Source organism: Epargyreus clarus, unplaced genomic scaffold (genome assembly GCF_041222505.1).
Source record: "Epargyreus clarus isolate Ecla_fem2 unplaced genomic scaffold, WU_Ecla_fem_2.2 ptg000005l, whole genome shotgun sequence".
Classification (NCBI taxonomy): Eukaryota; Metazoa; Arthropoda; class Insecta; order Lepidoptera; family Hesperiidae; genus Epargyreus; species Epargyreus clarus.
The window spans coordinates 11636834-11708922 of NW_027332213.1; the positions used below are offsets into that span (position 1 = coordinate 11636834).

The window sequence follows — 72089 nt, forward strand, 5'->3', positions numbered from 1 at the left end:
GTACCATTCCACTTTTCCACCACCACTTCTTTATGCTATTTTTAATCGGTGTTCTGACTGACATAGTGATCTATCAACGCACAGCCCAAACCACTGGACGGATCGGGCTGAAATTTGGCATGCAGGTAGATGTTATGACGTAGGCATCCGCTAAGAAAGGATTTTGATCAATTCTACCCTCAAGGGGATAAAATAGGGAATGAAAATATTACTTCGTAACGCGAGCGAAGCCGCGGGCAAAAGCTCGTCTGTTATATTCTTAAACACTATTTGCAAAAACGTGCTTATCATCCAAGTACCTTCTCTCTCGATTGCCAGTCCTTTAAACGATGCGGACAAAGTCAACTACTTTAAACTGCAATATCGTTATGGCTTAGATTTGTGTAAATAAATATAACCACTCAACGGATTAAGTGCATTTAGTTCCCAGCTCCTTTTCCCTAAAAATCCACGGTCGGTACAAAAGACCGTCAGAAAATATGTTCTTCGACCACTTTCGCATAAAAAGACAAGAGAGCAAGATTACTTCTCACGACGTTATTTACTCAAGGATCCACAAGGGAGCTCTAAAAATTCTTTTAAAAGAAAATAAGGCTTTTGCTTAGTGTAATTTTACCGCAATCTCCCAAATTATGAGAGAGATTTTACCGTCTAAGCGGTGTTAACGTTAAAGTTGATTGCGACAGTATTTATATTTCGCCGCTTTAAATTGATGTCGCAGTTCTGATTTATATTTTAGTACTTTTTGGGCAATTACTAACAGCTTATATTAAGTAAGGTGTTATGATTTTTATTTGATGATATTCATATCGTGTTAGATTTTAATGCAATATGAAACGTCACCCTAGATAATTTTGAGTTGATTTTATGTAATATTTATTACAGATATCTAGTAAGCAAGGATACAAATATATGCCGCACATATCAGGTAGATTGTAGGTATTGTAGGTGTAGGTTTGAATGTGGTAGAACCCTTTGTGGTTCGACTCCGGCGGTACCACCGCTACACTTATTTCTGCCTAATAACAGCAGTGTTAGGCGCTGCTGTATTCTGTTTTGAAGGGTGTGGTAAGGGAGAACTACTTTTCCGGGGCGTTCCAGCTTAGTCCTCAGGGGTAGCAGCGCATCTGTGACAGACCTCAGGTAGGAATATCTAATCCTATCTGGGGTTAATTACTGATGTCCATGGGCGGCAGTAGCCACTTACCATCAGGTGGACTGCATGCTCGTCTGCTACTCCTATATTATAAAAAAAAAAGTTGTTATACTGTAGAGCTATGGTCCCTGGATTGGGAAATTTAGTTAGGAACTCTATAATATCTAATGTTATGTAAAGTTCAAGGTTTAAAGAATTTTTTTATCGAAAATATCTTAAAAAACAAGCTTTTTAGCAATGTTTGTACTTTTCTTATTCATATCAGAAAATATCGGTTGATACCCACAATCGTGGGGGTATCCATATTGGATTGAAAATTACATTATTAGGATAATCATGTTACTGTCATCAAAACTAAACGAGCACGCAAAATTTCAACACAATCGGTTGTGGTTAATTGGCTTAAAATTCAATTGTAATGCATAGATTAGTAAAGATACTTCGAAGCCTTGAAATTGAATGAAGCCACAAATGGCTTATTATCGTAAGTTCTTTTTTTGAATTCTTGACAAATAAAAACATTTTTAGAGAAAATTTACGAATAAATAACTAATACTGCGTAATTTACATGAATTTACATAATAAATAAATAATTATTTCAAATATTTTAGGGATATTTTAGCACGGAGACGTGGCAAAACTTTTTTACGCAAGTATTTCAATTCTCAAAACTGGGCACACTTTCTAGTTAGGAGTGAGTAATCTTTACTATTCTATGTTGTAATGTGTGATCTTCACATACGCGCAAACTAATAAAGAAAGTTAAATAAAAGCTTCTAGTAATAAAAATCATGAATAATTCTGCGCCGTTGACGGAACTCATAAAGAAAATATAATAATTTTATATATTAACTGAAAAATATTTACAATTATACTTAACCTTACAGAAAATTAAAAATAATAAATTAAACTATAAATATAAAATAACTTATTTACAAAATTTACATATATACAAAAATGAAAAACAAAAACACTGCCATAAAAAATTGTCACCATCACTGTCTTTGGGCAAGGTTTCCAAGACCCTGGCAGCATATAGAAATAAATAAGAAAACAGAGACTCATTAAGGATCACTTGAAATAAGCGGCAATGGTCCTACAATACCCTCCATCATCCGATATCAAGACATTGCTGGTTGGAATTCCCATGGGCATATTACATGAGCTTCGCACGTTACTTATGCGTCCAGCGACGTAAGACCTGTCAACAGTAATAATCTCTACTCTTCCCATATCAAATTGAGGTAAGGACGAGGGGGCGAAGGTAGGTCAATAATGAGTGGGCAGCCGGCCTCCCCGATACTTCTCGTAAGCCACTGTGCCTTCGCCGATCCCTCTGATCCCTCGGGGTTTAGACCGTCGTCAACATAAACAAAATGCTGTTATTGGTTGTATCTTATCTGAGGAAAAATATTGGGCATTGCTTTCGTGACTATGTTTTCATTTTCTATTGCTTCAACAACATGTGCGAATCGAGAACCAATTACTTAGCAAGGTTATTTAATAGAAATGAGTGTAACCTCTAGCGGGTAGCATTGGAAAATATAAAAGAGTTGTAATATTTCGACGTGTTATAAAACCATCGGGTAATGGAAACGCAGCTTTCAAAGCCTCTGTATTCTTATCTCTAATGTAATTAAAAACTTGGGATATAAAATGACACGCTTTACTTTTTATAAATTGAAATTCTGCCGAGTTAAATGATGAATTGTCGCATGCATCTGCCTAAACGGGGTTTTTTATAGGAACCTAAAAAGTTATTCCTACTGCACATAAACTTCTTATAGTTCAATGAAATCTAATGCGTAGGTATAGTATAGTCTGCTCTGAGTATAGAAATGAATCGCGTCACCATAGCAAATTGTATGAATACACCAGCTCGCAACAACTTCAGAGCGGACTAGCGGTTTCGCGATAACTATACCTAATAATTTTCAACATAACCGTAATCAGAGAAACACACTTTTCCGAATGTATTTGTCTATATGTACGTTTGTCTTATTCTTTCGCGAGTTCTACAGCTCAAATGGCTTGACGGATTTTAACGTATAGATGTCGTTGGCATCGTCTAAATTGAAAGAATGACATAACTAACACAACTTCTCTTTTCAATTAATTATTTTCAAAAACGCGGGTTTTTTAATATTGACTTGTTTTTATATTTAAGATATCAGTTAAAACACAGAAGAATTGTTAAATTCTGTATAGATAACATCTTCTTTAGATAACAACACTACAAAACTACAATGTCGCCATATTACGTCAATAACAAATATAAGACTTCAAGTCCTTCATACAGGATATTCGTATCTAAGTCTATTCTGTGTCTGAAGCAGCAAAGGAGATCAATGAAATAGGATTTGGGTTGTGAAACAATAAAACTGTTCTGTATTTTCGGGCCTGCGAAATATGTTTTATTACGTTCGGATAATGTTTTGTGGTATTACGTAATATAAATATCGGTATCTATATCGATATTGATATTGACATAAAATGTTATCGTTGTAAACATCTAACTTAACTTAATATTATAAATGGCAAAGAGAGTTTGCTTGTTTGTTCGTTTGTTACACTTTCATGCACACTAAGCCTAGTGTTATGAATTTTCGTATTTAAGTTGTTAGGGCTTCAAAAAAGGGTACCTTTTATTCCGAAAAAAACCGTTTCCGGAGGATATATAAAAATCCTTGGCCGCGAGCGGAGTCTCGGGTAAAAGCTAGTATCAATATAAATACAAAAAGCCGCATCATTTTGCACCACGCTGCTGCGACAATATTAAAGCATAGTCGTACTGATGTCATATTAAAAGTTTTAATTAGGTTTTATGAATATTACTGTATCTGTATTTCTGATGATATGATTAACATACCCGAAAATTTCGTGGACAAAGTCACGCGATACAAGCACTTAATATAAAGTGTAGAATTTACATATTATATTCTGTGACAGCGTTGAAAGGACACTACACAGCCACTCAGTCACCTATAGACAAATCGATAGTCAATCGATAGCGCCTACTTAAGTTCTTGTATATTTGTGTGAAGTTATACTACTCTGGCGTAATAAATAAACTGTACACTTCTTAGGCCAATTCTATATTAATTTAATTTAATTTTTAATTTAATTTATTTATGAAGGTGGTAGAAGCCTTTGTGGTTTGACTCCGGCGGCCCCACCGCCACACCTATTTCTACCTAATACCAGCAGTGTTAGGCGCTGCTGTGTTCCGGTTTCAAGGGTGTGGTAAGAGAGACAGACATTTCTGAGGCGTTCCAGCTCAGTCCTCAGGGGTAGCGGCGCATCTGTGGCCGATCTCAGGTAGGAATGTCTAATCTTATCTGGGGTTGATTACAATTGTCCATGGGCGGCCATTTACCATCAGGTGGACTGCATGCTCGTCTGCTACTCCTATATTATAAATAAAAAAATAATAAAAAATCTCCAAATAAATGATATATTACATGGACGCATGCAACTCCGTCACGCTAAAATACACTCTGATCTGTTTCCTAAACACGCAAAAAGAAGTATAACTTCAAAAACCTCATACAAACTTAGTAAGGAAATGAGTTGAGCGGTAAAGGCTGAAAGAATGAAAAATTACGCTCGCGAGACGTTTAAGATTGCTATCGTTAAGTATGGGGTGAACTTTTTCCTTATTATGGCGTGCTGGGTGCTATTTAATAGAAAATTAGACCCATATAAGTACAGGCTTTGTGGGGTATTTGGGGTTTGATGTATTTTATAAGGGGAGGCAGAAATATGGAGAGGCAGAGTGCGTTTTTATCAAAAAAAAAACCTGTTCATTATAACAGTTATTTGTAAGATGAAAATATAAAAGAAATATATTCCTTTATTTTTAACTTGTATACTTAACCTATTTTTCAATATTAGCGTTACCTATGGACATTTGCAACCTCAGAAAAATCGCTCATGCATCGCCGGCTGTGAAGAAGAGCTTTTTTGTAGAGCCTCATGTCATAGTGCTCGGAGAATGCTTCAGGAAGTTTATTTGCTTGTCAACCGATATACTTTCTTCTTAGGGATGCCGACATATTGTTGGGCTACATGTAGAATACCTCTAATATTTGACACTAGTTGAAAAGAGGCATAGCCAAGAACTGCCTTTTAACAAAACTCTATGCCCGCAACGTATATTCTTTCTTTCATTGCCTAGTTTAAATGGAAAGCTTATAAAGAAAAGCTTTAGAAGTGTTTAATTTCTTGTTGTGAACTTTTTTCAAGCGAAAAACTTTATCATTTCTTTTTAATGTTTAATTACCTTGAAGTCAATTAGAGGGTACATTACATTCTAAGAAAAAACGTATTCGAATTCGAATTTCAAAAATACGAATAAGTTGGTTCGTGACTTGCGCATTTCGCTTCGCCGTAAGTTCGGCGACGAGTTGATGTGACGCGAGCCAGTATCCTTCTGAGACCCGTCGAGGGTGCACGTGTCGTGTCCCGAATTATTACGTACGTGTTCGTTCGCGTTCCAACCTAATATTATATAACGTGTGTTTGTTTTGTAAGCCGACTTACGAGGGGACGGAATTGTTGACTTCTTGAAGGTACTTTTTTATATTTTTTACGGATTAATTTTGTAAGACAAAGTGGCGTTTTAGATTTTATGTTGGTAGTATGATAGTTTCCACGTGTTTTGGTGGAATACGCAAGTAGTTGTAGTTTGGGTAGAATTTTTAGTGCGTCATTAAAAATGTATAGTTAAGGGTAGGATAAATACGTTAGCACAATAACGCCTACGTTAATTGCTCAGTGCGGTGGGGCTTTCGTAAATAATGCACGGGGTTGCCGGTCCGTTATATATGACGGTAGACGTCTCTAGAGGGTGGTAGTGATACCCGCAATTTTATTTTCCCCCGAGTCTTGTATTCGGTATAAAAATGACATGTTTTCGTCGCGTAGTACTGTTAATTGCATACGTGCTTTGCGCCGTTTGGGTGGAAAGTTAGAGCGGTTTTGTTTCGTGAACACATTCACACGTAGATATGTGATTTATTATTCTCGTATTCTATGAAAGTCATGTAAAGCCTAAAGTGATACCCTAGTGGTTAAGAAACGCGGCCTCTCGATCGAGGGGACCGTGGTTCAAATCCCAGGCACGCACCTCTGATTTTCAAATTTATGTGCGTATTAGAAATTAATTATCACTTGCTTAAACGGTGAAGGAAAACATCGTGAGGAAACCTGCATACCTGAGAGATTTATAAAAAAAAATCCCAAAGGTATGTGAAGTCTACCAATACGCACTTGCCCAGCGCGGTAGACTATGGCCTAATTCTTCTCAATGTGAGATGAGACCCGTGCCCAGCAGTGGGACAGTAATGGGTTGATGATGATGATGATGATGATGAAAGTCATGATATATTAAGCATATATTTATTTAATGTGATTATTAAATGAGAATTACTGAGTAAGAGTATACATGTCTAAATTAACGACTTAATTTAGAGATTCAGGTACAAGACTTCTGATCTTCAATGATGAATAATATAGAATAAGAGATCAAGTTTATACATCTTCTGACTTTACTTTACTGAGTAAGTAATTAATCTTATATAATTATGTTATTAATTTTGCAATTAATATGATCGTCCAAAATTAATTACTAACCTTATCTATAATGAAAATATCGTGTCGATATTTACATATCTGTCAGTTTTCCATGTATTATTGAATTTTCCAAAATGTATACATCGACCCAACGCAAATAATCTAGCGACAAGGATTATTCCCAAAACCATTTTCTTTCTGAAATAATTGCCGTATTTGGAAGGGGAAATATTGATGTTATAAATAATTATGAAATGTTTAATATATTTTCTTATTACATAGTCACTAGGAAGTAAATAATTGGTTGCAAGAACACGCATAGCCTTGCTTATTACTAGCGTAGGCCGTAATCGATCTACAAATTTGATCGACTTCGGACTCGGCTTGGCCAAATCAATAAATAAAAATTGAGGAGCACATAAGATTAATTATGGTGATTATTACCGTTGAATAGCAATCATGATAGTTTATTGAGGTCTTATAGGCAGTCTGAAAACATTCGACATAGATTGGCTGCTAACTTATACTGTACTCCAATCACAATTAAAAATGAATCGGTGTGAAGGAGTAAACTCTATTCCTCCTTCAGCTGTGAATAAATATGGATCTGCAGGCCATAGCACAGCAGCACATTGAGATGTTGCCACGAACAATGTAAAATTAAGTAAATCACTGAAGTTGAAGGTGGTAGAATCCTTTGCGGTTCGACTCCGGCAGCACCAACGCCACACCTATTTCTGTCTAATAACAGCAGTGTTAAGTACTGCTGTTTTATGTTTTGAATGGTATGGAAAGAGAGACATACTTTTTTGAGCCGTTTCAGCTTCATGACTCAGCAGTAAAGTGCGTCTGTGGCCAACCTCATGGAGGAATATCTATCTGGAATTGACTACAGATGTACATGGGCGACAGTAGCCACTTACCATCAGGTGGACAGGAATGCTCGTCTGCTAATGACTACGTAACAACTAAATGACGGAGACTTTAAAAATACTACCGTAGGTTTCTTTTTATAATATAGGAGTAGCAGACGAGCGTTCAGTTAAACTTAACAGTTTAGGTTAACCTTTTGTTAGTCTAATAATAATACAAATAGCTCATTGGCTTTAAATTACCGCATAATTCAGGGTTACTGAAAACTGCGCTGCGAGTTTCAACGGAAATATTTTGATTATGTTTATCTAGAATAATATTGCGAATGATCAAATAATTAACCACTATAAACAGTACTAAAATTCCTTTTGGAGTTAAAAGAATGGTAATTCTCTATTTTTTTTATAATATAGAAGTAGAAGACTGTCCACCTGAAGGTAAGTGGCTATTATCGCTCGTATACTTTTGTAAACAGTCTCAAATAAGATTAGATTTCTACCTGAGGTCGGCCACAGGTGCGCCGCTACCCCTGAGAACTAAGCTGGAATACCTTGGAAAAGTATGTCCCCTTATTAAACTGCAAACCAAAACACAGCAGTGTTTGACACTGCTGTTATTAGACAGAAATATGTTAAGCGGTGGTGTCGTTGGAGTCGAACCACAGAGCGTTCTACCACATTTAAAAGTAAGTACCACCTACCTATTATTGTACCCAGTATATGCAATATTATGATAAACCTACCATAGCCCTTTAACAGTTGAACAATCAAACAATAGCTACACAGTTTAGTCCGTAGAGGTTGCTACGAAGTTGTGTAGCGCTGTCGTAGAACTTACCATTGGAATCTAGAGTTCACTATAATGAAATCCGCATATGAATATATTATGACATTGTGTGAAGGCATATCTAATTCTATCTACAAAGTTTGAGTAATGTAATAAAATTTTGAAGGTAGTTATTAATAACGGTAAAAACAGTGATAGTGGTTTTAAATTCGGGTTTCTTTGCTGAGGATGGATTCGATCCAAGTCCGACCTCTGATTTTTTGAAATTTTTATGCATAGGAATTATTCACCGTGAGGAACCTGAAAGTTGCGCTAAACGTCCTTAAACACACTAACGTCACTCAACAGCCTACGTACCTACACTTGTCTAACAGGGCTAACGTAATGGACTATACCCAAAATCCTTATCATTCCTAGAGGAAACCCGTTTCCAGTGCCTAGCAGTGGGACAAAAATGGGTTGATGATTATAACAAAACAGTAAAATATTAACAGTGATAACCTGGTGGTGGATACACGGCTTCTTAATCGAGGTCTCTGAGCTGGAAATCCTCCGCAAGTTACGTGCGTATTACTAATTTATCATCATTTGCTTTTACACTGCAGGAAAATATCTTGAGGAAACCTGCATACCTGATTCAAAGATGTCCCTAAGATGTTTAGAGCCCTTGGCCAACACGGTGGACTATGACCTAATCCTTCTCATTCTGATAGGATTCACGTGCCCAGCAGTGGGACAGAATAACAATAGAGTAATAATTGTCAGGACTCTGTCACGCAAAATGTGAAAAATGAAAAACTTTTCGATGAAATTATTTCTTGATTGCTTACATTTTCCTCATCCGGTACAGACTGTGCGAAGCATTGTTCTTGCAATTAAAAACCTCGTGTCTTTTAATTTGACTTGACAACGACGAGAACACTCGTTTTTTCTTTTTGTCTTTCTATGACAATTACCCTCTCGTGGGAGCTCTTCCAGGCGTATCTTTGTTTGTCTGTTTTTAGGGTTCCGTACCCAAAGAGTAAAAACGGAACCCTCTTACTTCGGTGTCTCTCCGTCTATCATCGGGCTCTAGAACCGTAATAAATAGGCACTTGAAATTACAGAGGATGCATAACGCTGGCTACTATAACAACAAACACTAAAAATAAAGTAAAGTTGAATATTAACGAGGGTCTCCATACCGGTATGTTTTGGCATTTATCGATCTAACTGTTAAACCGTGCTAGGAAGACAGTTGAAATGATTACAATCCGTTTACTACTATATACATTATAATAAATACGAATAAAAACAATGAAATATTGTAATATAGTTAACCGCTTGCAGCTCAAGATAAAATGCTTATACGTTTAAAAAATGTTAATATTTTCACATTTTTAAACAAGGCGCTAAGAAAACGTAGATCGGATACGTACTCAGTTTTTATACCAACTTTGTGTACCAACGGTATTGCAATCAGGCCGGCGCCTATGAAAGTTTAACGAACTCGAAAAGTAATCTCATTTATGTATAGCTTTATTTTGCAACTCGATGAAAGGAAATTGTAAGCCTTCGTATAATATTCGCGCTTAATAATGGTGGATTGGACCTGATATTATTTCAAAAATATCCACTTTATATTAATTTGTGTATGTAAGTTTCATTATGACATAAAGGCTATGATTAGTGATGTGATATGAGGTTGACTATATAATAATTATCTGACCTTTTAAAAAAAAGATAGAAAATAAACCTCCAGTACATCTGACAATAATTGGCTACCGTTCATGGACATCTGTAATTAATAATTATCAACCCCATATAAGATTATATTCCCACCTCGATTCGGCTACATGTATGCCATTATCCGAGGGGACTGAGTTGGAATGCCTCCCTTAGACCCTTCAGACCATAAGAAAGCAACGTTTAACACTGTTATTAGGCAGGAATAGGTGTGGCGGTGGTGCCGCTGAGTCGAATCACGGTGGGTTCTACCACCTCAAAAATTCCTTAAATATTAGAGCTTTTTTTTTACTTCTGTCCTATAAAAAGTACAGTTCATATTTTTTTGCATATTGTATCTTTAGCATAAAGTTAATGAGTAGGGTATTCGAAGGCGCTAACATTGTAACAAGGTAATAACATTGTCCTTTATAAAAACGTACCCCCCTTAATATGTCCCCCTTACTACACCCTTCAGATTATAACACAGCAGCATTGTTAATGCTGTTATTAGGCCGAGGTAGGTATTGCGGTGGTGCCGCTGGTGTCGGACCATATAGGGTTCTATCACCTTCAAGAGTTCTTTAAATATTCATGTTTATTTTTTACTTCCGTCCTATAAAAAGTACTTTTCCTATTTTTTCTTTAGCATGTTGCGACGCGTATTACACGGAGGATTACAACTCATAAAGTTAATGAGTAGGGTATTCGAAGGCGCGTGGTAATAACATTGTCCTTTATAAAACCTTAGCGGCTCTCTGTTGATTGTTCGCCGAAGTTAATGGGTGCTTTCAAGTAATACGCCCTTAAGTAAGTGATAGCCGGACCCTTTTTTGTTCGCTGTAGCATATTGTAGCGATATGAACGTAGTTTTTGCGTTGCTGTGGTACTTTTGGTAGTACAAAATCATCTGAGAATGTTTTTCCGGGTAACTAATATAACAGTAAGTACCTATATATATTATATTATAGTTTTTTATAATATAGGAGTAGCAGACGAGTACGCAGTCCACCTGATGGTAGTTGGCTACTGCCGCCCATGGACATCTATAATCAACCCCAGATAGGATTCGATTTTCTACGTGAGATTGATCACAGATGCGCCGCTACCCCTGAGGACTAAGCTGGAACGCCTCGGAAATGTATGTCTCCCTTGCCATACCGTTCAAACCAGAAGACAGTAGCGCTTATCACTGCTGTTATTAGGCAGAAATGGGTGTGGCGGTGGTAGCGCCGGAATCGAACCACAAAAGGTTGTATGACCTTCATATTATCAACTATCTGGAGGCACGGCAGTGCCTCCGCCAAGTCGAGCCAAAGCCAAAAATAGCGGCACGGTATACATTTACAGTAATACGCTTCATGAAAACTTAACGAACATTTAAAATCCTTACATTTAAACCTCGGAGTTTTACGTGAAATCGTGAATGCAAGAGGCGAAGCTCTTGTGGGTAATCAAATTTTCCTTAAATTAACAACACTATGGGTCGGTTGCATCGCAAGCCCGTTAAATTTAAATATAACAAAAACTTTGACGGTAGCGATGGAATGTACCCATTCTGTATTGCACCAATTTATTTGTCCTTAATGTCATCTGTGCCGCTGTCACCACAACTTTAGTCCGTTGACACATACGGAAGTTGACAAATACTATAACTTTAACCGATCGAAATTGAGCGGTTAATGTTAAGTGTTAGATGACGTAATATAAACCTCAATTAAAATGGTGGAACTAATTAATCATTTTTTAATTATGGATTTGCGGGTTGGTGAGGCTTTTGTACATGATCCAACCTTAATGAACATTTAGATTCCTTATATTTAAACCTCAGAGATTTACGTAAAATCGCGACCCGAAAAATAGTCAACAGATTGTAAGCAAGAGGCGAAGTTTTTGTGGGTTATAAAATTTTCCTCTACATTTACAACACTATGAGTATGTGAGGATAAATAAAGAGCTGAAAATGTAACCTTTTAAACCCTGTGGCACCGCGCGAAATGTGGGACGGAATCTAAAAACAGCATTTTTAGGTTACCTAGGCTGCTTGCATTTATGAATTGCTCTTTATCTTATCCTGTGACCCGTCACATTTCTAGTTTCACACCAAGTTGAAAACTTGACTTCTGATAAAAGCAACAAGCGTAATACACTACATTTATAATATTTTTCTCATAAGTTTGACAAGTTCTTTTTGTTTTGGTATTTTAATATTCACCTTTCGTTTTTTAAAACGCTTTACTTAAGCATCGTCTTTTTGATTTTCGAATTCTCGTGAGAATAAGCCCATGTATTTGATGCTTTATTCAACATGTACCTATCTTTATCTTTACAGTGCATAAAAAAATTGTTCGCTAAATTGGATTGAGAATGACGTCACAAATCTTATCGTGTATTGTCTTTCAAACAATTGTGTTTTTCTATAGTTCAGTTTGATAGGTTGGAGTTACAGTTTAAAATACACTTGCAAGATTTGACCTTCACATAGACAAGGCAAGTTAAATAAAAATTGTGAAGTCACGACTGTGCTCGTTGACATTATACAGGAATATTTTAAACCAGCTTCATTGCGGACTCAAGCCACCTTGACGCCCTTGCAAGGGTGATCTATTTATATCCATGCCCCTACATACTTTCAGAGTCAGGCTTCGTACGTCACAAACACAACAAATGGACAGACAAAAGTTAATACATCAAACGGTAATTAATATTTTACAATTTCTAGTACGCAGCATTTGTCAAATTTCCATCTATGGCAAAAATTGGCTAGATTAACTATTTATTAATAAGTAAGTGGTTACCATTGATTTGATTAATGGATTTGACATACTTATCCCTTCTAATTTAGTTTTCAGGGGAAGTAGCACATCTGTGGCAGAATTTAGGTAGACTCAGAATAGACTCAGGAAACTTTAGCTGGGTTCGATTGTATATGTCCATGGGCGGCAGTAGCCTTACCATTAGGTGGACCGAGCACAGACCTCTGATTCTTCAAAGTTATGTGCGTATTAAAAATTAACTATCACTTGAAATACGGTGAAGGAAAACATCGTGAGGAACCTGCATACTTGAGAGATTTATAAAAAAATAATTACAAAGGTATGTGAAGTCTACCAATACGCACTTGGCCAGCGAGATGGACTATGGCCTAATACTTCTCATTATGAGAGGAGACCCGTGCCCAGCAGTGGGACAGGACAGTAATGGGTGGTTAATGATATGGCACTAACTTACTAAACGAATAAATTGTTAGTTGTCATATTACTCATTAAAGTTAACCATTTAAAACAAATCCTATTTGTATTCAAGTCGGTACGAGAACTAGTGACTGTGTTAATAAATCACATACAAACTGTAAAAACTTTTAACTTTGTTTCGCAACTTTGACAAATAAGCGCTTGCTATGACCACGACCTATACTGACATATATACGACTATACGACTATATTGCACATAATTTATGTCGTCCAGGGAACGAATTTCTCTCCGGAAAATGATTCTAAATTAATGTTACGGAAAATATGACAGTTTGAAAATTTTTTGAATGTGAGATTTAGTGGACGTATTTGTATTTTAAAGTATAACAAAATATAAGTACTTACATACATTTTATGAAAATTTTGTATGATATTTTGGAGTTAGTACTGAATTTCATGCCTGATTGTCGTAACTTATTTTTATATTCGTTTATAATAAGTTCTACCAAATACAACTAAGAATACTATACACATTAAAGCCTTTTAACTATAAGTATAAAATAAACTTAGTGTTCTTATCATAGTTTGTATTCTACTAAGCAGCTAGCGATACCTTTCCACATATTGAATACATACTAAGTCTCGTATTTTCTTTTTGGAAAAAAAAAGCTTTTTAAATTAACCTATTTTAAAAGTTAGTATGCAAAAGTTGCATGCACTTCGTCTTAAAACGTGTACGTAGAAGGAAAATATTAAGTTGTGGCTAAGATGCCGTTAAGTTTAACTTTAAGAAAAGTTAGGTATTTTTTGCTTTGAAAATTTTAGACTATTTAATTTGCATATTTTTGTTAAGTTCACTATAAAAGTTAATGAGTAAGTGTTGTTATAGAGGATAATGTCAGTTTTTACTACTTTTGAACCCATAATCTTAATCTAAATATATATAACTCAAAGGTGACTGACTGACGTAGTGATCTATCAACGCACAGCCCAAACCACTGGACGGATTGGGCTAAAATTTGGCATGCAGGTAGATGTAGGCATCCGCTAAGAAAGGATTTTGATCAATTCTACCCCCAAGGGGATAAAATAGGGAATGAAAATATTACTTCGTAACGCGGGCGAAGCCGCGGGCAAAAGCTCGTTCAACTTTATAACTTCAATATATATATATATTGTACTTACCAAATTCCTAAGCCTTATTTTGTTAAAATGTGCACATTATAAATATTACATCTTATAATCTTTATCCATTTTTAAGTGGAGAGGTAACGAAGATATGATAAGGGTAAACACACGTTAAAACGTTTTTTCTAAAATTCTCGCGTTTTGCTGGAACAACTGAATGAAAATCAGGCAAGCCAGACAATATACATACATGTTTTTTTTTCTAAAAAGCAGTGATAGCCTAGTGGTTAAGAAACTCGGCTTCTCGATCGTGCATCCGAGGTTCGATTCCCAGGCACGCACCTCTGATTTTTCGAAGTTATGTGCGTATTACAAATTAATTATGACTTGCTAAACGGTGAAGGAAAACATCGTGAGGAAACCTGCATATCTGAGAGATTTATAAAAAAAATTCAAAGGTATGTGATAATGTGGAGTCTACCAATACGCACTTGGCAAGCGCGGTGGACTATGGCCTGATTCTTCTCATTATGAGAGGAGACCCGTGCCCAGCAGTGGACAGTAATGGGTTGACGATGATGATGATTTTTTTAAATATATAATACAAATTTAGTCTTCCAGTACTCCATTAACTCAATTCTAGTAAGTTAATTCAAGGGAAATAACGTTCTAATCTACTTCTAACTTAGCGTCTTAAAGCAGCGTATATTTTAAAAACTTTATTATCCTCTACAGCTTTATGAAATATTGGAAAACTACATTCTTTAGACGATGTAGCGACGTTGTAACCGAGGCAGAGAAATATAGCTGATTTTTATCCTTCACTGGTATTGCCTGCGTCGACCCGAGAGGATTTAATGCACAGAATCTACATTTATACACGAATTCGACGTATATTTTATCAATTTAGTTCTTTTTATTGTTAAGATACGATTAAGCAGACGTACTACCTGATCGAAAGTAGTCAACGCCGCCTATGGACATTTGCATCACCATAGGAGTCGCCAATGCATCGCCGGCTTTGAAGGAGAGCTCTTTTTGCACCTTATTGAAGAGCTACACGTCATAGCGCTCCGGGAATACCTCAGGAGGAAGCTCATAGTCTCTAAATGTAGATTATATTTTATAAATGAACAAAAGCAATTCATATTTAAAACCTTCCTTTCATTCTTCCTGGCTTTACGCTTCAGTTGAGGACGGAGTGCATTTCACTGTTCTCAGAGAAGCGTAAAAAATACGTTTGAGTGCTAAATGACATATTGTTCTGGATATAATCATTTCTTATAACCCTGTGACGGTTTTCGACAAGCTTTAACGACTGATACGTGATACGTGATACGTAGTCATTAAATTGCAAGATTATCCTGTTATTCGAAATACAAAAGTGCTCATAAAATACAATTACGTCCAATATCAAGTACGAGTATTTAATAACTGATTAACCTTTTTTTCTTCTTATAATATAGAAGTAGCAGACGAGCATATAGTCCACCTGATGGTAAGTGGCTACTGCCGCCCATGAACATCTGTAATTAACCCCAGCTAGGATTAAATATTCCTTCCTGAGGTTGGCCACAGATGCGCCGCTACCCCTGAGGACTAAGCTGGAACGCCTCGGAAAAGTCTGTCTTACTTACCACACCTTGCAAAACGGAACACAGCAGCGCTTAACGCTGCTGTTATTAGGTAGAAATAGATGTGGCGGTGGTGCCGCCGGAGTCGAACCACCTTCAAACCACCTCGCTTTCATTAAACTCACCTGATATTTCATTTGAGATATGCGTACCCTTTTATTATTTAAGTCTTTCATAGGAACTCCATACAAAACATTTCAAAACATATTCCACATTTTATAATATATCAAAGTTTCTCCTTGACGCAGTGGGTCGCATTTGACCGCAGAAGCAAAAACGCTCGAGATGTTTTCACTTCACCGTAAAATCCACCTTAGAGCTGTTTTAAGCGAAATTTGCTGCAAACGCTTGAGATAAAGACGCTCGGCTTCTTTATCTCAAGCGTGGCTTTAAAGAGATAGAGATTTATATTTTGTTACAAAAACTAATATAACATAAAAATGCAATCGACGTCTATATATATATCCCTATATATCACTACAAAGTAAAAATATTTTGAATAAAATGTTGGTAGATTACCAATGTACTTCTAAATATTTACTAATTTTATATACTAATTAATGAGCCGTAATACATATTCCTAACTCAAAAATTCTAACTTAATATCAGTATTTTTTAATATACTAAAACTATTGTAGTCCTACGCCTTTGTAAGTTGATTTTCTTACCATGGAAATATAATAATGTTCGAGATGTTTTCACTTTACCGTAAAATCTGTCTAAGAGCTATTTGAAGCGAAATTTGCTGGAAATGCCTGCGATAAGGACGCTCGCTTCTCGAAGCGTTGATTTAGTTTACATTTTATGCCTAAAATGTCAGCCCTTGTAGATATTTTAGAAACATTCATACACATATTTTATGAATGAAATTTGTTTTGAATATTAGTGCTTAAACTCGTATTAGTATTTAAACTCTTCAATTCATACTTCTCTTCTCTTGTTTAGGTATAGTAAGGATTTTGGCTTTAATTTTTCTCACCAATATTTTTAAACGTTTTTTTTTCTAGAAGCACTAAAATTTTATTACAATAATAATAAAGTATATGGTGGGATTTTATAAAAATATATACATATGTCGACTTGGGATTGTTAAGAATATTTTCACCTATTATATTTTTTTATTATTTCGCGTGATATTTAATTTGACTATAAATATTTGCAAATTACTCAGCGGGACGTCATATTTCTACGGAATTCTTTCTCAGTAGAGTTCCTCAGAGTAGCATAATTCATTACTTTGCCCTAAAATTTCAAGCGAAACAGAATTTGCTGAAATGTAAGATAAAGACGCTCGCTGTATGAGCTAAGACTTAACGAAAATTATTGAGTTTGGATGAAAGGTGGTTTATTTTTACATAACTCGTATATTACGACATTGCTTTCATAATACTTCCTCGTAAAAAGCATTACCAAAAATGTTGACAAATTATTTTTTCAATTGGCTAAAGTACGTTTGTTTTAAATATTACATTGTTTTAACCGTTATTTTTATATTAATATACTCTTGTCTTGTTTATATTAATATATAATTTTATATCATTGTTATGTTCTGTTGAAGTATGCAATCAAGAATATCTATCTATCTCTTAGTTGCTTAAAGAATAAGACAAGCACTTTGTAAGTAATAAGAAAACTGACTTACAAAACCTGTAATTGATAAAATAAATCGAAGCAGTAATTGCTCGCCATATTGAATAGCGATTAACTAGCTCAAACCTATTAAGTTTCATTAATCCTATACGTATAGCATAAGACAGATTAGATTCTAATTATAGTGATAGTTTATTAATGGCGGATTGTGTATCTACTAATAATAAGTTACATATTGATTGGTAGCTACACTTGATGTTACATGTTTGTCTTTAATCTATATAACAATTATACTACGTATGTACAACATATTTATCTCGCATGAGTTGTCTCGTTTTTCCTCCTGGCCGTATTGGGAATACGCGAGGTGTATTAGACTTCTGGCGTTGGCTCCTTGGAGATCCCTCAAAAGGTATACGAGTATCGTGCCGAATGAGCAACAAGGGGTCATGAGTGATTTTTACCTCCTAAAATCCTCCCTACCATCTCAGTTCTTTTTAAATGCAACCATGAAGACTCCGGGATCTCTAACAGAATACAACCAGCGTCTTCCGAGTATGGTGTCTCTACCGGGCTCAGTGCTGGAGAACTTTGGCTTATCCTACACCTTCAAGCAACGTGTACACATACCGTCTTTGTCAGGATCACTGGTGGGGCAGTTCGAGCTCCCACTTTTGCCGTTCACCGCTCACTTTTACATCAGGTTTATGCTACTAGGCGATATAGCTAAGGAGCTCTATTCTGGTCTCAACATTACAGGGACAATCCATATCTTTTCTAAAAGTCATCCCTAGTTTAGGCGGTTTTATCTTCGTATCCTCACATTTGCATTAAAGTCACTAGTGCGTAATTTACAGGCCTAAGTACGTTGGCATCTATCGGAGACTATCTACATTATAAATTACATATAAGTGTTAAATTTAGACAATATAAGCTTTGTAGTACTGAAAAGAAAGATAAGGCAAAAATAAAAGTAAACAAATACATTCACATTTTGAATGTTACTATTTCCATCGTTCTGATTTACCTTTATCGACGGAAAACAAAACATCCGTGGCATGTGTCTGTACCTGGATGAATTTATCATTCATTTCCGGGCTTCGGTCTGCAAAAACGAATCTGCCTGTTGTTCGCATTTGAGTTTTGTTTGTTCATTTTAATTTTCTAAAAATTCTACCGACCGTATGAACGTGCTTTATTGCAAGAATTTACTTAAAAATCCAATTAAATTTAGATTAAATAAAGATTGAATAAACCTTGTATTGAAATCTACTTTTAAATTAAAATACGACAATTTGATGTTATTCAAAGAATGAAGTAATTTAAATGAAATCTTTAACTAAAATGGTGCCTATAATTTTTGTGATACATTCTTTAATACAATAACAAAAGTGACTTTAACTTTAATGTTAAAACTAGAACTCAAATCATCTTAGATATAGCTTCAGTTTATATATAACGACCCGCGTGGCGGAGCGGCCACCATACTGATTTGACGCACAAAGGGTCCCGGGTTCGATTCCCGGCCAGACAGATATCTAAATGATGAATTTAGATTTCTGTTTCTGGGTCTAGGTGTTTGTGTATTTGTCTATGTGTGTGTCCATGGCACCTACGACACAGGGAATCCTAGTGTGGGGCTGTGAGTGTAGAAAGCGTTTAAGCGTTTATATTCCTAATAGCTCCTCTACGTGCGTTTTCAAGATTTTTACAATTAATTAATTACATACATCAACGTTGAAAATGCCCTAAAATATCATTGTTGATAGGATTACGAGTTAGAGAGTACTATAAGTGTGACTATCTATTAGTGAGAGACTATCTATTTAATCTGGAATGCCTCGTATTAATATGTATATCACTCATCCTCTATCATCTACACTCTATCACACTCCTTTACTGCGCTCCTTAAACCAGAACCCAGAACAGCTTAATACTGTTTTATGGGGCAGGATAAGTTGTGGTGGTTTTTGTCGTTCTCCGTGACCAAAGTAAAAAATAATTCTAAAGAAAAAAGTCATAATCGTAGTATGAAAATAATATTAGAACAAAATTTATTCATATAAATGAAGTAAATCAGATAATAAAAGAGAACTCGGCGGTGCAAAGCAGTTCTGAGGAAAGTAGTTTAATTCGACCTCATTCCTTTCACATCTGTAGCTTCTCTCTTTGAACTAGATAAGAGGAATTCAAAGTACTTTATTTGTCTCTACAACAAACGTATTACATTAATTGTATTGGTAAAATAATCCTTTATATAAATGAAATGGTGTTTTCTTCATTGCATGATTATGCACACACAATATAAACAAGAAAAAAACAATCAAATAGTATGTATCAAGGTACTTATTTATGTTACTAGCACTGTATAATTACTGTATCAAATTATGTCCCTGTAATTGGTCCAAGTGGGTTTTAAATGATGAGTAGGAAGGTATGGACAGCAATATTTTGTTTTGTAGTTATTCAACTATTGTTGTTTGGTTAGCAAGACGCTAAAGTAATTATCGGTGTTTACCAATTTTTACTCACCTAAGTTCTAAATACAATTATGACCTAGAAACTGATAAATATAATGATAACTGAAAATTAGTTAAATCAGTTAAATTTTGAAGGTGGCAGAACCCTTCGTGGTTCGACTCCGGTGGCACCACCGCCACACCTGATAATAACAGTGCTACGCGCTGCTGTGTTCCGTTTTGAAGGGTGTGGTAAGGGAGACAGAATTTTCCGAGGCGTTCCAGCTTAGTCCTCAGGGCTAACGGCGCATCTGTGGTCGACCTCAGGTAGGAATCATATCTTAATTGCAGATATTCATAGACGGCACTTACCACTTACTATCAGATGGACTGCATGCTCGTCTGCTACTCCTATATTATAAAAAAAATCGAAATATTGATCTTTGGTAAGCTAAAATTGATTGACTGAATATTTATTACTAACTTGCATAAGTCGTTCCTGTTGAAGACGGCAAAATACTTTAAAAGGATTTTAGATATATAGAAACATAGGTAATGTTCAAAAGTTTACTTTTAAGGATGGAGTAGTAAGTAAATTACGAACAGAAAACCTTTAATAAGCGAAGTACATTCAAAATAAAATTACACTGCAGTAATTTAGTAAAAAATAATGAATGAATAAGTACTTGTAAACTACGTAGGAGTATCAGGTTTTGTGTAAGTACTATTTAGTTAGGTTATGTGCTACGAGTATTAAAGTTCCGCTCAAAAGAGGCATTGCAAAGTTTGTACGGTTAACTTTTTCAGCACTGTGTGTTTTGCGACAAATTAGTAAACATAAAATGCTCTATGAATAGAGTCAGTAAAACTAGGTAGTATTTTATATTTCCTTTAGTTATAAGGATAAATTGGCCCTGTACTCTTAGTATGAGTTTTGACGTTTATTTTTGTAAAAACGTTAAAACTCATACAAAGGGATTTTTTTATTTTTTTGTAGATAACACTAAGCTCGACGGTAGTTACCGAACAAAAAAAAATTGCCAAACAAAAGAGAAAATGTCATTAAATTATTTACTAGCTATAACTATTTTATTTCTTACTGTCCGCTCAAAGACGAGCTACATCAATACGTATAAGTAAAAGGTAAAACGAATACATTTCTTTTATTTTTATTTTATTTATTATAAAATAAAATAAATAAAATAAAAATAATATTTCTTGTCCATGTGTGCTAATCGTCGCTGTAATTACAGCATATTAGTGTCAGGCCGTTTATCCGCCGCTTCTAACTTCAACTTTAAACATTAATATCACTTCATACAGTATCTATGACGCCGTAACTACTTGTATAGAAAAGTTAAACGAGTTCTGTAAAACATGAATTTGTAACATATTTCTTTTGAACTGATTTACATAGAAATGTCATTATCATTAACCCATTACTGACCCACTACCGGACACAGGTCTCCTCTCGGAAAGAGAAGGATTAGGCCATAGTCCACCGCGTTGACCAAGTGCGTATTGGTAGACTTCACATATCTTTGAAAACTTTATTTTTAGATTCCTCAGGTATGCAGGTTTTCCTTCACCGTTTAAGCAAGTAATAATTCATCTCTTATAGGCACGTTGGAAAATCAGAGGTGGGATATGAACCTCGGTCCCCTCGATCAAGAGGCCGACTTTCTTTATCTAGGCTTGTTTTATAATATAGGAGTAGCTGACGAGCGTACAGTCCACCTGATGGTAAGTGGCTACTGCTGCCCATGGACATCTGTAATCAACCCCAGATAGGATTAGATATTCCCACCTGAGGTTGGCCACAGATGCACCGCTACCCCTGATGACTAAGCTGGAACGCCTCGGAAAAGTCTGTCTCCCTTACCACACCCTTCAAACCGGAACACAGCAGCGCCTAACACTGCTGTTATTAGGTAGAAATAAGTGTGGCGGTGGTGCCGCCGGAGTCGAACCACAAAGGGTTCTAGCACCTTCAGAATAGGCTATCACTGCCTTTCCAATCAATCAAAAAGCTATAAATATTTAATCCAAATATAATCATATATGAAATAAGGTTCCAATCCTATCGGGATTAATAGCTTAAGTAATTTCCGCTTACATATTTACCAGTAGTTAATATTAAATGCCGTAACCCCTTGAGCAAATACAGGTTTATCTTGCGGTAGTATTAAATTGTTTTAATACGTTCATACATAATATATTACACACTTATGAGTATTCTACAATACGTTATATTATTTAGTGAAATCCGATCAACCAATTACAACAGTACATTAGATAGAAATATAGTCCCTTTAGTTCCGGGACCAGAATAGGGCTACGGTATCCCCTGCCTGTCGTAAGAAGCAACTAAAAGGGGGCTTATGGGGTTGCGGGTGGCAAGAGTGGGAGCTCGAACTACCCGGCCAGCAGCTCTGGGAAGGTCGGCGATATGTGTGGTAGCATACCGCCGTACGCTCCAGATGGTGTGGCGAGCGTCAAGCTCACCTAGGCGGAGCCCGTCGGGGCAACGCGCTAAGAGGACTCCGGTTGCGTTTTTTTTTTTTGAGATCCCGGAGCCCTCTACGAAGCGCTGAGGACGGCCACCAGGGGGGTTTTAGTGCGGTAAGAATCTCACATAACCCTGGGTCGCTCCCACGAGTACCTTTTGAAGGTTTCCCCCTCGTGAACAAAAAAGAAAAGATGGAAATATAAGTATTATAGACACGTAGAGGGTAATAGTGAGTTCTGTCCAGTAATAATGTGAATGAAGATTTTTTTTAGAACTTACATATCTGTGCTATGAATTCATGTCACCCACGTAACAGGAAACAATCCTGTGTATATGATATCAATGAGAACTCTTCGGAAATGTTATAAGTCAGCATAGGCAATCTAAGAAACTAGAAACCCACAAATCCTTACAGTTCTACAATAACTAAATTTTAAGTAATCTAAACAGAAACATAGGCATAGTAGCTAAAGAATTATTATAAATACAAAAAAACCTGACTGAATAAAAATATGTGTTAGATACTTCAACAATTTTGCCATTTTTAAAAACCATCAAGCCGTTTGCTTGTAGGACATATCAAAAAATGAAACATACCTACATACGCTTGAAATACTTCAATCACCCTTCAGTCGCAAAGCAGCCGGGTAAAACTGTGCTATACCAGCCTTATACAATGACTTTCACCATAATTAGAACTAGAAAAAACAAGGTTAAACGTTCGTAATGCTCAAACGAGACCAACACAGCAATAAACGCCAAGGTAACGCACAAACTGAGCACCCTTCGTGGGCGAACGTAAAAGCAACTGTAAATATTTGGCGCGTTAAGTGCTTATAAAGGTTACAAAGGCCGGTTTAATAATAAATCAGACTAATCGCGTAAAAGGCAAGAAATGTTTATTTTTAGCTTATGTTTTATTTAATACCAAACGAGCACGGAGCAGTCCACCGGATGGTAAATGGTAACTGCCGTCAGATTCATAGTAATCGGCCACAAATGCGATGGTACTCATGAGGAATACGTTTGAAGGTTTCATATCAGTATATCTCCCGAACTACGCTCTTTAGACCAGAGCACAGCATTTATTAACACTGTTGTTAAGGCAGAAATAAGAGTAGCCGATGCCCCCGGGTTAGAAATATTAAGGGTTTTCCTTATTATTTATAATTAACCATTTGGTAAGTGATACCTGCCGCCTATTAGTTAACCCCAGATAGGATTAGAATATTACCTTAGATTGACCATAGATGCGTTGCTACCTTGAAGACCTCGCCTCGCCTGGTAAACGCCTCGTATTTATATCTACCCCTTATATATCCAACCAGAAAACAGCAGTTATAATATTATAAGAGTGGCGGTGAAGCTTCCGGAGACGAATCACGAAATGTTCCATCGCCTTATATCTATTAACATTTGATGACTAACAATCTTTATAAAGGCCGGTTTAATAAAAAAAAATTAATCGCGTGAGAAACAAGATACAAAACTTGTATACCCGAAGCGGCATGAAATTGTTTTAACTATGTACATAGTTCGTGACGTAGTCTGCATTTTTCAGCTTAGTTTTTACAAGGCCGTGAATACTATGCTTATAATGTTTCAAACTTTGAAATTACTTTGGTTTTTTTACTTAAAGTTTTAACGGACAGACAACGTATAGCTTAAGCTTGGTCTAGAGTAAAGTTTGTAGAGTTCCTGCATAATGCACTAAGATTATTTTATAAATTTATACCTATTAAAGGCTCAATAGAGATTCCATCATCATCAACAACCCATTACTGTCGCACTGCTGGGCACGGGTCTCCTCTCATAATGAGAAGGATTAGGCCATAGTCCACCGCGCTGGCCAAGTGCGTATTGGTAGACTTCACATACCTTTGAGATTTTTTTTTATAAATCTTTTAGGTATGCAGGTTTCCTCACGATGTTTTCCTGCAACGATTAGCAAGTGATAATTCATTTCTAATACGCACATAACTTTGAAAAATCAGAGGTGCCTGGGATTTGAACCTCGGACCCCTCGATCGAGAGGCCGAGTTTCTTAACCACTAGGCTATCATTCATTCATTCCAATTCAATAGAGATTGCCAGCTTTAATGGACTAAGGTTTCTTAAATAGACAACAACCTTTGTTTTAGTATTTGACAACTTTTATGATGCAGAGCTCACCAGATCGGTCTTACTCGAAGAAGGTTCCAGGTTTGATCTCCGGCCAAGTAAATATCAGAATATATTTTTGTATGAGTTGTAAGCATTTATTATGTTAATGAGAGAGACGATTTAATTGCTGGTGAAAAGCTGTCTAGCAGATAACTATGCAATATTGAGAGAACAAGATGTGATAGAATAAATTGTCAGATAAAATAAATAATGGAGTCGTAATTTAATCTTTTATTATATATAATAGTCTTTCAGAAATAATTGGCTTACATTTTATATTACTCTACAAGATGAAGATGTTTATGTACCCGTCAAATCTAGATGTTGTTTATATACCTACTTGTCTTGGGGCGTGACCTTAACATCAATAAATAAGGTATCTTCGAGTCAAAAATCGAATCCTCCCTTTCTATATGAGATCTATGTCCAATGGCCATAAAAGGGCAACTGAAACTGTTACTATAAACATAAAACTATCGATATATAAAAACAAAGTTATCAAACAAGAAATTAATAAACAGTAACAGTTGAACTGCAGAAAAACGGTCTAAAAATAATCGCTATATTTTCAGAGTGCGCGCTTTGCAGATCTTGTTTGCACAAAATCTTATAGTTTAAAACTCTGCTCTCTGTTTTATATTTTCATTGCTCCGGAAATATACGAGAATTATTATTCACTTTCAAATACAAAATGGAAAGTCAATTCAAAGATGTTTAATATTTTTCTTTGGTTTAATAAATACCTCTTGTGGTTCGATCCGGCGGCTTCACCGCCATAATTATTTCTACCTAATATCAGCTGTCTTAAGCGCTTCTGTGTTCTGGTTAGAAGAGTGTGGTAAGGAGACATACTTATCACACCAGCTTATCATTTGTGGGCGTCCGCAGGTAGAAATCTAATCTTATCTGGGTTTGATTACAAATTTTCATGGGCGGCAGAGTCCCTTACCATCAGTGAACTGCATGATCGTCTGCTAAAAGGTGTTTAAAACTTTATAAAATGATTATGTTACATGTATATTTATCTAAATATCTATTTATTAGATATGTGTTTAAGCAAGTTAGGACGTCAAACGAACCTCGACCCTATTGATATTGTTATCGACGATAAGTGAAACTGGGTCACAGGGTTAATGTATAGCCAAAAGATTAGATAAAAAGGGGCCATTATATTTTTTGAAATCATTAATATTCGTTTAGAAGCTATAAAAGGAAATTGTAGGTGGCAACGCATCATAACCTTATATATAAAATTCTCGTGTCACAATGTTAGTTACCGTACTTCTCCGAAACGGTTTTACCGATTTTCACCAAATTTTATATGCATATTCAGTGAGTCTGAGAATCGGCTACTATCTATTTTTCATACCCCTAAGTGATAAGGGTTGTTTACCAGTGGCAGTCTTATAAATAAAACAACTTTTATTCTTATAAACTGTAAAAACTAACTGACATAAATAGGTATGACATTTATCACCGTCTTCCAAAAAAGATTCCAGTTCATCAAGTCTTAAAGTTAACAAAATAACCCATACATGTATATGGGTACATTTTGTTTTTTTTTGTTTTCGACCTTCAAAAGGTACCCGACGACGTGGGAGCGACGCCGGGCTATGTGCGATTTTTACCGCACTAAAACCCCCCGGTGGCCGTCCGTTTAATCGCCTCTTACAACAGGCAGGGGATACCGTAGCCCTATTCTAGTCCCGGAACTACAGGGAGAATACAGGGAACTATCTATGCTACAAAAGTTAATTCAAAAGTAGTGACAATTTCGTTAAATACTTTTATACATACTAAAACTAGCAGACAGGAAGACGAACTACCATTACTATCAAATGGTGAAGTGTTAATTTACCAACGGACATTTAAAACGTCAGACCAGACCAGCTATCAGACCAGTTTTATTGACAGGCGGACTTAGAAGTAAACTCGAAACCATTTTATTCGTGTATGTACTGCAAGTACAAACACAGAACAATGAGGTTTGTCTCAAATTCTGTTTGTGTTTCGACCGCTAGTTTTCGGAATAGGGTCGTAGATACAGTAAAATACTTCGGACTACAAACCATTGAAAGAAATGTATTCGTAGTTACGGCGTCATAGATACTGTATGAAGTGATATTAATGTTTAAAGTTGAAGTTAGAAGCGGCGGATAAACGGCCTGACACTAATATGCTGTAATTACAGCGACGATTAGCACACATGGACAAGAAATATTACATACCAGCACCCTTACATTTTTACAAAAAATACTGTTTTTGTATTTGTTTACGTATTTTCCCATAGATTTCCAATCAGCGCCCCTAGTGGACTGTACCAGAACTGAACAGTACAGAAGTGGCAACGCATCGGTTTCAGGATGATCATGTTCGGCAGTGACCACTTACCCTCAGATAGGTGTGGTAAGGGAAACGTACTTTTCCGAGGCGTTCCAGCTTAGCCCTCAGGGGTAGCGGCGCATCTGTGGCCGACCTCAGGTAGGAATATTTAATCCTATCTGGGGTTGATTACAGATGTCTATGGGCGGCAGTAGCCACTTACCATCAGGTGGACTGCATGCTCGTCTGCTGCTCCTTTATTATAAAAAAAACGAATGCAAGGTCGTTTGCTACTTCAAATTTATAGAAAAAAAAAAACAATTATAATATTTTTACAGGGTTATGATTCATTCATTCATTCACAATATACATACAATATATGATCAAAAAATATTTATACGTACTCATTTTTTAGTCGGCATACGAAATTCAGATGAAGAGAACAACAATAAAAGAACCAATTTTAAAAACTACCAGTAACAGAAATCCTGCTTTCATTCTAAAACAAAAGTTTTGTATTTCAATCAATTCTAGTTACTACTATAGATATATATTTATTAAACGGGGTTAGCTTTTGTTTTTACGTAGTTGCCAAATCCACTGCTACTTACTATAAGGCTAGATTGTTTCTTAAATAAAATCTTTTAATGCCTTAACATCACCAAAGTCTTAGATAAATAAACCAAAGTATAGGAGCATGAGTTGAATGTTATTTTTTAGTTTTTAAGTTATTGATAAGTTTTCTACCTAATGTCGGCTACAGATCCGTTACTACCCTTAGGTACTAAATTGAAACGTCTTGAATATCTCCTTTACCATACCTTTCAAACAGGAACACAGTTGCGCTTAACAACGTTGTTAGTTACTTATGTTGTTAGTAGGCAACGTTGTTAGTTGTCCCTGTAGTTCCGGGACCAGAATAGGGCTACGGTATCCCCTGCCTGTCGTAAGAGGCGACTAAAAGGGGGCTTCCGGGGTTGCGGACGGCAAGAGTGGGAGCTCGAACCTCCCAGCCAGTAACCCCGGGATGGACGGCGGGATGTGTTGGAGTTGGAGGCGTTCCGTTGGAGATCCCGGAGTCCTCTACGCAGCGCCGAGGACGGCCGGTGGGGTTAGTGCGGTAAGAATCCCACATAACCCCGTGCCGCTCCCACGGCATAGGGTACTTTTTAGGGGAGACTAACACCTCCAGAATGCATTCATGAGGTTCTGTTTAGGTACATTTACCTTTATTACAATTAATTTATGAAACTTATCATGCTTTTAATTTGCCTTTTTGTAAGAATACATAAGTGAGGCAAATATAATAATTATGATTAATTATTTACCTTTTAAAATTTTATACAAAGCCATCATATTTTATATCAGTACAACACGAACAATAAAATAAATTTGCAACATAAGCTGACGCAAATTAGTTTCGTTTGTTGTTGTTGTATGATAATGCCCGCATCATGCAATCATACGAATCATTTATCTCTATCATAATAAAGTCAAAAATAAACGAGGCGTACGTTTGATATATTAATTGAATAAGGCAACACTCCCATTGTATCTACCAACCCTCATTACGTTAACGGGACGAAGTTGACTCCGTAGGTTGTATATTTACGGAATATGCCTAATTGGGGAAATTTAGGCGATCATTAGGGTTCGGTAGTGGAGCACTTATTTCGTCGCCCCCGTTTGTTATACCCTTTAGCGTCTAAAGTTTCTGAATTGGTTTCATGAAATTTTCCGAATAAATTCCCATTTGTTTTGTAAACTTACTTTTTGGTCATAAATTATTTATTTAAACTTTTTTATAACTCAGATACGTAAATATATAGTTAGATTCGATGCACTACGTATTCCTTCTAGTCAGCCTTTGTGATTCAATTATAAAGACTTACTCATGTGTAATTTTGAAATATATGGTTTTGAACGTTAGCTAGGCATGTGTTATCAATTCCAGATAGAATAACTGCTACAATAATGTCCTACTCTAAACGAGAAGATATAATTGTAGTCTCGAGATTGCCTTTATGGCAGATCGTCCTGGGTAATTCACATACATTAAGTTATTATTTAAAACCAAACAGTTTTAGAAAATCTATAGTACCTATGTGGTAAATAAGGACTATAACTAGTTATACTATAGTGTTTTAAGTATAAAAACTTATATTTTTATTGCAGTTATTTTTAAATACCTAATCTCTGATTTGATCCATGTATCAATTTTCCAATACCCCGTCAGATGTTAAAGAAAATGGCGTCTAATAAAATTATCAGAAGCCGATATTCCCTGAGTCATACAACTCAGCATTTTCTTATATTGAAGCATATTGATGTGGTTTTATGTGTTACACTGAAAATCAGTTTTAGGCGTTTTTGGGCTCTGGGTTGAAGTGTGGAAACGCACACAAGGAATTATAAAAAAAAAAAATTAGTATAATCGAAGTCTTGTTGAAGGTAGCCAAGTATAAATATAGTCGGTAGTATATATACGGTACGAAGTAACGATATTAAAATTACACGTAAGTAAGTATACAGTAGGCATTATAACTATGTATATCCCCGTTATTAAACTGTTCTTGCTGAAGTCTCCGACCAGAATGCCGCTCTCTGTTAACTCGAGCGCCGCCATGATATCATCCCCACTTGACATCCTCACTGCATCATCAAATGAGTGACTTATTATTTTAAAGTACTGTTATAAAAATGCGATATCGTTAATATCCAAGCTTTGTATTAACGACGATAACATTAGTTTAATTCACACAAGGAATTATATTTTTTTATAATTCCTTGTGTGCATTTCCATTATAACCTAAGATTGGACCTGTATTCATATTTGGATTTGATGAGCGGTGGTGATCATTTTACACCAGATAAACTTACAGGTCCTTTGCATCATTGCTTTTACAAAAAATAAGTGAGCTTCAATCTTTTTCATCCTCTCAGAAAGGATAGATCATCCTTTCAACACACACACACTACGTACAAAGCAAACATTTTATAATCGATGGTTTTGATGATCCGTGTGGCGAAGCGTTGATCATACAGTTCTGACGAGCGGAGGGTTCTGGGTTCGATACCCGGCCAGACAGATCTATATATATGCAGTTTTCTGTTCTGGGTCTGGGTGTTTGTGTATTCGTCTATGTATATGTTGTACCCACAACACTGGGAATACTAGTAGAAAGCGTCTTTATTATACCTCATTATATCTATAGTATAACAAAATCTCAATAACATTACTTTTTATTCAAACCAATTAATGTAAGATCTAAACTACATACTTTTAAATACACACATCTAACATTAAACACTTTTTGCTGGAATTGCAATAAGCTTATTTTTCCTCGTACATTTTTTTCTTATTTCAAAGTTTACGTACAGGAAGCTTTGTGGAAATTACTTTTATACTCAAACGCTGCAGCGTTTATTCACCTCGCGTTAAAGGTAAAAGCAGAAATTAAAAGTATGATTTGGGCAAACTTTTCTGGTTATATTTCATACCATTATTTACTTTAATTTATTTTGGTGCGTATTTTCCAAAGTGTTTTTTTTTAATATAAGAGTAGCAGACGAGCATGCAGTCCACCTGGTGGTAAGTTAACTGCTGTTTTTAGGTAGAAATAGAGTGGGAGCTCGAACCATCCAACAAGCAACCCCGGGAAGGACGGCGGTGTGTGTGGCCGTATACCGTTGTAAGCTCCAGGTGTGCGGGAGGAGCGTAAACTGCTCCCCCAGGGCAGTGCCCGATAGGGGCATCGCGCTCGGAGGACTCTGGTTGCGTTCCATCGGAGATCTCGGAGTTCTCCACCAAGCGCTGAGGACGGCCACCGGCGGGGTTTTAGTGCGGTAAAAGTCCCACATAACCCGGCGTCGCTCCCACGTCGTCGGGTATCTTTTGAAGGTTTCCCCCTCGTAAACAAAAAAAAGGCGGATTCTAGTTTGGAACGCAAGATAATGAATATACTTTGTAAAGTACATGAGGTATTTCCTGGTAATTATTAAATAAGTTTACGCCAGATAATAATTATAACCAATTTTTGCCTTTCAAAGTTTGGAATTTGAAAATTTAATTACAGTCTGGAATAATTAATGATATCGAATTTTTGTACGCTAAAATTATTAAAATATTAACGAGCCTCATTCGGAATGGCCTTACCCTATTTATTAATAATAATTATATTCATTAATGCGACGTATGCACACATGAGAAAATATTCTGATCAAAATCTCGATTTTATTGTAATTTAAACCACCATAATTTTGTTATAATGGCACAGTTTCTTGTTATTAGAATTCAATGTATTAATTCTAAAGTGGTGATTAAATTAAATTTTAATTAATTTTTAGGGACCAAGCTTGTATTCATATAATGAGTTATATTAAAACTTGATGCTAACATTTACCTTGAATATAGCTCTTAAACTGGGGTTGAACTAGTTTAAACTTAAACTCCTTATTGGCCCGACCTAAACTCTAGGCCAACACCTAAAACTATTGGAGTAAAGTACGGCAAAGAGCTAATTGAGTAAGTGAAAGTTTATTGTTTCGAACATACGAAGTTACGATCTTAATTATTCAATCAATTAACATGTTTGGTTCAAAATTGTTTCTTAATCGATTTTTTTTAACGTTAATAAAAACTAGTCACTGTCATTCGTGAACATCCGTAATCAACTCTATATAAAAATCGTTCTACCTGATCACAGGATATGTATGATCAGAGCATATGTATGCTTGGCTATCCCTGAGGACTTTTTATATAATATAGGAGTAGCAGACGAGCATGCAGTCTACCTGATGGTATGTGGCTACTGCCGCCCATGAACATCTGTAATCAACCCCAGATAGGATTAGATATTCCTACCTGGGGTCAGCCAGAGTTGCGCCGCTACCCCTGAGGACTAAGCTGCAACCTCGGAAAAGTCTGTCTCCCTTACCACACCCTTCAAACCGGAACACAGCAGCGCCTAACACTGCTGCTAACTGGTTAAATCCTGAAAATGTGTAATACCATTTTCATACAAACTCAACATTGAGATTACCAAGGCGCATTATTTAGAGTGGTTCCTATAAAAAATGTTGGTTTCTTAAGAAAGGCCTATAATCCGGAAGAAGTCTTAAGAAAAAAGTCCACAATGATGAGTGTGTAGTGATGTTTCTGGATAAACTTTCATCATGCACATCAAAATTTCAGATAAAATATTCATAACCCACGCCCACACCACACTTTACGCCTTACAGGATAGATGTATGATTTTTCGCGAACGATATAAAAGTAGAAGTTTTGTTATAAATTCATATTCTTTAGCCGCTCGTGTAAGAACATATAAAAGTACGACCTAACTCGCATTACGTTGAGGAAAATTACGTTCCAAAAATTGCTTTTACAGATCTATCGGAGCCTTGGTTATTTATAGGAGCAATTTTGGATTACGCCTCGTATCCCATGAATGTCGAGCAAGGTCTTCTAGTGAAGCGTACAGGTTCTGTTTATGGCTTTCAAGGATAAGTAAACATGAGCATGTGGTATAAAAATTTAAGGTAATTTTTGTATACGTGCAATTCGAGGTACCTTGAACAAAACCAAGCGTTACTTTTTATGTTACTACTCACCTAGTCGATAACACTATCCAGATATTTACCATGCATAGGTAACTATATTGTCTTTTATACGCGTAGATACTGGTATATACTGAATACTTTATAGTTTTTTTTTAACTTGATTGTACTGTCTTGATTGTATGTACTTGATTGTATTGTCTGGGTTAAAAATAATAGTGATTTCGCTTTAAGGGACATTTTTTTTTCTTTTTTTTTCTTTTCGAGGGGGAAACCTTCCAAAGGTACTTGACGACGTGGGACCGACGCCGGGTTATGTGGGTTTTTACCGCACTAAAACCCCCCCCGGTGGCCGTCCTCAGCGCTTGGTGGAGAACTCTGGAATCTCCGATTGAACACAACCGGAGTCCTCCGAGCGCGATGCCCCGGTCGGGCTCTGCCCTGGGGGGAGCACTTTACGCTCCTCCCGCGAACCTGGTTTACGACGGCATGCGACCACACATGCCGCCGTCCTTCCCGGGGTTGCTCACCGGACGGTTCGAGCTCCCATTCTTGCCGCAGGCAACCCCGGAAGCCCCCTTTTATTCACCTCTTACGACAAGCAGGGGATACCGTAGCCCTATTCTAGTTCCGGAACTACAGGGACACGCTTTAAGAGGCCTAATCTCTAATCATATTAATAAAAATTTTAGAGGCCATTGGCCGAATGCTCATCGAAAAAGAGGGAATATTCTTTGAGATAATAAGTATCAAATTGCGAATTTTCGTAGGCAAATCTAGTTAATATTGATTATTACTAACGGACGTAGGTATAATACAGTATTGCCAATCATCTATGATATTGTGGATTATATTATCGCCTGTTAGGCGTCTTGTGAGTGCCTATATTGATTGAGCGTCACAGATTCAATACCCTTGAGATCTAAGCCGAGTCTCAGATGACAATATGTTCCGCAAACCACTTCAATCAGTACTTAGTAGGTACTATTACTAATGAGGCAGAATAGATTGAAATGTTACACCAGCAGAAATCTATGGGCTACCACTAGCATTAATTTTCAAGCTGATCTGAAATAAATTAATAAGAAAATCTTACTAAAATCAAAACTAATATGAACCATAATATGGTGCGTGTGGTGGCAGAACCATTTGCGGTTTGACTCCGGGGGCACCGCCGTCACATCTTTTTTAGTCTAATAACGGCAAAAACGTTGTTGCGTTCTATGTTATAGGGTGTAATGGAGACTTATCTACGGCATTTCAACTTATTCCTAACACATTTGTAATCGACCTCAGATCGAAATCTTATCTGGGATTGATTAGAAATGCCTATAGGCGGCACTTCAAATTTATCATCGTCATCATCATCAGATGGACTGCTCGCTCGTTTCCTCTTCTAAGTTATAATTTCACAGACATTCTTTGCATCAAAAACATTTTAATAAACTGAATTCGCAACGTAATTTCTTAATTTATTTTATTTTCTTCAGATTGTTTGATCTGTTAATTACATTCTTCTCAGCTAACCTTAGCGACCCCTGCTTATGCCTTAATAAATGGGTCAGTTGCCGTCGCATTGCCGTAGCCCACTTTTCGAAGTGTTATCTGATTAGTTTATTTTTGCCGCGAAGAACAATATCGCCCAATTTCGTTAGATTATGTAAGTTATAGTCACGCTAAAATAGCGCGTATCAAGCTCGTATGTTGGTCAAATATATTATTATTAGCCTTTGTTTGAAATGTGTCAGTGTCTGTTATAATTTGATCTGTCTGTATAGTTAAAGCTAGCAAACATAGTTATAATATACAAGCCCTCGTTTTCAACTCACTACCGTTTCAATGCTGGGATCGAGTTCGCTCTTAGAATGAAAGGGTTTCGACCATAATCCACTTTGATGATCATTGGCCAAGTTTGAATTCGTAGATTTTATATACCTTGAAAAGTTTATTAAAAAACCTTCGGGTTTTGTTTCGATTTTTTTAAACTAAGTAAATTATAATTTTTATATGTACCTACATAACTGTGTAAAGCCAGATGTTGTTACGTGGGATTAGATATTCCAACATTCGATAAAGCGGCTTAGTTTCAAACTATATGCTATCACTGTTTCTAATTTCCAAGTAAAAGCTATTTATGTCTACGCCCTTTATCAATTCCACTACACGGCGCTAATCTTTCCATCTACCGGATTTGTGGTTTTTGTGTACGGCAGAGAGATTAATATCTAGGTCTAGGTTACGATTTCGACATTTGTTTTTACTGCGTACACAATAAGAAAGGAGCTTCCTTCTGGCTCATTTCCAGAACAATATGAAATAGAGGTTTCAGAAACTATTGTTCAAAGCTGCCAACAATAATAAGCGACTGATATTGAAAACGTCTAAGCGACTTTGTTAAGTTATATTTAGCTGCCATCTTTATCTTTGATATCTTTTTATATAACATTGACGTAAACGCTTCCACCTGATCATATATTATCATTACTGCCCTGGACATTTGTAACTGTAGGAGTATGTGACTATGCAGAAAAGGGGTTCTACCTTAAGCCGATCACAAGTTGTTTACCACTACTGAAGAGTTAGGTCCATGGGAGTAATCATCATAGAATATTTTTTGTATCAGAAATACTGTCAGCAGCCATCCATAACCTTGGATCAAAATGCTGAACTGTTTCGGGCTAGAAATAAGTGAGACGGCGATATCTCCTCAGGCGATTTATACCTTTTCTGTTGGAAAAAATACCTAATCAAATAACCAATTAACCCAAATTCGTCGAAATACCTTTAAGCCATAAAATAGCAATAATTTTGTATTGTAGACCATAATAAATTAGATCTACTGAAACTGCCGGCCGTAACAAGACGTAAATCCCAGGCGTTCCAACAACACTAAACTAAGATTCTGAAACGGTTTAAACAATCTATTTGCAACCAAATTGGGGCAATTTAACTTCATACAAATAGGACGAGGTATATTAAACTATTAGTTCTTGAATTAAATGTAGGGTGAAGTTGATCAATTTCGTTGAGGTCAATTACGCACCGAACACCCGATCCCCAGAAACTAACAAATCGTGTCTATTTGTTATGGAGAAGTTTCACTATCAGCAATTTGCCAAAACCGTTAGATGGATAATGGGCTAAGTTCGCTTTAAATAATAGTGTAGCTTCAAGACACAATGATCACGTATATGAGTGATTTTGATTAATTGTAATAGGGCTCTACTAATGCCTTAAATATCTTGAAGATTTTTTCAGATTATAGAAGTTGCAAACGATTATGTAATTCATGTAATGATGGAAACTATTGGAATATTTTATTACTGACCGTACGCATTTCAATAATCATAAATTCGTATTTTTTTAAATAATGTGTTTAAAATTGAATCGATATTAGAATTCAACGAAGATTTTTTCAATCTTGATCATTTTTGATGTAATTATGTAACTATCATTCATTCAGTGCTGGACACGTGAATCTTAGATTGAGAAGTTAAAATGGAATGAGAAATACGATTTGGATAGCTTGTAATAGATAATTTTATAAACCTCAAATTTAAACTAAAGATGTTACGTGAACCCTTCATTATAGATTCATATAATTTAATCTGATTGAAATTAATATTAAACACTTAAATTTAATCATAGTTCCCAAACTTTAAGTAATATTACGTAAGCAAAAGGTTACTAAGACGAATCCATTCCGTGGCAAAGTTAATACCTCACTGCTTCATAACTAGTTAGAACTTAAAGAATTTTTAATTACATTATGTAAAATGAGCCAAGTTTTAATAAGTAAGCCCTCCCGAAGATATAAAAGGAGTAGCTTCATTCTTTTTTTTAATAGTTTAAAAAAAAAAAGTAGTAATGTGACTGATTTATATAGTATGTTAATTGAAATAAAAATATGGAGTTGTTTGTAGTGATAGCCTAGTGGTTAAGATACTCGGACTCTTGATCGAGGAGTTCAAGTTTCAAATCCCAGGCACCCACCTCTGATTTTTGAAATTTATGTGTGTGTTAGAAATTGGTGGCGTATTTATCACTTGTTTAAAACGGTGAAAGAAAATATGGTGACGAAACCTAAATAAAATTGTAAAAAAATCTCAAAGGTGTGTAAAATCTCCCAATACGTACTTGGCCAGCACGGTGGATTATGGCCTAATCCTTCTCATTCTGAGAGGAGAGCCGTGCCCAGCAGTGGGACAGTAATGGATTGACGATAACGATATGTATTACAGATACACTACGAGTATGGTAATAAAGCAGGTACGTTCTGATTTATGCGATGTTATTCTTATAACTCCAACATTTCGTACGACCTCAATACATATCTAATAACAATATTTCGATATGTAAGTCATTTCAGCAAGTTTATCTCGAGGGAGGCAACGAAGGAAACATAAAAAGAGATACATTGTTTTGATTTTCCCAAAAGTAAGCGGGGAAGATCCTTTCATAACAGCCGAGGGTTTTACAAGATCATTTATTTTAACAAATCACAAAAATGAGAAAGGTACCGTAATATTTGAGTTGTGTAATAGTGAGGGTCAAGGTTATGACCTTAGAATCCTCATGGCCCGGGCTGTTATATCTGTGAGTTAGATCATATTAAATAAGGTATTGACACTTTAGGAGGCCTGAAACTTTTCTCTTTACTTACGAAACACCGTTTAGTTTAGTTGCTACTTGCTAGTAATAAGAAATTTTAACGGTAATAAGAAAATGTCGGTAAGCACATGAAATAGACAGAAAAATAGACAAAATTAGAAAGATCTTAAAGGTTTTAAAGGTGGTGGAAGATTTTAAAGGTGGTAGAACCCTTTGTGGTTCGACTCCGGCGGCACCACCGCCACACCTATTTCTACCTAATAACAGCAGTGTTAGGCGCTGCTGTGTTCCGTTTTGAAGGGTGTGGTAAGGGAGACAGACTTTTCCGTGGCGTTCCAGCTTAGTCCTCAAAGGTAGCGGCGCATCTGTGGTCGACCTCAGGTTGGAATATCTAATCCTATCTGGGGTTGATTACAGATGTCCATGGGCGGCAGTACTTACCATCAGGTGGACTGCATGCTCGTCTGATACTCTTATATTATAAAAAAAGAGAAAAAAAAAATAGGAACCGTCAGTAAGCGAAACCAAATCGCACTTGACCGTTTTTTCCACTCAGTTTCTAATTTGCTCACAATTCTTGACATTATTAAAATTTTAAGAAGATTTAGTGGCTTTTGTTCGCGTTTATTAAATTTCGTAGAAAAACAAAATGATTTATTTTAATTAAACCTTAATAACATTTATCCAATTCACAAGAGAATATTGTTTTTAAAGAATTTCATACTCATTTCTATAGAATGTTTTCTAATAATCTAAAATTTTAATGAACACAGACCTAAAAGATTAATCTAGGTCTGATAATTTGTTTCGTTACTGAATTATTTTTTATCGCGTATCTTATAAAATCCACAGTAAATGAGGCCATACTAAAATATAATTTTAAACTGTCCAATTATTATGATTATAATATAAATAATAATAAACGTGGGTGGGTCGTGGGTGCCATGGACACACACATAGACAAATACACAAACACCCAGGCCCAGAAACAGAAATCTAAATCATCATTTAGATATCTGTCTGGCCGGGGATCGAACCCGGGGCCCTTTGTGCGTCAGACCGGTATGGTGGCCGCTCCGCCACGCGGGTCGTCAAAAAAGTTATTTTTGCAATAGGCACGTTACATAATTTAAGTCGTTGTTGTTAAAGCTATATTCATTAAGTAGTTATTTTTTTTCATTTCCTAACGAGTATGCAGTCCATCTTATTGTAAACTAGTTCTTGCCCGCGGCTTCGCCCGCGTTTAAAAGAAAATAATATGACATACTAACATACATAAAACTGAAAATTCGTTCTTTCATTGGAATACCACTGGCGCCATCTTGCGAAAATTGGTCGTACCAACTCTGAAACCTTTGTGGGCTCTTGGACAAGCTAAAGATCATCACTTGATCAAATGCAAAGTTTACGATTCAATCCATACTAATATCGATTAAAATAATCGATTTTTTTGTTCCAAAAGATCGATTCTCCGATAAATCGATCTTAGATCGCCATCCCTAGTTTCCGTGGGATTTCCGGGATAAAAACTGTCCTATGTCCTTTGTCGGGTCTCAGACCGACAAACATTTTGTACAAAAATTCATTAAAATCGGTTCAGTGGTTTAGGCGTGAAGAAAATACAACCAGGCAGACAGAAAGACAGACAGACAGTTACTTTTGGATTTATAATATTAGTAAGGATGATCACTGCCGTGGACATTTGTAGACTGTTCTATACAGAAGCGTTCTTCTTGATGCCGATACCTGCGTTTTCACTCCTGACAACTGGGACGGTTGCCTCATAAGTAAGTCAGACATAATAAGTAGGTACCTACTATAGTTTTTTTCGAAATGAGGAGCAGTTTTTTAAGGTTTCAGTTTCAAGAGTCCAAAGCAGTACAATTTTTTCGGAGTGGGATGCGGTTATTCAAGATACCCGTTTAAAAATTACCTTAACAGTGCCACTTTGATTTAAATAATGTGAAGTTCACTTACATCCAATAGAATATCATATCATTAACTTACATTATTCGAAAGTATGAAATTTGGTTTTGAATCAGTTCGAAAAGTAATTTAGAATAATCCTTTGTTAGCGTTTAAGGTAAATATAGGTACCGTTCGTATTTATTCAGCGGCTATCTTCTATATAGATTTACCTGATATAAATTAATTTAGTTATTTGACTAAATTGGGAAATATAATAAATTCAAAGTTAAGCGTTTTGTATATTTTGGCTGACAGTTAGGGCCTGTTTCTTGTCACGCGGTTTTTTGTCTCATCTGTACGCGTAAATTAGGTCGTATCTACGTCACGCATGACAGGAAAAACATCTATGAAACGATAGGATGCGACCCATGCAAGCACGCGTGACAGTAGAAAGGCCTTTAGTGCCTAAGTAAAGCATGTTTCGTGCTTCCAAGATCATATTAAGCTATAGCCGTTTAACATTATTGGATAAGTAGTTCTTTATAAACATCCTAGTGGCCCGTCACTAACCCGTACTTATAATCCCAGAAATCCGTATTAGGGCACTGAAAACCATTACCTTTTTTTTATAATATGAGAGTAGCAGAGCATGCAGTCCACCTGATGGTAAGTGGCTACTGCCGCCCATGGACATTTGTAATCAACCCCAGATAGGATTAGATATTCCTACCTGAGGTCGGCCACAGATGCTCCGCTACCCCTGAGGACTAAGCTGGAACGCCTCGGAAAAGTCTATCTCCCTTACCACACCCTTCAAACCGGAACACAGCAGCGCCTAACACTGCTGTTATTAGGTAGAAATAGGTGTGGCGGTGGTGCCGCCGGAGTCGAACCACAAAGGGTTCTACCACCTTCCTACAAGTAGAACATAGAAAGTGTTGCAGCTAAAATCAGGTTACTATTGCACGGATTTCTCCTACGATACAAAAACGTACTATTGTCACGTACAGAAAACCAATTACGAGACCGACTCGACTTCCTTCAATTTTGTTCTTGTTAGTGTAACAAAAATCTCGAAGTAATAAAGTTTGTAGCAAAACAACATCCGATTGTTAAGTTCCTAAAAAATAACGAGCCCCTAATACTTTTAATTGAGGGCCGTATTGTTAAAGCTCGTAATAACCAATGTTTTTGGATTGTAAAGTTTAGGAACTTATGATTTATTTTATTTCATCTTTGGTTGTTTTTGTGTATCTTCATTAGTATCTTTAAGCTTTGGCTTTGCCTGCGATATTATCCTTATTTAATAATCCTGAATAAATAAATAGCTAGTGTTAACCAAATTAGTAAATTTCGCGAAAAATCTAGACAGTCTCTTTGGTGTAGAAGTAAAAAAAGATCTCTCTTGCTCGGAACACTGAATTTTATCCCCATTCAAGCGATAAATTTTAAAATCCATTGACTTGCTGCTTCATTTGGTGCTCAGTCAGGCTTTCGTCTTTCGAAAGATCTGAACAATGTTATTATTATTTTTTGTATAGAATATAGCGACCAAAATTAAAATAATCCGTGCTTATTGCAAAAATAACTTTTTTTGGGAACAAAACCCAGGAACTTCACAATTATTATTTCCATTCCATTATCCAATTCAATAAATATAATATTACTAATATGCATTTATACAAACATAAACTATATGACATTGCGGGGATAAATCAATATTTGTGAACAAAATAAATAGAATTGCGGTCAGCGAGTTGGTAAATCATAGAAATAGGAAAACATATCCTATTAATATCCATTTCGTACAGCTTATATCAGCGTAAGGTAGTCGCATTATTACGTAAATCATAATCCAATGTACGGAAGTGGATGCTTATCTTTCCATTAAAACGCAAGAGTTGCTAGATGCTAGAAGTAGGATTAACGTCATAGTCATTAGCTCATTGTGAATTGATGAACTTTATATACCCTAGAGAACTTTGTAGGTTCTCACGATGGTCTCCTTCAATTTTAAAGAGACTGGTAGTAGGTATATCTATTATTATGTTGTCGCCCAATCATTTTGTACTGAATTAGTTCCTGGTTGTGGTAAAAATACGTGACTATACCTATTTTCACCTGTACACTAATTTCGTATTTTAGGTTTCAGGGAGTTTCTTAATGCACAGTAATAAAGCCTTGTTAAAGGATCATAATTATGCATGAAAATCTGAGACATATTTCGGGAGAAATTAAATTTATTCTGTGGTTGACATTGGATTATATCCTCATACCTCATGTTTGTGGATAAAGTTTCAACTAATAAACGGTCGTCTATTAACAGATCTTCTCCACTTATTGTCATAGTCATATCTTGAAATAATAACAAGCCTCATACGAGCACCTTTCAAAGTGATGCCCTTCCAAATGAAAAAGATAATTTTGCATTATTATTTTGTCATAACATGGTTGTCTTAGTTTAATCTTAATTACTACGATTTGTAGAAAACTATTGCTTTAAAATAGTTGCTTCAATCAACGTTTTTTCCGTTCTTCTTCTATCAGCCTTTTAAGGTCCACTACTGTACATAGTGCTCTCCTAACTGGCATAACCCATGACTCATCTCGTTATTTTCAGAAATGTTTTTGCATAGTAATTTTATAACGTAATAATATGAAAATTTTAAATATTTTATCCAAAAATGAGTTAGCGGAAACACACAAATTAGCACCAGGAAACATTACAAATTGTTATTATTTGTGTTGTATAAATATGTTGTCTCCACAGACAGGTGTATCATTAAATAACGAGAACAATACCCTACATGAGTACCAAACTAAACTCGTACGTGTGTATACTCGTTATTCCCATTCCTCCTTTCCCCGAAGACCATCCGTGCGATAAACGCATTGATTGTCTGTTTGTTCTACATACGAATATGTACGATCATCTCATTAGGGAGCGTACAAAGCCTCATCATTATTATTCAGCGAACTAACGCGTAGCCGTTCTTGCATAGAATTTGCGATACTATGTTACGTATCTGTATGTCACTAACTTTGACACGATTCGAAATTAATCATCATTAGATTGAGCGGTTGATTAGTTTCTACCTGATGCTTTTGGTCAGCTAAGTCTCAATAGTTCACTGGTTATTGTCAAATCACATCTAATTGGTATATATTTTCCGAGGCGTTCCAGCTTAGTCCTCAGGGGTAGCGGAGCATCTGTGACCGACCTCAGGTAGAAATATCGAATCCGACCTGAGGTTTATTACAGATGTACGTGGGCGGCAGTAGCCACTTACCGCTACAGGTGGACTGCATGCTCGTCTGCTACTCCCATATTATATAAAAATAACAACTCTGTGAGGTCTTGTGTAAATTGAACAGTTATAGTTATTGTTGGTGATAACAATAAAACTTATTTCTAAAGAAGTAAATGAGTACAGTTAACATACAGTTTTCTCTTTTGCATATTTCTGTCACTGGTTACATACAATTTTAATCTTGTTTCTTTGTCTATTTTTCTAATATTTGTCAAATATTCTAATATTTGTGCAACAATCTAAGAATAATTGAGAACTATCAACAATGCATTATTAATAAACAGAAAGCACAAGTTACAAATAATGTACTGAATTATACAAAAGTACGGATTTTATCTTTTCTTCCAGCTTCGTTTTCTGAACATTTAGTTGGAATAATGCGAATTGTCTGCGATTATTATTCAACTAGCTTGCGAACTCCCATTCCTGTTTATAATTCAGTGTGTTTGCAACTGTAACGCTCGCGCTGATTGCGAGCAATCACGTTAGCACACCTCCTGAGATGTAACTACAAGGATATTGAGTGTGAGAGCAAAAAGTATTATGAAATCGGGAGATTACCCTACTAAACTGTAATGGTGGACATGATTCTTTTCTAATTGAGAAAGCTAGAAAGATTTGGGGCGTCCAGCAACGTCATAATCTAGAGGTTAGAAACTCCGTCTTTTGATTGTGAGGTCCGGGGTTCGACTCCTTGATTCTTCAAATTTGCGTGCATATTAGAAATTAATTCTATCTTTCTTAAGTGGATTGTAACGTAAGGTTAAGCTTACTATAGAGAAGTTAGAGAAAGTCAGTGGAAGATTTTGTAAACAATTAAAGGGAAGGGTTCTTCTCTTTTATAAACAAAAAGGTTTAGGCCATTATCCACCATCTTAGCCAAGCTTAAATTTATTTTAATGAAAATCATAGTATGAATCCCAATATTACCATATCTTAAAGCAAATCTAATTAGATGAGAACATTCAAAGTAGTACGTAATAACTTCAGTATTAGCATAATGTGGAGGCTAATTGGCTTCAAGCTAGCCATTAACACGATAATGGAAACCTAATTAAGCATGGCCAGCAGTGGTCGAACACAATTAACATCTGCGCAGTGTAAGAGCAAGTGCTTTGGACGGCTTAAATTTGTATGCATGTATCCCATTCATCATCATCAACCCATTAACGTCCCACTGCTGGGCAAGGGTCTCCTCTCATAATGAGAAGGATTAGGCCATAGTCCACCACGCTGACCAAGTGCGTATTGGTAGACTTCGCATACATTTGAGATTTTTTATAAATCTCTCAGGTATGCAGGTTTCCTCACGATGTTTTCCTTCACCGTTTAAGCAAGTGATAATTAATTTATAATACGCACATAATTTTGAAAAATCAGAGGTGCGTGCCTGGGATTTGAACCTCGGACCCCTCGATCGAGAAGCCGCGTTTCTTAACCACTAGGCTGTCATTGCATATCCCATTAGGTTGCAGAAATATCGCATAATTATTTCTACTAGTGGTCGCCCGGGGGTAGAAATTCGACCATATTCTACACTAATATTATAAAGAGGAAAACTTTGTTTGTTTGTTTGTTTGGTTGTAATTAATACTCAAAAACTACTGGACCGATTTTAAAAATTCTTTCACCATTCGAAAGCTACATTATCCACGAGTAACATAGGCGATATTTTATATGAAATATATTTGTATTTGATAAATAGATTTTGAGGCGGTACAAAGTTTGCCGGGTCAGCTAGTCTTATATATAAAATTCTCGTGTCACAATGTTAGTTACCGTACTCCTCCGAAACGGCTTTACCGATTTTCACCAAATTTTATATGCGTATTCAGTAGATCTGAGAATCGGCTACTATCTATTTTTCATACCTCTAAGTGATAAGGTTTGTTCATCCTTAACATTTTTTATTTATGTGGCAACACAACGTTTGCCGGGTCAGCTACTTATATAAAAATTGTTATCAGAAATAAACAACAAAACCGTCATAAACAAAAGAGTATATATGTGTAAGCTAAGTACCTTCGCTTAATTTGCATGTAGATTGTATATATTGTTAATGCTTTTTTCATGATAAAATATAACAATGTGTCATTTTCATTCATGTCATTGTGTCATTGTATAAGGAAGAAGGAAATATTGATTACATAGTTTGTGAATTGTATGTGTTTGTGTCAAATGCGTGGTAGTGTGTGTAATGTGTTTTTTATTGATTAAATGTACTTTCTATGCATAATTTAAAAAAATAATAGCATTCTGCACGTCTTCGGTGTATAAACTATAACTGTGGCAAATTTCATACTCGTCCGTCCGCGTAATTTTCGTAAAAACTCGTCCAAAGTTTTTGCTTCACGTATTAATATACAAATTATCATTAAACGGTTTTATTAAGCTCGACATGTATGTTTGGGTCAAATTTAGTAATTGAAGTTTGACCACCTTCCTGTTGACAAACTGGTCTGATATTATGTAATAAAATCGTTGTGTGTATTATTTACATATTACTCAGGTTACTGTACCCCCAACAATTTTATTACTTTTTATCTGATTAATACTGTTTGCTGAGGAGAGCGGTGTGATAATTACTACCTAGGACCACCCGAATTAAATTTTTATTATTTTTTAGCTTTTAGCACATCATTTTATTTGCAGAACCTTAAAGTATTTTAGCTAATACTATTATGAGACTAAGATAATTTTATAAGACGACAGTGCCGATGCACTAATACAAGTTGTAATTAAAAATGTACTACGTTACAAATAACGATTATAAGACACTAGAACTTATTATATTTTATGCACATGCATTCAAGTAATTTGCTTTTCGCGTCAATTATTAGCATGCAATATGCTGCCAGTTGCGTAATGTTCTATCTATCTTATTATTATCATTCTATATATACTACTTTGGAGCACTTTAAATAGTTCAAAACTTTTACTATCTAAGCATAACTTTACCCGCATTGGTGAACTATTCCTACAAGCTTCCTCTGAGTATAAAGAGTTTGTAGTCAAACAGCATTATTAGAGCAGTCTAGATAGACGGTCTATTGCGACACTTCCCTAGAGTAACCGCTTTGTGCTAGCATTCAGTCCAAGTAATTTGGTACACTTCAAAGCGTGAATTAATTCCTGTTCCGTATACTCGTTGGCTAAACGGATCTGGCAAAATTTTGATGAAGTCAGACTTCATTGAATGGACTTTAGAGTAAGTCGTTCTAAGCGTAATGCGATTTAGAATGTATTACTGGTTGTTCATATTAACAATACCCAGTTTACGTTTAGCTTAAAATGTTACAAAAGAAATAAATAATAAATAAATTATAGTTAAAAAACTAAAGATGACGCTAAAATCCTGACGATCCTGATAAGGATAATAGGACAAAATTATTAAAATGGTGTATTGTCGTCGGTTCTTGACAATTATTCAAAATTTTAAATGAATCTGGCCATTTAAAGCGGTGAAAATCGAGTTCAAAGATCCCTTACATACATACATACAGGTCAACCTAATAAAAACGTGGTAAAAAAATAAACAATAGTAGAATAAACAGTCATGCTATTTATCTAATCAAGGCCCCGTTTTCCAGAAGAAAATTCCATTTTGTAGAACTTAATAGGGAAAGTCATAAAAAATATAAACTGTAAAAAGCCCTTAAAGAACAAATTATAATGCAACACGAATTTGTGATTGAAACAAAAATATCCTTTATTTTTATCTCTATTTAATTTAATACAAGTAATAAATACTCTTTCTTATTTTTCAATTCGTAGGTATTGTTTAAAAATGTAGCCGAAGGCAAAAGCCAAAAGAGATAATGTAATAAATGAAAAGGTTTTTGGATTTTCAATTTTAATCAGCTAAGTACACGATAACTTTCAAATATTACTCAATATTTTGTAAAACCGGTAATGTTGTTAAACAACACACTTTACATTTTATATTGTTGCAGCAGTACTGCTAACTACAGTGAAGTGCGACACACTTCCCTAGAGAAGCTTTGTGCTCTACTCAAGTAATTTGGCACATTTGCGAGTCTAAATCAAATTCAAAGCCACGGACTTCGTTTTCCTGTTTCTACTATATTGTCTGCATTTAAGGAAAACCGTTTGCATAATTTGGATATTAGTGTTTTTGTTGACAAAACTGGAATAAAAGGGCATCCGTTTATAAATAAATCTATGACTATAAAAGGATTTGTTTAGGATTAAAGTTAGCACCTGAAAACACTACTTTCGTCTTGCTTTCCGGAATGTAATAGTACAAAATTTGAATATCAATTTTTATTAATAAAATGAGCCAACTAATCAATGAAAAATGTATTATTTTTTATGTGCCTATTAAATATTTACTTTTTCTTTTGTAATAACTTTAGACTTTCAAGACCCATTATATTCTTTGCCTTTCAAGACACCATTGGTAAAAGACTTCTATACGAAATATAAAAGACTTATCCGAAAATTGGTACAAAATTGCTTATACAGAATAATTCCATTCACGTAGTTAGCAGAATCAATTGTGTTAAGCCGAGCTAGGCTTCACACATAACTGCGTAGCCGACCGATTTGAAATCGATATCGCTCCACGATAATAATCCTCTGACTTCAGAACTATTACTCGTTATTGTGTTAACAAATGGAGAATATCAATTTCATCGGCATAGACTGTAGAGTATCGCGGTTAATGAATAGGCATGATATTCTCTATATCTATTCCGAATATTCCTTATTCCTTGTAGAAATGTAGTTCCTTGTAGAAATGTAGTTGTAGAAATGTAGTTCATTAGGTTTAAGATGTTAATACTGCAAGTCAGTCTGGTAATCTTTTAGGCAATAATGGCCACATGAGCTAAGTGTCTAAAGATTGTCTAGAAAAAACAGTCTAATATTTGTCAGCAAAAAAATAAGATCGTCGAGAATAAATTGTCTCTTAAATTAAGCGTCTTTTCTTCGGTATCCCATTTGTAAATTTAGTTTATAATATTTGAAATTAAAATAATGTAAGCAAAAAATTAGGCATTACTTTTACTTAGGTACATATATAAAAGTTTAATTGATAAAAATGCAGCTTGCTGGCCGCGATGTGGTGTTGCGGGCGGTAAGGTGTGATCCAGAATGATCCAGAATGAGAAAGCAATAGCTATGTAAATAATAAAAAAACCCGATTCTTCACCACATTTCCAAGACAATCCAAAAAAGAACTAACGTTGTGGGGTCACGTAAAAATAGGCCTCTAAAAGTCAGTCACAGAAACAAAAAATAAATCTTATAGTAATGTTCATAGGATAGCCGTATGAGAATTTTAAGTGTCTTTTTTTTGTTTGTTACAGAATGAACGCATCTCAAAACTGAAATAGAAGAGCTGAAAATGTTAGAAGATGTATCTACCAGGACGATATAAAGTGGTGAGATCGTGTTCGTGTGTGATGTGAACGACAGTATGCGGATGTGGTTAGCGATGGTGGCGGTGGTGGCGCTGGTGGGGGCGGTGAGGGGTTGGGACTGCGTGTGCAACCCGCGGGAGTGTGAGGCGCTCGAGCCCAGCGGTTGTCCGGGGCTGGGCATCGTGGTGTGGGATCCTTGCAGGTAGGTGAATACACAATAAAAAAAAATACTTATGCTTTGCAATGCTTTCTTTATAACTCCTATATTATAGTTGACGAGCATGCAGTCCACCTGATGGTAAGTGACTACTGCCGACCAGGAACATCTGTAATCAACACCGTATAGGATTAGATATTCCTATCTGAGGTCGACCACAGATGCGCCGCTACTCCTGAAGACAAAGCTGGAATGCCTCGTAAAATTATGTTTCCCTTATAACACCACACCTTTAAACCAGAGAACAGAAATGCTTAACACTGCTGTTATTAGGCAGAAATAGATGTGGCGGTGGTGCCGCCGGATTCGAACGACATAGGACTCTACCTTAGAATAAAGAAATAACACTAACATTGCACATAGTCGTCTGATACTGTTTCTATCAATGCTTTCTTTAGTGAAAGCAAACTTAGTCGTAATACAAAACGAGTTCCAACAAACGTAACGTTACATAATGAAACGGACAAGCTGGTAACGTTTCCTTGTTAAAACTTTGTCTTGTCTTTTGCCCGATAACCTCAACGATTGTGTTCGCTACTAGGAGCCGTTGGCTATGCGGCAAAAGTTCCTTATATTATTTTTTCCGCTTCACTTTGAAGTTTGACGGTGAATTTGATGCTCATATATTTGTATTATTGAAGTAGCTAACGCAGTCCATCTGATGGGATGTAGCTTATGCCGCCTATTGACATCTGTAATCCTTAATGATATTATAGATCAGAAAGTAACTCTGTCTCTCTGTCGGTCTGTCTGGTTGTCTCTTCTTCTCGCCTAAACCACTGAACCGATTTTAATGAAATTTTGTACAAAGATAGTAGATAGATAGATCGATTAATCGGAGAATCGATTTTGGACCAAAAAAGTCGATATTTCGATATTTTAATCGATATTAGTAAGGATTGAATCGTAAACTATGCATTTGATCAAGTGCATAGTGATGCAGATGATATTTAGCAAAGTTGTTGTCTATGAGCCCACGAAGGTTTCAGAGTTGGTACGACCAATTTTCGCCAGATGGCGCCACTGTCATTCCAATGAAGGTACGAATTTTCTGTTTTGTTTTGTTGGTATGTTATATTATTTTCTTTTAAACGCGGGCGAAGCCGCGGGCAAAAACTAGTCAACCTATAAACTATCAAAAACTAATGTAATATAATGTATTAACTGTAATAAGATAAAATTCCTAATTGAGGTCGGTCGCAGATGTGTTACTACTTCTTGAAGACTAAGTTGGTATGCCTGAGATAAATATGCCTTCCTCAGCACACCTTCTAAATCGGAACATAGCAGCGCTGAACACTCTACACTGTTATTAGTTAGAAATAGGTGTGGTTTCCAAAGGCGAACCATAAAGGGTTCTAACCACCTTCAAACTTGTATTAAATAGCCCGTTTTATGCAGTAGTCCACTCAAAATCATGATGTAGCTTTTGATATGGGTCTCTTGACAGCGCTGTAGGCGATAAGGGCTCATGAGAAGGTCTCGAACATTTCCGAAGCAGATAGTTTCGTAAAGCACATGCCAAGTCATTTTTATTTATATTAATAAATTCAAAAGTTTTTATTTTCTCTTATTTTATACAGGCGTGGGGTTGATTGTGTGTCGTAGGACCACTAATGGTCACGACTCAAGTCTACTACATAGGTTTTATTACCGAATCGGTTTTATATGAATCATTACCGAAGCAGATGGTTCCGTAAAATAATATACCAAATCACTTTTATTTATACGAATAAAATGATGATTATGTATTTTCACTTTAGATCTTTATATAGGCGGAGTGTCGATTTTTTGTGTCGTAGAATTGATCATCACAACTCAAGTCTACTATATAAGACTTCTAAAGAAAATTGATGATCTCTTTATTAATAGTCTTATCACGTGATATTTTGCCATTAACTAATAATATCCCTTGTTGACATTTATTTCTACTTGCAATGTTTAGGTACATCGCCAAACATCGTGACTAGTACCGAATACAACGGAGTAGATTATTCACATAGTCGCCTCTTTCGTCGCAGTCGTCGTAGTCGCATAGTCTGTTTTCTTTTAATTTCCAAATTATTGTATTAGACGCCCTCAAATATACGTAAAATATTACAAAAATCCATAGTGCCACTTGGAACTTTGTCCATGAACTTCAAAACATCGACTCGAAAGACTCGTACGTAATGCAATTACGAAACTTTAGGCCTGAGCTGGCGACATTCGTGTTCTCCAAAATTCATCCATAATATCCGGAATGCTTTCAAAAAGCTTTAAAACAGCTTCGGTCTCTGAAGCTCCAATTTTTAAAGTGGATATTTCACACTTAAATTTAAAGAAATATTCACCATTTTAAGCTTAATTTGAAATAACGAGATAAAAGTTCACCTTTTTATTTAGATTAAAAATTTGTGTTTTGCCTCTAATTATTCTCATTCATGAAAACAATTTTATTTAATAATTCTCCGTACTCAATATACAATATTTTTCCAGGCATTATTAGCTACTTCTAAATAACTAATCTTACAAAGCAAGCAACAACAACAACATCGTTAAAATAAACTAATAATACAAATAAGGTCATTAATGAGCAAAGATTTTTTGGTCCAGTATATAACTAGGAGTATTGACTTTCAAGATAATTATCTTTCCCTTTTCATCTGAAACACAATTTATTTCTCTCATCATGAGCGACACGCTATTTAGTACGTGGCTGGAGCTAACGTGTAAGCGACTTGAGGCGCGATTAATTCAGCCTCGTACGTGATCCGCCTAAGTTGTTTAGTTAGGTCGGCCGCCCTGGCGTTGCTCAAAGACTATTGACAGGTGTATAGGCTAGATTATTAATTTTAGTTATAAAAACGCTATGCAAGCGTTATTTTTTGTGCTTAATTAATACACAGTTGTGTAAACATTTGAAAAACTCGACAATTAGTCTGTGATGCTCCCATGTTTGATCCTGACGAAATATTAACGAGGATTTGTCTTTGGAGTCTGTTTAGCTGGTCAATTTTATCATTATAAAAATTATTCTGTCAAACTACAATCTGTGCCGGTATTACATTGAATTTGGTTGACGCAATGTCGTGCGTCTAAACAAAACCTTGGCGCCGCCTAGTTATTCCAAGGGTCGACTAAGAAAAAAGTTACAGTAGTCGACGTTACTATTGAATTTAATAGACGTATCTAATATACTAGACTGTAACTATTTAATATCATACAGTTGCTACGAAGGCGCCATTTTGTACGTATCTGAGCCTCACATGTGCGCAACTTGAAGCGCTATTAATTCAGGCTCGTACGTGATCCGCCTAAGATACTACTTAGATGGAGTTTCTCGTTGATAGGTTATCAACATAACTGTGAGGTTGTGCGGACACAAATACGCCCTTGAAGTGTATCTGTTGTGGCTTTGAATATTTAAGATGATTCTGAGATACATATTCGTGGTTAGCATCTTTATATAAAATACTTTTTTATAATACCAAACTTGCAAACGTATATGCACTCTGCGTTGGTAAGTGGCTACTGCTGCCAATGGGCATCTTTAATCAACCCCAGATAAGATAAATGTTCTACCTGAGGTCGCCTTCAGGTGTGTAGCTACCCCTTGAGGGCTAGGATGCAGTGCCTCAGATGCGTAGTCTCCTTTACCACACTTTTCAAACCGAAACACTGCAGCACTGATCACTGCTAGTTGCAGAATTTAGTTTGACGGTGTTGCCTCCGGAGACGAACAGCAAACTCTTCTGCAGGTGGTCAATTGTGATATCGCTACATTCAAACAGCTAATGTTTCTTAATATAACACATCTTCTCCATGTTTCCTACAATATTTTGCCTGTATTTTCTTTTCTAAACTATATTTATTCCACAGATGCTGCAAGGTGTGCGCGCGGACGATGGGCGAAGACTGCGGAGGCTTCAGAGGTACTTGCGAGCCAGGACTCAAGTGCTACGAGGGCTCGTGTACACCCATAACGTGAATTAATGTAACGGACCTTTGTAATATATGTACATAGACGTTTACCAAAACATATCTTTAACAACGTTGCAATCTAAGGACCAGAAGGAATGAAAGAGGTCGTAGCTACAGATTGTCTACGGTTGACAATAAATTAGATAGCGGTTGAGTTACAGTTCGCGGTTTATCTGTTGAATTGCTTAGAGCTGGAAGTGATTGCTAGTGAAGTATTTATGGAAAGTTTTGCAAAATGGTACAGGATTCATTTCAAATTATATCACATTTTAGTTAAGTGATAAAATCGATATTTTTTTTAATTTTAACCGACACGAAACGTGAAGCGATGAGCGATGGATGATAAATATAACACAATTTTCATTTTTTTGTTGTTGTTATTTATTGAATTTCATGATTCATATTATTCTATTTCCATTTCTTTATTTTCTCCATGACAGTTCTTTGTAGTGCTGTGACCAAAAAAGCAATGACACTTATAATACTTATAACACTGTGGTTAAGTGCATTGTGAAATTTATAGAGATTGTTATTTATTTATTTTTAAATTTGTTTATTATGATAATTTAGTATTTTCGTTCATCGCTACTCGGTCGTGGTCGCAATTAAACCACCCTCATAATATAATATTTCCTTCCTATGCAAAAAAATATTTATTTGGAATCTAGATTTAGGACTAAAGATAAAAAAGTACGTGTAAGATGAATGTTTTGTATATATTCCCTTGTGTAAGTATCACTTTTGATGTAGAATTTGAATGAGTTTAGCATGGAAATACATTTTACTGATAACAGGTTTCTGTGACGTTCAAAGAAAAAAGTTTGAAATGGTTCTAGTAACTCTTATTATTATTCAAAATATTTATTTTAATAGTTTTGTTAGGTTTATATGTATTTTCAAATATCAAAGACAAAAAGTACTTAGTTTGTTTTTTTTTGTCAACCCATTTTCTTATTTTTTTGATTGCCATTAACGATCTTCAGTGTTATTAAAAAAACCTATGACTAGTATCGAATTCCGATCATAGCCAATTTCATTATTGATACAATTTATTGAAATTCAACTTTCAATTAACCATAAAAATCATTTAAGTCTTGTATTTATCCTTACCAATATACTTTTTTAACTAAATTGTAAATAGATTTCGTGTATAGTATACAAAACATATTCATTGTATGTCGTAGTGTGACATGTCATTGTTGGTATATTTAGCTAAACACATACGTAATCCATAACTTTACTGAATCACCTTAACCTTTAGAGAATTATACGGTAATCCTTCAAAGGATTAATACATGTTCCGTGAATTACCTCAATATGTTACGACAACCAACTCTATAGGTACATAATTTGTATGGCCTTATTTAGTTACCGAAGCACGTCAACTACTCGTAACCGAGTTATTGTTAAAATTGGAGGCAGCCATTTTGAATATCACTATTTCTAGTAAGGATTTTCCTGTCGCACATGTCTCGCATAAATGAATTTATTCGCTATAGTCTGCGATATATTTGAGACCTATACATATGTATGTGTGTGAAGCATATTGCAAGTGGCACGCGTGCGTTTAAAACGCATGTACGAGTGTAAAAACGCGCGACAGGAAAAGCGCCTTTACTCACTGCACTCATTTCACGATCTCTGCGCGTATAAACTCAAAGATGCATATGACACGCGTGCGAGTAGGACGCATGCATGTGCGACAGGAAAAAAGTGTTCGTTTGTTTTCCCTTATTTTGTAGTTACGCCAGTATCGCAGAGAGCGCCTTTGGTTTAGATTCTTGGTATTCAATGTACTTTTTAAGCATATTCACACCTCAAACACAGTTGTCCAGCATGTCTATAAACAGTGGTTAATCAGAATGTTATTTAGCTAAAATGTAGAAAAAGTAATATTTTGATAATTATAAATTGTAATATAATTCATGTTATTGTAATTGACGTATTGTATCTACCATTTCTGTGTGCTTCCAAATTATTTCTAGGCGTAAGATAGTTCGGAATATTTATGTACTAAAAATAAACCAAAATTAAATTTCTTATACCTGTAAATATTAAATAACTAGCATTTTTATCTTGTATGGTATAGATTACTTAGAAAAATATTCGTGGACAAATAAAACATAATGTAGTATTTAATATGTATAAATAGATTCGATATATTATCCCATTAATAAATACATGTATTTTTTTTGTATAACCATTTAACTAAAAAAGTGTTATAAAAGCTTTGTCGTATAAGTTGCAATTGGTATATTACTTTGTATCTTGTATACGTGTATGTATAAATTGTACATCATATAAGTACTTATACTTCGCATGCAGGCCTTATTGCTATTAATTAAGGGTACCAACAGACTTGCTACTTTTAGCATCGACAATCGTTGAGGTGCTTTTCAGAGCATGCAGCGGCAAATCAATATTGCATTATTAACGGCAATATTATCAATGCAACAACAGACAGATGTAACTGACAAAAACGATGAAGCATAAATACAGTCGCTAAAACGTGCGTATTTAATCGTAATCGAACGCAGGAAGTATACAAAACTTTCAACTGCAACAATGCAATCGCCAAAGCGCGAATCGTCGATCCTGAAAGTAGCATGCCTGCTAGGGCTGTAACTATGTATCGTGTCGTATGCTCTAAAATCATAACATATTTATACATTATAACAATCCTTTGATATAAATATTAAGAAGAAATTTATGTTTAAAGTAGAATTAATTAATGGTCCTTGGTCTCTGAAATGTCATCTTTATATGAATATTTACTTTTTGAAGTGACCTAATGTTTTCAGCAGTAATTTTAGCATGATTTTGTTCGCAATTTAAAATAAATAGATTTGAATCACCTGTAACAAATTTAATATGATCATATTTTAATTCTGTATATTGCAATATATTTTTAAGGTCAGCTTAATTAAAAGGTTTTGGAAAAAAATCATCCAAAGTTTTATACTTATTATTTTTTGAATGTCATATTTCTTCAAAAATCATGTACCTACTTATTTATCTTTAAGTGCTTAGAAATCATTCAAAATAAAATTTAGTCAATTTATTTTTGTAATGCTAATCTTATATTTTTGTACAATTCAGTTATGATCATGTTTTTATTAGTTATATTATGTAAAGAACGTTCATATTATATGTGTTACATATTTAAGTTGAACATAGCGTAAGGTGTAAAAATAAATAATTCGAAGCTACTTGTTAATTGTGCACACGATGAGTATTAAATAAGTTAATAAGATTCTTGGTGTATTTATTTATAAACTATATTTATATATATTCTTCGTTGCATATAAACGTAATCCAGAAATGTCGTGCTATTAAAATAACATTACGACATATTACTAAACAAAAGAACGTACGAAAAATACCTTTTTGCCGCTAAATGCAGCTCCTTAAGCCAGCCAACCCAACTTGGTTATAAACATACGCTTTTTAAAACATTTTTGAGAACTTTTAGGCATGTAGGCTCATAGACTTTTTTGGACGTTGCCACGACAAGTTTCTTAACGTCTGAAATCGGTCCCCTTTTTATATACCTTTTAAATAAAACTAAAATATTTTTAGAATCATCAGCTTCATTCCTTATTTTTGTGTCGGTATGTCGTTAAAGTCCTACTTTTATCGAATGTTATGGTCACATACATTACAGTTAGAAGGTCTTGTTAGTTGTTACTTACATAATCCGAGCTCACGCTAAGCTGATACTTGCTGCTTGGCGGAGCTGCTTGGCGGAGAACAAGATATACAGCAGTCCCTGAAGAAACGTTCTTTGTGGTAATTGCATCGTAAGCACTTCAGGTCTCTACTGGTTTGAAGTGTGTGACGACGGAGACAGTTATCCGAGGTGTTCCAACATAGCCCTCTAGGGTAACGCATCTGAAGCTGACCTCAGGTAGGAATCTTATCTTATCTCGGATTTATTATAGATGTCCATGGACAGCAGTAGCCACTTACCATCAAGTGGACTGTATGCTTGTTTGGTACTTAAATAAAATAAAAAAATCTGCGCCGTCACAACAAAGTTACTTAATGACCGAAATCCTATTCCCCTCTCCCCTCCCCCATATTTATCCCCTTGATAAAACTACAATATTTATTTAATATACTAGTGGTGCCCCGCGGCTTCGCCCGCATTTTATAGAAATAATATGACATACATAAAACGGAAAATTTGTATCTGCATTGGAATGACAGTGGTGCCATCTGTCGAAAATTTGTCTTACCAACTCCCAAACCCCCGTGGGCTCTTGTACAATAACTTTGCTAAAGATCATCACTTGATCAAATGCATAGTTTCCGATTCTATAACTACTTACGAATTAAAAATTAATTAAAAACCTTTTCCCACGGACTAAATTGTAAATCTAAACCATTCTCAAGTCCCCATGAACACACACAACAAATTTCATCAAAATCAGTCGAGTCGTTTAGGAGGAGTTCAGTGACATACACACGCACATAAGAAATATATATATATAAAGTTATACAGATTTATTCCTTATTAATGTTAAAGTCCTACTTTTATATAATGTAACGGTCACTCACACTACAGTTAGAAGGTTATGTTGTTACTCACATAATCCGAGCTCACGCTAAGCTGGTACACAAATAACTAGGTGTTTGGCGGAGACCAAGATATACAGCAGTCCCTGAACAAACGCTCTATGCGGTAATTGCATCGCACTTCGGATCTCTATTGTAAAACCACAATTGTGTTGGCATTAGGAGCCACGTTATCTATTATACTGAGGCATTAGTGAACTCCAATTTATTGTTGGCTTTGAGCTAAATAAATTTGTGATCACGGAGTAAATGTTATTTAAGTATATACCCAACATAAAGTACGTTTTTTAGCCTTAACTTATGGATACACCATAGATAGAATAGATGAAGTTATTTTCGTTGAGTTCGATTCATGGAACAATTGGATCACAATTTGGAAAATATGCACTTAAATTACCTGTTGACTCGTCACGAAACAAAATTATAATTACTTTAATATTGATGATAACTTTCACGCAGCTATTTCATCATTTGATCGACACCGACACGACACGACACGACACTTGTGCAAACTGTACAATCTGTACATAACACATTTTTAAAGATGCCGACAACACACCGACACGCCGCCGTTGCCGTCGACTACCGGAGAAGTGAGATAGCGTGCAGTACAACTTCAAAGAATCATGCGTTTATTGATGTCGTTGTCGTTGTCTTGCCGGTGTCGTGTCGTACCATTGAAATAGAGTCCTATCGATTACATAATAATTTGTTGGGTATACCTATACAAAGCTCTATTGACTTACCAATCATGTTCAATTCAGTACGCAACAATCACTGTTCACGCCACGAATAGATGTCCTTAACATCCACCTTTTGTTTGGTAAGTGTTCCCGCTGTGTATCATAATTAATGTTTGGTATAGATATATCTGGGAATAGTTGTGTATTTCTATTTATGATATGATAGCAATACAGCGAGCCTTTATTGTACTGAATGTAGGCATGGTTACAATGTTTTCCTTTGTTTTGAAACACTTCTTTCATTATTAAACCTAACGACAAGCAGACGAGTCGATGGGAAACTAGTCTCCGTCGTGTATAAACATTTGCAATACCGGAGGAGTCAATGCATCGCTGGTTTTAAAGGGGAGCTTTTTTAGTACCAGTTAGTAATATTTTGTATAGACGCGGTAAAAACTAGTGACTTCTTTGCAAAATTATTATCCTGAGAGGAGACAAAATGGTATGGAATATTATCTTTTCATTATTGACAAAAATAAAGATATTAATAACATTCTATGTTCAAAAGGTATGACAACAGCTTACCAAGTATTTTGTAGTTCTCATGGATAAAAAGTGCAAGTATTTTTTGTACTGTTTTGTTCTGATCTGACAATATGTCGATTTGAAGGTGGTAGAACCTTGTGGTCCGACTCCGGCGGCACCACCGTCACGCCTATTTCTGCCTATTAACAGTAGTATTAAGCGCTGCTGTGTTCTGATTTGAAGGGTGTGGTAAGCAAGACATACTTTTCCGGCGCATCGGCGAGGTCAGGTGGAATGCTTTAAATAAGTATAATATATCCTTCAGAACTCTTCTTCCTTCAAAATAAAACAAAGCAACACTTCACACGGCTGTTAGGCAGAAATGTACAGAAATAACGTATTTATAATCTGACATACTTTCTGATCAGTTAAAACAACAAAACAACACGTTTCCATTGCAATCACTCGTAGATGCTCAAAGCCTTTGTATTGCAGGTGTGTTGTGTACTCTAATTAATGTTTCGTGCCTTGTTCCACAGATTACGGGATTCGCTGTCTGTTGGACTTAAATGTTTTTTTCTGAAACTCTGTAGAGGAATTTCGAAACTTAAACATTCGATATGTTTGAATATTTTCGCTCTTTGGGATGAGACTATCAGTGGTTAAGTATATTCTCTTGTACCGGGTCGTATTAGTCTTAGTGTGCAATAAATACAAAGCTATTCAAAAGACATTTTATTTTACCGTTTGATTTGAGCTATGTAGCGAATTTGGTACAAAATTAAGAATAGTAGGTATATAGTTAAATTAGTATGTAGTTTAATTTAATTAGTATTAATTTCATGTTTTAAATATATTTAGTACTTAATACTGTAATATACAAATAAAGATCATTCAGTAAATTAAGAAGGTAGACTAAAACAAAGTATAGCTATATTTTTATTTTGACTGGAATATGTGCTTTTAAATGGAAAAGTAAATAAAAAAAACGCAGCAGTCTTGAAGCAAAGGAGAATTAAAACAAGAAATAACAATCAGTATTTATAATTTTATAGCATGAACAAGGTACACTTTTTATTGTTATTTTACATAACTTAAATCTTAATTATGTTCGTTAAGTTTTACATTTCATTTTATGTATTATATAATATATTGGTTACATTGAATTTGCATTACATCTTGACTGAATTGAGAACATTTTAAACGTTTCAACTTATTAAAAATAACGATGACTGAAAATATGATGTGTATTGGGAATTTGCAATAACGCTGCCAACATGAAAACAAATTTCATATTAATGACCCGAACCGGGCCGGGCGTGATAATATCTGCTTCGATTTACTCTACAAAATAAGCTCTTCTATTTATGCAACATTGTCAATCTAGTGTAAATTTGCTTCAATGTTCAATTCTGCCGCCTTAAATTTTTCTACACATCCCTAAGGTGACTGGGAGAAAATGCTATTTAGCATTAAGTCCGCCTTTTGCACCACACTGTTTTTAACATGGTCAATAAAGAGTAAATAAAAAAAATGTTATCATGCTGAAAATTAAAAAACATTTTTATTACTTTTATCAAATCAGACGCTAATTAAAAAAAATCAGACGCTAATTCAAATTAATCGTCTTTTATATTTCTATGTCTATGTCTATGTCTATATCTATGTCTTTACATATTTAATACAAATATTTACCGACATTGATTGACAAAATTATATTATTTGAATTAATCTAAAATATGTGTCTACTAAAAATGTTGTTCATACACATTTGAGCAAATTTCATAATTATGACCCAAACCGGGCCGGGCGTGATAATATCTGCTTCGCTCGACTTACTCTACAAAATAAGCTCTTCTATTTATGCAACATTGTCAATCTATTTTGTATTTGCTTCAACGTTATTATGCTAAAAGTAAAAAATATAAATAAAATAATGGATAATACTTTTAAGAGCTTAATAAATATTTTTTTTAATTTTTTTTTTTCTAAAGTTATATATAGGCATTTGTTTCTTATTAAAGATAATTAACTGTGTACATATGTACATTTATTTTTAGAAAAAATACTTTGAATGTATACGAAAAAAAATATGACGTGAGAAGAAATTTAGGAATTTAATATTCCTAAATTTCCATCTTTGCAGGTTTATCATGTATCTTTTATCGACAATCATTAACTCACCATTGATAAAAGTATAGGGATCCTAGGAGTTGACATATCGTGTGATGTGCAATACCGGGGTCATTTGGACGTTAAGGCGAAGTTGGCATCAAGGAAGCTGGGCGTTCTGAACAGAGCGAAGCGGTACTTCACTGCGGGGCAACTCCTTCTGCTTTATAAGGCGCAAGTGAGACCCCACATGGAGTACTGCTCGCATCTCTGGGCAGGAGCACCCCAATACCAACTTAACCCACTTGACTCCGTACAGAAACGCGCAGTACGAATCGTCAACGATCCGAGGATTTCCGATCGGCTAGAACCTTTAAGTTTACGGAGGGACATAGGTTCCCTCTGCGTGTTCTACCGGCTTTACAATGGTGAGTGTTCCCAGGAACTATTTGACCTGGTGCCTACATCACCGTTCCTCCATCGCACCACTCGCCGAAGGATGAAGTTCCATCCACACCAACTGGACTCGTGGCGGTCCTCCACGGTTCGATTTGCGCGGACGTTCTTGCCACGGACGTGCAAAATGTGGAATGAACTTCCTTCTGAGGTATTCCCGGAGCGCTATGACATGGGGCTCTTCAAAAAAGGTGCAAAAAGAGCTCTCCTTCAAAGCCGGCGATGCATTGGCGACTCCTCTGGTGTTGCAAATGTCCATAGGCGACGTTGACTACTTTCCATCAGGTAGCACGTCTGCTTTATCGTCAGGTTCAAATATAAAAAAAAAAAAAAAAAAATTAACAAAATTATATTATTCGAACTTATTTATAGTCATAGTAGAAAAATAAGACTCCTAAAATTTTCTCTATAGACATCCATTTGAGCAAGCCGGCGATATTGCTGTCGACGTGAAAGCAAATTTCATTTTAATGACCCAAACCGGTAGGGCCGATAATATCGGCGACGCTCGATTTACTCAACAGAATTACTTTGCCTATCTATGCGACGTTGCTAATCTATTTTGCCTATTTATTTTGGTACTAGTACTTACTTTTTAATATGTGATTGAATCAGTAATTTTAGTTTCGATTAAAACATGTTTACATTGCTTTTAACCACAATTATGATATTCCTTCGCTATTATAACATTTTTCTTTTTCACAGTTTTGTTTATTGAAACTGTAGTGTAAAAATGTAGTTAGTTATTTTATAGAAAGAATGAATTATATATTTATAACATAATTAGGTTAATTGACGATGTTTATAGACATCTATGGTAATAAAGGGATCAGAATTGCCACAGGCGTTTTCAAAACGATTATAAGGCAGAATCAGATTACCAATCTTACTTATACCTCATTACTTAGCTATATTTAGTACTTGTAGTATGAAGTAGAACAAGAAAAGTGCCTTAATTTGTATCCGAAAAAGGTCTTAGATATAGGCCCACCAGACTGTAGCAAATTAAATAAAATATAAAAGCATATATCTTTTTTGCATTCTAACATTGAAATGTCTGAAGAAAAGTGCTTTGTTCTAAGAATTTAATGTTTTGTAAACCATTAAAGACTGTTTATGACAACAGACTGATTAATTCCGCAAAATAAAAAGTGCCATCTTATTCAAAAATCTAAAAATCTCAAGGAATATAAAAGTGTTTTTCTTAAGTAAATGTTAAGGCCCCTTTTATGTCTACCAACGTGTGCTAAACAAAAGTTTGTTTCACTTAGTCTAATTTTTTTATTATTGAAATAGAAATCTACCTGATGGTAAGTAGATACAGCAGCCTATGGACTTCTGTAATCAACCCCAGGTGCAAATAAAATAAGATTCCTAAATCTGGCAACAGATGCAATTGATTACAGATGCAATTGATGACAGATTGTTTCAGGACTAACTTGAAATGATTCGGATAATTATGACTCTTTTATTTCACCCTTCAAACCAGAACACAGCTGCGCTTAACACTGCTGTTTTTAGGCCGAATTAGTTGTGGCAGTGCCTTCGAAGTCAAAGCCCAAAGAGCCCTAGGTACCTTCAAAATCTATATCCTTTACCTTTTAAGACACGTACTCGTCAGAATCCCTTATAGTTAGGTATATTTCAATTCAAATGCGTAGGGAAGAACATTCCCAACGCAAATGTCCCTATTTATATCCATATGGGCTTTGTTCTCCGCAGAGACGAGTTGAGGAAGGCATTGAAACGTATTGTGGGACGTACCTTTTGTTGGGACAAAATTATGACAGAAACGCAGATTTCTCATGATATTGTACTTAGCCTTATTGTTCGGATTTACAACTGATATATTCAGTTGGCATTTCTTATGATACCCTTAGTATGAGTTTTTAAGTTTTTACAAAATTGTCTGTTTTTGTAGTTGTTTACGTATGTCCCATACATTTTCAATCCGTTCTGATACAGTCTGCTAGGGCGCTGATTGGAAATGTATGGGCAAATAAGTACACAAATACAAAAACAGACATTTTTGTTTAAAACTCATACTAAGGGAACTGATAGAGAATTTGACTTAACGAATGTACATTTTTAATGAAATTAAAACAATTTTAGATATCTTACAACAAGCTGTGAGCTAAAATATAAGTTAAAAAAAAATTATACAAGAGGTAGCATTCCTCCATACTGGTCTATTATGCAAGGTACCTTTTGTTAAGAAAAATGCTTATAGATTAGAACTTAGCTACCAACCTAAGATCACTGTAAAAGCATTTCAGCTTCCATTCACAATAATTTTTGCATACAAATCGCCCACCCACACAACATTTCTCTTGAAGATATGAGATTTCAAATATAGACCTTCAATACCTAAGGCTACCTATATAATACCTCTCAAACATAACTTTAGCTCCCGAGGAGCATAAAGAAGGTGAAAGGGGCGTTTTAGAATTGTAAATGGCGCTATCCTTCCATTCGTACCCGGAGGGATTAAAGAGTAACGACAATAAAGCAAGCTTGATATTTACGCTTGAATTTCGAATAGAATATTCTGCATTCGGATCTGTATTTATCTTTTATGTACTCATTGCCTGCCAAATGCAGGTATGCTGCTCAAAGGCGAGCTGATACCGTAACTTTGCTACTGAATAAACACAATCCGAGCATAGCTTTGTGGCATGAAAATTCTTACTTGTTTGGTGTAAACACGAATTTGTGTACGACTGTTTATTCTATTAAATTGGTAAAATGTTGATGCTATTTCGAGTGCTGTCTATAGCAAAATAATTACAGGGTAGGCTCCTAAAAAGACAGTTAAGATAAGAGACAGATCAATAGTGTGAAACTATTAAGCTACACTTGGAAATATTTCGTAACATGTTCCTTATTACGTGAAAGAGTATCTGCAACAATATAGCGACTTCAATACTGTATACATAGATTAGTAAAGATTACTCACTCCTTACATGAAAATGTAACCAGTTTTGACAATTGAAATTGTCCCTGTCATATATTTTCGTGTTTGAAAAATATTTAAAAAATTTAGTTTTTAGATCATATAGGAATGAAACGATATTTCTCCGCACTTTTTTTTCATTTCGTGTTTTTGCACCATTTAACTGCACATGTCGGCATTGTTCCACGTAAATTACACCAAGACAGCCATTAAATGGCTGACACATGACACATTGTCAGCCGTTTAAGCGATTTAATGGCTTCCTTCAATTACAAGGCGGTGAGATATCTATATTTATCTATGACTGTATTCACTAGGGATGTGTTTCGATGAGGTTGTGTTGATTAGTGTTGAAAGCGGCAACTGATGATGACAGGCGGCAACAAACGACTACGGGTAGTGACAGACGACGACAGTTGCCGTCGATCACAGACTACAGGCGGCGATAGTAGGCGAGAATCAGTGGACAATCGACGGAAGCTGACCAGCTTCCGACAAAGACAGGCGACAACACTTAGTCTTGGTAACAACAGCCGGCGACACTAAACTATTGAGGGTCGATCAGTTGCTCGTATAATAGCACCCTTAATATAACAATGTTTGACGGCTGGTTTCATATAGTATTGTACATAAAGCGAAATTTCATACCCAAAATATACCAATATCCTATATCGTTTCAAGCGATATTAGAATATTGCAGCATATTTTCGAATAACTGAATAGAAATTCGCTGGCTACGGTATGATAACAAATACTCCAATAGATAATTAATATCTGCCTAACGCATTCACTTATTTTATGCGTTTCAATAACAATGCTGACGTCAGGGTTCGCTAATAAATATCTACGGATATGTATCATATATATTCATTGGTATATACGTTGATATATATCAATGGATATTTATAATATTTACTGTCTCAGAATCAGAAATTTAACCAACCCGATGTGACACATTATAACAGTTAACAGTTGATTTAGTAATGATTATGATTATTAATTATTATTAAACTAATCTGGACGACAGACTGTTTATTCACGTATTATAATTATTTTATAACAAATAAAAAAAAATACACTCAATCTTTATTTTACACTTGATTTGAAATATCATATATTAAAGCCACTAGCAGCTTAGATCGCATCTTTTCATATGCATGATATATGTCGGATATATCTGATAGATATTAAATATTTGATATTTATTATAAATATCGGATTTTTGCGAACCCTGGCTGATGTTATTCTAATTTGCGTTAAATCCTATATTTATCACCTGAATAGTTTACAGTTTCACATCAATCTGCATTATCCAGTAATGCGGCATGCTTCCATTATAGATAAGGCTTTAATACATTTGAGTTTAAATCAGTATTAAAATTAGAAATCTTTTGTATTTTGTAGTCAAAATAGTAAAATCGTCTATATCAGCGATATTATGTTTCATAATAAATGTACCTACTCACGCACTCTATTAATAGTCATATTAAGTAACGAACACTTAAGGATTGTCATCGAAAATTTCTTTCTACTAGGAATTGTCAAATTTCAATCATCAAAAAAGCAAAAAATCGGTGCATCAATTTTATTAACAAATATTTTTTTTTCACTTTTATATAAATCCATTACTAATATTTTTATAGTTTTCAATACGAATATTTTCATGTCCCTCTGTTGCTTCCTGCTGAAGTTTGACCACACTGCATCAATTTGGAAATTGGATATACATAATCAAAATTGAAATCCAATCAAAAGCTAACCCAATCAAAACGATTTCGATAGACTTTTCGTTGAAATTAGTTGAAGGGTACTGCGAAATTGAACGTTTAAAATTCTAAAACTTCGCTACGACCAGGCGATATATTCGCAGTCTTCTAAATCGAGTCGGATGGGAGCTGAACTTTTCCTTTTTACATGAAAAGGGTGGAACGTTGGGTGGATCACGTGAACCTTGTAATTAATGCGAAACAAGGACTGGCTGAAACAGCTCATTGGGGTTTGTGCGAAAAGCGATAAACCTAGCAGAGGAAAAACATTGCTGACTCAAGTAAGTATAAATAGGTCTAAGTAATGTTGTTATTTTATGTTTTATACATAAAACAACTTAGTATGCAAGAATTAACACATAGTTTGAATGTTTCTGTACTTCGATAGCTCAGGTTTTTATTAAATTAAATCAATTGTTACAGAGGCACTTTAGCCCGTGGACATAATTTAATTCATCAATCAATATTTCAGTAATCCATAAATCTATTGGTTGATCGATTTATTAATAACCAACCAGCCTATAAATTATCAGATAGAGACTGTATTGGTATGTGATTCGTTAACAAATAATATTATAGAATGGACATTTAAAGGTGGTTAGTAGTAGAGTTATTTGTGATTCGACTCCGGCGGCTCAACCGTCACACTTATTTCTTCCTAATAAAAGCAATGTTAAACGCTGCTGTGTTATGGTTTGGAAGGTGTGGTAAGGGATACATACTTTTCCAAAAGCGTTTCAGCTTAAGCCTCTGGGGTAGCGGCACATCCTATGCCAACCTCACTTAGGAATCTAATCTTTTCTAGGGTTGATTACAGATGTCCATAGGCGGTAATTGCCACTTACCATCAGGGGGACTGCATCCTCATCTGGTATTGCTATATTATAAAAAAGTGTATCATCTAAAATTCACTCTTATATATGAGAAAGTTACACACACAACATGTTGCCGGTTAATTTAAGTGCATAGTTCGCTGAAATTGCCACGTGAGTGAATTATAAATGTGTATTCACACATATCACAACCACACTACAACCATCCCTGCAAGGTCGGTGTAATTTTGTGTAGAAATAGTTTTATTCATATGATACACACTTTGCCGTAAATCCAAATAGTAGGGACCACACAGCCATATCGCAACTATAAAGTATCACTATCACTACTTGTGGATAAGTTGCTGTCGTGTGGTGCTTGTGCGTGTGTGTGTGTGTGTGTGCTTTTTTATAATATAGGATTAGCAAAGCATGCAGTTCACGTGTTGGTACGTGGGTACTGCCGTCCATGGACATCTGAAATCAACGTCAGATTAGATTCCTCCCTGAGGTCGGCCATAGACGCGCCGCTTCCTCTGAGAACTTAACTGAAAAACCTCGTGTGATCAACCCATTACTGTCCTGTTGCTGAGCACGGATCTCCTCTCAGAACGAGAGGGGTATAGTCGTCCATAGTTTATCGCGCTTTTGTTAAGATTTCGTAGGTTAGTTTCCCCACGACCTTTTCTTTCGACGTTATACGCAAGTGATAAATAATTTCTAATATGCACATAACTTTGAAAAATGCAGCGGTGTGTGGATTTGAACCGCGAACCCCCGTTTGAGAGCCCTAATTTCAATCACGATTCTATCACTGCTCGGAATAAGTCTTCCTTACCACACCACGGTACATGTGAATAGATGCTAAGCAAAAGTTTTCCTTTAACACGGAAAGGGCGGGGGTGCTAAGGAACAGAAACGTAATTAATGCACAGGAGAAATAAAACCGGATTCCCTCTCAGATGTGTAACCGACGATGCGTGTAATTAAAACATTACTAGGAACCCGATGGCAAAATTCAATACATCTTACATAATTAATTAAGTCCGTTAATTAAATGGAGGTAAATTGCTTCGGATTTAAAAACGTTGTCATAAAATATTTTGTGTAGGACTAGGTATTCCTAAAGTAAGTCATTTCGAAAAACATGGACGATTTTTAGGGTTCCTTATGAAAAAAACAAAACAAAAACGGAGCCCATCTGTCTCAGCCAATTTGATACTCATGGGCTTTTTCGTGACCCACAGACGAAGGTATTTCACAATCGCGGAACTTATCGGTATGCCAAAAGAGTAACATGCTGTTTACAATAAAATAACCAAAGCATTTCTTATATACATAGAGAAAATGTACATCTGTTTTGCATAGAAGTGTCTCGTTGTCTCTCAATCTTTATTATCTCATACAACAAAAACTTTAAAGACAAAGTTGTAAATTTTACATGCTGTCCAATATTTTTAAAATATTTATATAGAAAAAACACAACTCGCACTTGACGCTATATTACGATGATGCGAGGAAGCCCATATTTTCACACTTCACCGATTTCCCCAACTCTGCAACGAACTAGACAATTATCCCCTACGAAATCGCTGAACATAGGTCCCGTGCGCGATAAAGCCACCATTTTCCTTTTGTATAAACTAAAAAGTTTGTTACCAAACTTATTTAATTGAAATAAATTTGATATTATGGCATATACTCGTAAATAATTCCATGCATAAAATTTTTGAAATGATATAAACAAAAATTTTACGAACTTTCTTCATTTTGGTTAGGTAAGTAATTATTAAAAAAATAATATAAAATTATTTACATTGTGGTAACAAATGACCATGGAGTTCTTCTGATGGCAAATGATCATTTCACCTGTCGCCCACGGACATTTCAACAACAATATACTAGAAAGAATCTCTAAAGACAAAGTTTTAAATTTTACATGCTGTGCAAAATATTTATATACAAAAAACACAACTCGCACTTGACGCTATATTACGATGATGCGAGGAAGCCCATATTTTCACACTTCACCGGTTTCCCCAACTCTGCAACGAACTAGACAATTATCCCCTACGAAATCGCTGAACATTGGTCCCGTGCGCGATAAAGCCACCATTTTCCCTTTGTATAAACTAATAGTCTCCGGCTTATGAGAACGTAATAAATTTGATTTCATCTTGACATATCGGCTTTTTCTGTTTGTTCCCCGTCACGTCGATGAAATAAATTTGATAATATGGCATATACTCGTAAATAATTCGATGTATAAAATTTTTGAAATGATATAAACAAAAGTTTTATGAACTTTCTTGATTTTGGTTAGGTAAGTAATTATTAAAAAAATAATATAAAATTATTTACATTGTGGTAACAAATGACCATGGAGTTCTTCTGATGGCAAATGATCATTTCACCTGTCGCCCACGGACATTTCAACAACAATATACTAGAAAGAATCTCTAAAGACAAAGTTTTAAATTTTACATGCTGTGCAAAATATTTATATAGAAAAAACACAACTCGCACTTGACGCTATATTACGATGATGCGAGGAAGCCCATATTTTCACACTTCACCGGTTTCCCCAACTCTGCAACGAACTAGACAATTATCCCCTACGAAATCGCTGAACATTGGTCCCGTGCGCGATAAAGCCACCATTTTCCCTTTGTATAAACTAATAGTCTCCGGCTTATGAGAACGTAATAAATTTGATTTCATCTTGACATATCGGCTTTTTCTATTTGTTCCCGGTCACGACGCTGAAATAGACTTGGTATTATGGCGTATACATCCAATTTGGTCAATGAAGTTTTTGAAATAAGGGAAGCTTTCTTGATTTTGGTTGGGGTACACTTTTTTACTTTCTTTTTATTAAATTGTGACAATAAAGGACCATGGCATTTGATGGCAAGTGATAACTTCACTTATACCCCATGGACACTTCACCCATGGATCATCCATGGACATTTGAATACGACGAAAGCTGCTTACTGTTAACTGATTTTTAATAAGACTCAGGCTTAATTTGAGGTCGATCATTATTGCCTTGCTGCTCTTAAACGCTTTCTACACACACATCCCCGCACTAGGATTCCCTGTGTCGTGGGTGCCATACACACACACACATAAACAAATACATAAACACCCAGATCCAGAAACAGAAATCTTAATTCATCATTTGTCAGATGTCTGTCTGGCTGGGAATCGAACCCGGGACCTGCGCGTCAGACCGGTATGGTGACCGCTCCGCCACACGAGCCACTTAAAGACTGAAACGTCTTTATAAGTATCTCGGTTTAACTATTCTTTCAAACCAGAGCATTATAGCTGTTATAGTTCAGAAAAAAGTTGATGGTTATTTTCTATAGCTACACTATTAAGTTAATAATATATCTTACCATCTTTATCAAAATTAAGTGTTTATGTTACCTTCCTTTGAAATACATCTAAAAACAATTGCAGTTACACAACAAGAGTACAAGACAATGTTGGGGTCGGGTATTCGGTTTCCTACATGGCTACATAGCTAAATAAATTGGAATGTAGCATACACGTGTTACAGGAATACACAATTGTTATAAACGCGCTAGTATTATTAATACCTATAGTATATACTTATGTAATGGAAACATAGATTAGTAAAGATTACTCGCTCCTAACAAGAAAATGTAACCTTTTGACAATTGTCACTGTCATCTATTTTCGTGTTTGAAAAGTATTAAAAAAAATAGTTTTTAGATCATTTACGAATGTAACGATATTTCTTCGCACTTTTTCTTCGATTTCGTGTCTTAACTGCGCATGTCGGCATTATTCCGCGTAAATTACACCATGACAGACATTAAACGGCTGATAGAATTGTCAGCCGGTCATTTAATGGCTTCTTCAATTACAAGGCGGTGAGTTATCTATACTTATCTATTAATGGAAATAAGAAACATGTATGCAGCCCGATGGTACATGGTCACTGGTCACTACTGATACTGCTATAGCATCTATTGCCGACTAAGAAAGATACTGCGGAAAGAAAAGATACTACTCGTATTCCTATCTGGAAAAATAGGGGTTGAAAATCGCCGACCTCTACTTTTCTTTTATACAGTAGAACACAAATTAATCATCGTTGCTTCAAAACCCTCCAATTTTCTTTGGTCCCTTCCCCTTCCCTTGTTTGACCTCAAGCCACCACGATACTTAATACTATAATTATAATCAATCCATTATTGTCCCAAATATTTTTGGTTCGGTCTATTTGTAGAATAAAATGGGTTTAAGACAGTCCCGAACCAAGTGCGAACTTTTATAGTTTATATATCTTAGCTGTCTCACCTTTTTACTGAAACAATCGATATTTGAAAAACTGAAAATGAAACAGCTAATTTTATTTTTATAAATTATGGAATATTTCATTTAAATAAACTCGACCGAAGTATAACATTAAATATAATATTTTCATATCTTTTAACAACAGCGTTAACATTAATGAGCTTAAAATGGTTAATGCCCTAAATCAGGTTTTTAGGTAATTTTAAAGTAAGATTTAGGTGCCCATGATGCCATTGTCCCCAGTTTATAAAGTTAGCCGTAGGGATTAAATACAGCCGCTCATTCGGCAGAAGACAATAAGTAAAGCTGACCCATCGCCCTTTGAAATTATAAAATGACCAGTTTTTAAGAGCCATCCGTTTTGGGTACCGTCCTTTGTATTTCAAGGGAGTAGGGTTCAAGAAGAATTGGCTAGTAGATACTAAGAGGAGTATGTAGGATTGTAATTCTAAAACGTGGTCATTATCCATGCAGCGACCCTGGTAAAGGATAGGAGACAGGGGTCCGCTGAAACGAAACGAAAGATTAGACCCACATACAAAGTTTTAAATTAGGCTTTCGTACTGTAGGATAAATAAATGAATTGTATAAAATGCTTAGACTGGTTTCTTTCGTTTCGTAGAGCTTATTGTTTCTTTGTGAATAGTTAAGATATTATTTAATTGCTAGCTATTGACGAGTAATTGTGTTAGCAATAAAACGTTACTAAAATGATCATTACGGTCGAATTTCAGTAATTGATATTTATAACCTAGACAGAATAGCTATATTTATAACATGTTACGTGTATGTAGACCAAAATTAGGGCAAAAGAGTGGTTGGAGTTAATTAAACGAAGCTTTTGAATAGTTGCCCGGGCGTCCCCCGGGTAGCCTTATGAAAAGTTGATTCGAAATGTGGATTTAATTAAACAACAATTTAAATAGTATCAACATACCTAGTATGTTTTACACAACAACCTAGTAGGACATACGTAATTAAAGTTAGGTATATGCCGTGAGCGGTTAAGAAACTCGGCCTCTCGCTCGAGGGGTCCGAGGATCAAATCCTAGGCACGTCTGATTTTTCAAAGTTATGTGCTTATTAGAAATGAATTATCACTTGGTAAACGGTGAAGGAAAACACCGTGAGGAGACCTGCATACCTGAGAGATTTATATAAAAAACTCTCAAAGGTATGTGAAGTCTACCAATACGCACTTGGCCAGCGCGGTGGACTATGGACTAATCCTTCTGATTCTGAGAGGAGACCCGTGCCCAGCAGTGGGACAAAATGGGTTGATGATGATGATATGCCGTATATGTAATTAACTTGCCCTGCATGTCGGAGCGAAACCATGTTGGTATGACGCGAAGTGTTCCGGGTTCGATTCCCGACCAGAGAGTTATCTGAATGATGAATTTAGATATCTGTTCTGGGTCTGGGTGTTTGTGTCTTTAAATGTCCATGGCACCCACAACACAGATAATTTTATTGGGGAGCTGTGAGTGTAGATAGCCTCTTACATAATGATGACTTAATGATGTGAACATATTGAAAATAATAATTTAATTAGGGAGGTACCGCCGCCATACCTATTTATATTATAGCAGGAATTCTTGCGTTTCGGTGAAAGGAAGTTGATGCTGATTGACTTGTCTATGAGGTGGACTTAGTCCTTTGCATCAGCGACGCACCTGTGATCGGCTTCAAGTGTGTTCTATAGAAAGTTATATGTGCCCATGGTTGGCAGATACCTACCACTTATTATCAGATGAATTACATTTTAGTTGGCTACTGCAATATTATATACAAACGATATTGAAATATAAGTACATACCTAGTTAATGA

General features: G+C 35.6%; 1 protein-coding gene across 1 annotated transcript; it reads left to right on the forward strand.

Moving 5' to 3' along the window:
- Nucleotides 1-5590: 5590 nt before the first annotated feature.
- Nucleotides 5591-52650, forward strand: oeh (neuroparsin). Its single transcript, XM_073093644.1, has 3 exons — nucleotides 5591-5727; nucleotides 47812-48067; nucleotides 51944-52650. The coding sequence occupies exons 2-3, from the start codon at nucleotides 47922-47924 to the stop codon at nucleotides 52050-52052; spliced, it is 255 nt and encodes an 84-aa protein (XP_072949745.1). The 5' UTR covers nucleotides 5591-5727; nucleotides 47812-47921; the 3' UTR covers nucleotides 52053-52650.
- Nucleotides 52651-72089: the final 19439 nt, after the last annotated feature.

Bases quoted from the DNA above. Each gene is read 5' to 3' on its own strand.
- oeh (XM_073093644.1), top strand. From the start codon at position 47,922: ATGCGGATGTGGTTAGCGATGGTGGCGGTGGTGGCGCTGGTGGGGGCG. The intron at 48,068-51,943 runs GTAGGTGAATAC...TTTATTCCACAG, and splicing joins GTGGTGTGGGATCCTTGCAG to ATGCTGCAAGGTGTGCGCGC.